Source organism: Thamnophis sirtalis, unplaced genomic scaffold, assembly GCF_051295495.1.
Source record: "Thamnophis sirtalis isolate CommonGarterSnake01/CBP01778 unplaced genomic scaffold, rThaSir2_p1.2 scaffold_5, whole genome shotgun sequence".
In the NCBI taxonomy this organism is placed as follows: domain Eukaryota; kingdom Metazoa; phylum Chordata; class Lepidosauria; order Squamata; family Natricidae; genus Thamnophis; species Thamnophis sirtalis.
Genome location: NW_028261385.1, coordinates 117187948 through 117248895, shown reverse-complemented (window position 1 = coordinate 117248895; position 60948 = coordinate 117187948). Strand labels below are relative to the sequence as shown.

At 39.1% G+C, this 60948-nt stretch overlaps 1 long non-coding RNA gene across 1 annotated transcript; it reads left to right on the top strand.

Moving 5' to 3' along the window:
- The first annotated feature begins 16024 nt into the window (after positions 1–16024).
- On the top strand, positions 16025–29570 carry LOC148045611 (uncharacterized). Its single transcript, XR_015696607.1, has 5 exons — positions 16025–16113; positions 21652–21741; positions 22470–22627; positions 26314–26491; positions 29477–29570. It is a non-coding gene; the product is annotated as an uncharacterized LOC148045611 (long non-coding RNA).
- The last annotated feature ends 31378 nt before the right edge of the window (positions 29571–60948 follow it).

Below are 60948 nucleotides of genomic sequence, written 5' to 3'. Positions count from 1 at the left end.
AGCTGGAGAACAATTGAGCATGTTGCATTTGCATAGCTAGCTGGCTGAAAAGAGCTTTTCTGCAGAAGACTGATAAAACCAGTGGAAAGTAATCTTTTTTTACTGCTACCCATGCTCAACAAATCCATAATCCTTCATATAGCGAATGATAAGCTCCATGTTTTTGGTATGTGATTCAGAAGTCATTCATATCTCTAAACCATATTGATCTTTGTACTGTAATACCATATCCAAAAATGAATATTAAACCAAAACAAGGCAATAGTAGGAAACCCCATATCATATGGGGTAAATATTTCCATACCATTTTATATTTGCAACATAATAAAATTCATCACCAATTTTTTTCAAATGATTCTCTGGATGTCCAATGAAAAAATAAACCTTTTGCTGAATAGTTATCTTAACACTTATCTAAAAATGGTACGAAATGATCCTTTGCGCCCCTGGTTATTTATTTCTTAATACAGAATATCCCAGTTGTTTATTCCAGAATTCTTGGAGATAAGTATTATCCCCCTTAATAATATTTGTAAACTTTTTATTTAAATATAATATAGATTTAGAATAATCCAAAATACATTTAGATAAATTTTAGATAGATACATTTAGATTTTAGATAGATGTATAGGTATCATAACCAAGTAATGATCTTAGCGCTTAGGATAGGAATAGGAAGTCATCAAAGGCTCTTCAGAAAATTCCATTTTAAATAATTTTGGAAGCATTTAAGACAAGAGCAAGCCTTGTTCGAAAGAAGGAGAGACTAACCCACAGAGCTGGCTGGGGAAAAACAAGACTCCTGGCTCTCATTCTTTCCGCTTTACGGAAGTGGAATATAAGCAAGAACATCTCCCAGGAAGAACATACTGGATGGGCCAATTCACATAATAAATCTAATTCAACTCTACTACATTATGCAAAAAAGTATATGTTTATTAATTAAGCAATACTATACAGCATCAACAGACAAGATCATTACTTAATTTATGGATGATCCAAAGTTGTAACTTGACCATTCTGCTGTACCAGTCAGAAGGGATCCATACTAAACAAAATCTAAGCTCCAGAACATCCCAAGAGGAAAGTGATTCAGAGGAGACAAGACTAAAAACCTGATCTGGATTCAGCAGCAACAATAATAAATTCCTGGACACAAAGCAGTATTGATTCTAAAATATTATGTGTTGTGGGTTTTTAATTTTCTTTGCTATTTATGGTTTATTGTAAATACCTATATAGATCATCTTTGAATTTAAATACTGGTCTCAGAGGATAGACAGATTTGTAAATAACAAGCTTATAATACAGCATTTCACTCACACAATACTTATTTTGTCAGAATTCAAATTGTTATTAATAAATCAATGTGGTTTAAACAGTTATCTTGCCTTTTTTTTGTTTGGAAAGTTGACATTTTATCAAAACAAACAGAAACATTACTGTTCATATGCGTTCAGATCATGTTAACCCTCTTCATGGTTCCAATGAGAAATTGCCTATTCTTCATGAAATTTTAATATCTACTTTTCTGGCAGAAAGTGGCTTTCCGTTCTGATTCCTGAATCCTACTTCCAACCTCTATTATTCCTTCTTCTTCAAAGAAACCACCAAGGAATTTAATAGATTCCGTGGTGGCATTAGATTTCAATTTCATTAAAGATGGATGAATCTTTACAACTCAAATGGATAATGAGAGCTCTGGGTATCAAGATTCAGGATGAATGAATCTATGCAGATTGAATATCAATGGAACAGGCTGCCTTCTAAGGAAATGATGATTGTTACAGGGCTTCAGATAGAAGGCTTTGACCACCAACTAAAGAGATTCTGCTGGATCCTGCACTCTGCAAAGAATGAGATTAATTGACCTCTAAGATGTCTTTCCACCATGACTCTGTGATTGCATTTCAGCTTCGGTTTCTAAGGCCTTGTTTCATTTGATCTCTTCCTTTAGAACTTTTGAGACAGAATATATGCTGAAGAAAGACATAAATAAGTAAGACAATATCTTTTCCCTCAAATTCAAAGTCTTAATTGACTGATATAAGAATATTCTCTCTTCACCACAGATAAAACCAGCAATATTTGCAAGGGGAGGGAGGTATCTAAAATGTGATGACAATGGTAAATCTGCAATCAAAATCTGGCTCGCTCTTTGTGCATATGTGAATGATGCACATATAAAAGAGGCAGAGATTCAATCACATAATCACAGCCACTATCAATACAGTTTCTGGTTGGTTGCATTAACATTGTTAGCTACATTGATACAGATAATTTTATTATCAAAGCACACATGCACATGTAATATATGGCTTAAGGCCAGGTTTTTTTATGTTTTATGTTTTTTTTTTATAAGTGTCATCTTCCACTTTCACTCCAGAATGCCAGCTGTCTATCCTCATGATAGCCAGAAGAAAGCTTTAGTTTACACTAAAGAGATATGAACCATGTTAGACTTTTACAGAAATAGGAATCATTCCTCAAGGAATAGGCCAACCTAATTTAGCAAGCTGGATTATACTGTAGGTGACCTTGCACTTAGTACATAATATACTTCCCCTCCTCTCTATCATGGGATTTAGTAATTTAGTTTTTGAAAAGATCAGCTTTGAACTTTAGCCTATTAATCAAAATGAAGGCAATTCATTGTTGGCTAAGTGATTGTTTCAATTTACTCTTCAGGACATCCCTTTAAGATGGTTAAAGTTGTCAGTAATAGAAACAATAAAAGCAATATTAGGTTATTGTTGGCAGATTCACATGATCAGATGAGGCAAATGAAGAGATGTGTAAAAAAAATCTATGAAGATAAAATGGGATCTTTTCATTTGTAGATCACTTCTAAACAAGTTCCTCCATTAGCTTCCTCCATCACTTGGGCTGTGATAAACCAAAGTAATTTAAATTCTTTGATACCAAAAGTGCATTTTGTATGAAATAATTTAAAAGTTTACTAAAACAATAAAGAGTTCCATATCACATTTAGGACTAACATTAGTACCTGAATTGCCTTGGGAAAAGGTCATTTGATTGGATGTATGTGCCTTTGAGAGAGGAACCTTATAAATGTACATCATTGATATCACAGTGAGAAGACTGAAAAATCTCTCAGTAAGAATTGTTTAGTGGTAGTGATAATACCCATTATTATCACTTAGCAATGGAAAATAACTAAATATAATGAAGTTCTCATCATTTGAAGTAAAAACCAAAGCTCTATAAATCTAATATAGAATGAAATGGAATGGAATAGAATAGAATAGAATAGAATTCTTTATTGGCCAAGTATGATTGGATACACAAGGAATTTGTCTTTGGTGCATATGCTCTCAGTGTTTTTTATGTACATAAAAAGACAAGATACATTCATCAATAGCAATAGCAATAGCAGTTAGACTTATATACCACTTTCAGCCCTCTCTAAGCGGTTTACAGAGTCAGTATATTGCCCCCAACAACAATCCGGGTCCTCATTTTACCCACCTCGGAAGGATGGAAGGCTGAGTCAACCCTGAGCCAGTGAGATTTGAACAGCCGAACTGCAGAACTGCAGTCAGCTGAAGTAGCCTGCAGTGCTGCATTTAACCACTGCGCCACCTCGGCTCAAGAATCATAAGATACTGCACTTAATGATAGTCATAGGGTATAAATAAGCAATCAGGAAATCATCAATATCAATACAAATCGTAAGGATACAAGCAACAAAGTTACAGTCCTGCAGTCATAAGTGGGAGGAGATGGGTGATAGGAAAGATGAGAAGACTAATAGTAATAATAATGCAGCCTTAGTGAATAGTTTGACAATGGTAAGGGAATTATTTGTTTAGCAGAGTGATGGCGTTGGGAAAAAACTGTTCTTATATCTAGTTGTCTTGGTGTGCAGTGCTCTATAGCATCGTTTTGAGGGTAGGGGTTGAAACAATTTATGTCCAGGATGAAGGGGTCTGTAAATATTTTCATGGCCCTCTTTTGACTCGTGCAGTGTACAGGTCCTCAATGGAAGGCAGGTTGGTAGTACCGTAATTGTTTTTTCTGCAGTCGGTGTCTGCTTTGTTGGATTGCAGAACCAAACCAGACAATTATAGAGGTGCAGATGACAGACTCAATAATTCATATTGATATCATATCTTACCATACATATCATATCATATCACATCATACATATTATACATTTATGGTCTAGCACTATTCCATTTTGTAGATGGGGTGCTTTGAAATGGTAAAGGAAAGTGTTCCACCTGAATACCATTTGTCAAAGGCATTGAGGTAAGCTACTTTGAATGTGGAAGGTGGGGGATAACTTTCTTGAAACCACGTTATAAAAAGGAATAATTATAGTATAACATTCCATTTATTTTAGAAGATTAAATGAAATGGTAGTGGATAGAAAATATTCAATATTTGGATAAATAATAAACTAAGTTCTATTAATTATGAGATAAGATTTATTAAGAACTTATACCAAGATTTTGTGATTAAATCATTTAACATCTTTGATGATACTATATACTTTGATGATATTATAATCAGAATAGAATAGCACCTTGAGATTGTGGAAAATAAAGGGTCTATGTAGAACAAGGGACTTTATAAAGATTTGGTAACTATCCAGTTTGAAGAAATCACTGATCATTTTTCAGAAATCAAACATAATTTTAAAAAACCATATACTGATATTTCTTAGAAATAGATAACCCTAAACTAGGTTTGAAAAAGGTCTAGATTTCAGATTTAGACAAGGAAATGGGTTATGCAATATGATAATCCCTCTAAGAGTTTGGAGAATTTACTTTAAGCAGGAACTATGTTTTAACATCATATATTGCTAGCATATAACCTCTATTATTTATACTAGAGAGGGAGTTTGGTGTAGTGGTTAAGGCATCAGGTAGAAAGTGGGAGATTGTAAGTTCCAGTCCCAGTTTACACCTTGTGCCCAAAGTATAAATATAATCTTTATTGTCATTGTACTTAAATACAACAAATACAAATTGGTGACCTTGTGCCAGTCATTCAATCCTAGGCAATGGCAAACTGTTTCTGAAAAACATCACCAAGAAAATTGCAGGTTCTCTGAGAATAAGACTGAACAGAAGGGGGAGGGGGAACCCTATGAGTAGTTCATATATTACATTGTGTACTAGAGGGTTTATAATAAAAAATACTTTCTTTCATTTTTGGTGGGAATGTAGTTTGGTCTCAAAATTTTGAAAGTGGTATTTAGTGAAAAACTCTAACTAAAACAATCAAATCTTGTACAGGAACGAATACTTATCAAATGTAGACTTATTACATATGTAATGAAGTTACAAAGCAAGAACATTATGGTTTACTCATTTTTAATAATAAAGTCAATCATTGCCTATAAATGGAAATATATGGATAATGTTTTAGTTGAAGTGAAACAAGTCTTTCACTTAATGAGGTTTGCCTTTGAGATCTCCAATAAAATCCATGTATTAAAAAAAAGAGAAAATGGAAATTCAAGATTTATTTGTTTTATTAATTTATCAGGATTGGCAGGATTTTATGCATTTTATAAATGACAATTGTATTTTATAAAGGGCATTTAAATGTATTTTTAAATGACAAAAGTAATATATCAAGACTAATTTAGTCAAATCTAAGTCCTGAAAAAATGTAACCATGTTATAGTGTTTCTTAAACTTTTTAGAAAAACCCTCAAATTATTTGGGGAATTTACTTTTTTAAGGGAGAACACATAAGACCATTTCTTTTTATAAAAAGTGGACAGATGGGGAAAGTTAAAGATTGAGAATATAAACCTGATTTAATAATACTCTTTATTTTCCCTACATTTGAAACTTCTATCATAAAACTTAATTGAATATACTGTATGAGCATGCATATGGGGCATATTTCACCTCTGTCTGGAATGAAATTTGTTTAAGAAATTCTTACACTGGCACAGTGGTGGGTATCAATTTTTTTTGGAACCTACTCTGTGGGTGTGGCCTCCTTTGTGGGAGTGGCTTGCCGCTCATGTGACCGGGTGGGAGTGGCTTGCTGGCCATGTGACTGAGTGGGAGTGGCTTGCTGGCCATGTGACCGGATGGGAGTGGCCTGCAGCCCATGTGACCAGGTGGGAGTGGCCAAAACGATGTCACTGAATTCGTTGCCCCAATGGATGAATTACAATAAGATTAAAATAAGTACAAAAACAATAAAAGAGCTACTTACAGCAGGAAGATGACTATTCTTGCCAGTCTTCAGTATCACTGACTCCAATGAATGGGCTGCACAAAGAAGAGACACAGAAATGAACTCTTTCATTGCCATCATTGGGATGAAACCAGCACACAAAACAATAAAGACAGCTACTTACAGAGAGAAGATTACTGCTTTGCTGGTCTTCTGCACCACCATCTCACCACCTTGCTCCAATAACCTGCACAAAGGAGAGACACAGAAAACAAGACTTTAATTGCATGCACTGCATTAGGATGAAACAAGCACAAAAAATAATAGAAAAGAAAAATTACTGTTCTTTTTTGCATCTTCTGTACCACCACCTCACCACCTTGCTCCAATAACCTGCACAAAGGAGAGACACAGAAAGCAAGACTTTACTATCTCAAGGATGAACCTAGCACAGAGCACACCCAGCAGTAAAGACAGCTACTTACAGAGGAAGGATCACTGGTTTGCCAGTCTTCTGCACACCACTTAGGTCAGTCCAAGTAGCTATTCAGAAGTTAGTGGTTAGAAGCAATGGTAAAGCAAGATATGGAATTAAAACCAGAAATATTTTGTTGGTTATTTGAAAGGGACTACAATATATATTTAATTTTACACATGTTAGCAGCTGCTGGAATTGTGTTTGCACAACACTGGAAAAACAGAGATATGAAAATGAATAAATATTACAATGTGCAGGAATAAATAAATTGACAATTAAAATCAAGAAGGCTTTGAATACTTTTTCACAATTTATTTATTTTCGCAATTGCTAACTAATGGAAACAGAAATTAGAAATCCAAAAGTATGAAAGAAAACACCAATTATGTAAGGAAAGGTCCCTAAAATATATAAGGAAATGTTACTAGATCATTATTAATGCGTAAATAACAGCGGGACATTACACACCCACACACAAACTATGACAGTGCCAGGAAAACACCAAAAAATAAGAATCCCCCCCAAAAGACTGCCAATGAAACCAGTTTTTTTTTCTAAGTCTAAGGACAGGAAAGACAAAGTCACTGGAATAAAAACCACCAAGACATTGTGGGAAGTTATAAAGGACAGGCACTCACAGAATCATCAACCACCTCAGAATTACCTAAACAACGAGGGTGAAACACACTAAATCTGGCAAAGCTGCCTTGCACCAACCTGGCCTGCCCATAAAAATGCAGCCACTTTGAGACACATAAACCTGGTCTGAACACTGAAAGCAACATATTGCATCACAAAGAAAACATTTGCAAAAAGGAATAACATTTCTTGTAGTAAATATATTTTATAAACAATTAAAAAATTTAAATTCCCTGAAAATAATTTTAAAAAAAGATATTATATAAATAAAAAAATCATTGTTAAGTATTCCACCAGCAATAATTTATACTGTAACCATTTTAAGGTATTGTAGTTGTACCAGCCATAGTATACTGTAACCATTATTCCACCAGCAATAATTTATACTGTAACCATTTCAAACTATTCCACACACAATAATTTAAAATGAAACCATTAAAAATATTCCATACACTTTAAATTACAATAAAACTATTTTAAAAAATTCTATGCACAATACATTTTAAAGTATTGTATAGAATTTTTTTAAATGGTTTATTTTAATTTATTTTGGATAGAATCTTTTTTTAAATAGTCTAAGACAATTTAAAAAAAGAATCCACACACAATAAATTGAAGTAAACCATTTTAAAATATTCTATACTCAATACTTTTAAGTAAAACAATTAAAAAAATTCTATGCACAATACATTTTAAAGTATTGAGTATAAAAAAATTTAAATGGTTTATTTTAATTTATTTTGGATAGAATCTTTTTTTAAATAGTCTAAGACAATTTACAAAAAGAATCCACACACAATAAATTGAAGTAAATCATTTAAAAATATTCTATAAATATTTTTAAGTAAAATCATTTTAAAAAATTCTATGCACAATAAATAAAATATTATTTTAAAATACATTAAAAAAAACAAAAGAAAAAAAAACCGGGTCACTTACCAGCAGGCAGAATCAGCAGTGCTCCAAAGCGATCAATGGATAGATGCAACATGGAGCAGGCAGGCAGCGAGGCAGCAGGACAGGTAAGACACTGGACTGGAGGGGCAAGGCCAGGGTTGTCACTAAGCATGCCGCCTGGCAGGTTTAGCCAGCCAGGCGAGGCTGGAGAGGGGGGTGGGGGCGTGAGGGGGGTGGCGGGACTCAGGAGGTTAGCATACGCCAGCCTTTGGCTTTTGCTAGGGAAGGCCTAAAGGCCTCCCCTCGTGAAAGCTAGGCCACCACCACCGCCCACCCACTTTCAGCCACATGGCATACACCAGCTCTTGGCTTTCGCAAGCTGGCGTAAGCTAGCCTCCCGAGTCCCGCCCCCCCCCTCACGCTTAGTTTACCTGAGGGAAGCAGCAAGCTCCTGGAAGGCGAAGCGAAAGGAGGACCAATCAGCAAGCTGTCAGCTCGGGAACGAGAAAGAGAGGAATGTTGGCCGTTGGTGCCATGCTTTTAAATGGGTCGCCTCTAGCCACTCACTGATTGGCTGGACTCCAGCCAATCAGTGAGCAGCGGGCTGGGCTAGCCTAGTTTAGTGCAGATGGGCGGGGGAGCGAGCAAGCTACGACGGGATGGCAAAGGCGGTCAAGCGACAGGGCCGGTGCCGACGTTCCCGGAAGTTACTTCCGGGTCCATCGGTTGAACCTCCTCTCACCGGCTCGCTGGATTTCATGAACCGGTTTGCTTAACTGGTGCGAACCGGAAGAAACCCACCACTGCACTGACACCATATTCATCATATTTCAGTATATGACCTTGGTTATCATAAATGCTGAAAATCTACTTTTGCATGGATATCCTGAATGAAAAGACAGTAGAACCCACAAAACCCTTCTTTCTTTAAAAGCTCTTTTTCTCTGTGAACTCCAGTAAAAAAAACCGACATCTTCTTGTCTCTTCTTTTTCCTATTGTTCTTGGGGGAATACTCATTTCTTTAAAAATATGTGGAACACCAGTATTTTCAAAGTATGAAAGTGGCTGGTAAAATTATGGAGTGGTACAGCCTTGTACTAAAAAAAGGCTCTCCGGGAACAAAACTGTCATTTAAAAAAAGCTGTCAGAGAACAAAATTGTGATTTTAAAAAAGCTCTCACAGAACAAAATTTTGATGAAAATACTTTGAAGTGGATTTTGAACCAACAATCCTTACATACCAGGCAAAATATGTAGATTGAGGCAACTGATCTAAGCAGGGGTAATGTTCATTTCTCTGCAAAGTAGCCAGCTAGACCTAGCCTATAAAGTGTTCCAGCCCAAACAAACAAGGAGATTCAAGGCAACGTAAGAGGAAAAGACTACAGGTAGTCTTTGATTAATGACCACTCATTCAGTGGCCATTCAAAGTTATGACAGTGCTGAAAAAGATTTACAATTGGTTTTTGAAGTTGTGGCATTCCCATAGTCCCCCATGATCACATGATTGTGATTTGGGCATTTGACAACCAGTGCACATGAACAACAGTCAGCCAGGTGTTGTCATTTGTGATCTTCACAGCTGACTTCCAACAAGCAAAGTCAATGACATTGACATGACATCATGCTTAACAATCTTCATAATTCATCTAATGACCATAGCCAGGACTGATATAATAACAGAGTAAAAGAGTAACACAATAGGAAGTGACCTTTGAGGTCTTTTAGTCCAACTCTCTACTCAAGCAGGAGACCTATATCATTTCAGATAAAGGACTGTCCAATCTCTTCTTAAAAACCTCCAGTGATGGAGCACTCACAACTTCTGAAGGCAAACTGTTCCTGATTAATTGTTCTCACTGTCAGGAAATTCTCCTTAGCTCTAGGTTAGATCTCTTCTTCATATGTTTCCATCTGTTGCATCTTTTTCTGCCTTGGAGAATAGGTTGACTCCCTCTTCTTTCTAGCAGCTCCTTAGATATTGGAAGACTGCTATCATGTCAATCCTAGTCCTTCTCTTCATTAGACTAGACATGTTCAATTCCTGCAACTGCTCTTAGCCCCAGCCTCCAAATCTTCTTTGCTGCTCTTCTCAGCATTCCTTCTAGAGCCTCAACACTTTTTTTGTACTGTGGTAACCAAAACTGGATGCAGTATCCAAGTGTGGTCTTACCAAGGCATTATAAAGTGGGACTAACACTTCCCTTGATTCTATTCCTCTCTTAATGCGGATTGTGTTGTGTTGGCTTTTTCAGTGGGATGCAGCATACTCCTGACTCATATTTAAGTGGCTGTCGATTAGGCCTCCTAGCTCCCTCTCACACTTACTACTATTGAACCAAATACCAACTATTTTGTAACTGTGCATTTGGTTTTTCTTGCCTAAATATAAAACTTTGCTTTTCTCACCATTGAATTTCATTTTGTTGGATAGGGCCCAGTGTTCAAGTCTGTCAAGATTCTTTTGGATCTTGAACCTATTTTCTGGAATGTCAGCTATTCCTGCCAGCTTAGTGTCATCTGAAAATTTGATGAATTCCCCTTCTATCCCTTCTATATTTTTTGGAGTATAAGACACACCTCCCCTCCCCAAAAAAAGAGCGTGGAAATGTTGGTGCATCCTATACACTGAATACAGCCATTTTTGGCCTCCTGAAGCCTCACCCCGCATTCAGTTTTTGTGAAAAATTGGGCATTTTTCTCAAAACTTTGGGGTTTTTGCCTATTCTCAGCCCCCAGCAGCACTCTGCAGGCTTCAGCAGGGCTGTGGCAAGGCAAAAATGCCCTTGTTTTTGCCTTCCCTCAACCCTGCTGAAGCTTGAATAGTGCTGCTGGGAGCTGAGGGTAGACAATATCTTCTTTTTCTTACTTACCTCTTCAAAATCTTGGTACATCTTATACACCGGTGTGTCTTATAGTCGAAAAAATACAGTAAGTTACTAGTCCCAATTCCAGTTGTTAAGGACGATCTGTACTTTCAATCTGCAGCAGGAAAATATATCCAGAGATCAAATTTGAGATGGAAAATGAGTAAAGGCAACAGAACCGCTGGACACCCCTCTCAGCTATGGTAGGCTCCTGAAAGCTGAGTGCAATGCGTTCGTGTACTTGGTTTAAATTAAATTTCAAATATATCTGGTGCGTGTATGAAACCTCAAGGCACACACTTTCCCTTTCAGCTCCCAAGAAAGATGCAAAATATGATCTTCAGTGCTAGCCTGGATATCAGTATTGTATATAAAGCACAGATGGCAGAGAAGAGATGGGTGAGAGTGACCCATCAGACTCCCAAAATATTAGTTCACAGAATAGGCCAGTTCAGAGGGAGAAAATAGTCAACTGGCAGAATAGGTCTGATTACTATCTGGACAATAATCTGCAGCTCCACTACAGACCTCAACTCAGTAAGGACAACATAGTGATTAACTTAGGATTTCTTCTTATTTTTTCCTGATCTTTTTCCACGTTTAATATTTTTCAAAGGTAATTGTTAGATCGGGTAAAGGAAGGCACCCAAAGGCTTCAGTAACAACAGCTCTTTATTGTCAGGTAAACATCCGGCTGAGGAAGGGTCGGACAGCAGCCCCTTTTAAAGGGATCTGTCAGACCCTTTGACCAATGGGATTAAACCTCTGTTCCTGCCGGAACAAAGGACCTTGGTGGAAACCTCTGTCAATTGGGGGGGAGGGGAATATCTAACAGTAATTGCTCTTAGTATCGTATTATCACATTAAACCAATGTTTCTCAATCTTAGCAACTTTAAGCAAAGTGGCTGGAGAATTCTGGGAGTTAAAGTCCGCATATCTTAAAGTTTCCAAGCTTGAGAAATCCTGCCTTAAGAACATGAAATTAAAAGGCTGAGAATTTCTACAGTAAGACAGAACAATTGTTCGCATAATTTGTCTTAAAATTTTACTTTTTACTAAAATCTTGAGAACAGCTGAATTCAGATGCAAAATGATAGTTTTATACAGCTAACTATTCTGAACCAAGCTAGAGAGCATCAACGACTCCATAGTTCAAGATTGAGGTACAAATATTCTCTTCAATTGTTGAGTAAAAATTTAATTGTGTGCATGGGGGCGGGGTTATGAAGGTTTTACTATGATTGTTTTGGTTTTTCTCACAGTGGGTGCTTTGTTCTGTATTATTGCTTCAAATTCTCTAGAAGGATATCACTGAAAGCAATGAAGATAGCATTTTGCTTGGGAGGCCGTGGTGTTTTTTACAGCACTTTTTTATTCCCCATCCCAACTCAGAAATACATTATTCTTGGCTATTATTTACTGAGAATCTGGCAAAAGAGCATTTTCTGCCGCAGCTGTTTTTATGGGTGAATCCAAATTACTATAGATCTTCAGGAGATTTATATTCTTCTCTATAAGCATTCTCAGTTTATTACTGGCATGACCAATGAAAGCCGCCTGCACTGAATTTTCAGGGTCTAACTCTAGTTTTCCCTCCTATTATTATTCTCATTTCATCTTAATTTCTGAACTGTTTCTCTTTGAATCTCCATTGGGACTTTTCTGATTGAGATTTATGATTCTATTTTGGAAGGGCAGCGTAATACAGTAGCATTCCTGAGTTCCTTGTAGTATTTATTTTCTAACCTGGCCTACCTCAAAAGGATGACTAAAATATATTTTGATTTTCCCCCCCAAAATTTAGAGATCTTCCTTGTAGATTTCCCATGCTCCTCCTGCAAAATTTCAATAATTATCAAGAAAAAATGCTTCCACAAAGTTGTTATGTAGCACTATGTCATCTGTATTGCAAAACTCCAAGTAACAACTAGAGGGCAGTAAAGGATGCAGAATACTTGCCATCTAACTATCATCCACATTTTTGCAGTTCAAATTGCAAAAGGCAGAAGCTACTACATGAAGGAACCTTGTTCAGAGCACTAACATTCCCTGACATTTGACAGCACCCTTTTTCATTTTTTTCAGAATGTCTCTGCTCCTTGGACCTGAACTTCAGCCTGACCTAAAGCAATTTAAAAAATGAAGCTTTTCATCCCACATTAACTCTCTTTCTGTTTTGGACATACCCCCTCTGTCAAGGAGAGCCTCCTAGTTTCCTAAGAGGCAGGGGTTTGGTCTCCTCTATGGAAATGCAGCTTGCCTCTGCATCCTTAGGTTAGCAGCTCCCTGTCCCAAATCTGCAGCAGCCCTACTCCACTCTCTGTTTGGGAAAGTTGTGCTTTGGGGCTTAATTTAGACAATACAGCCTTGTCTCTCATTCCAGTTTTGTCCCAGAAGGCCTTTTCCAGTGGCCAGAATGCCAGTGAGAAAAAAAGGAAGCTGCAGGGCCAAACTTACATTCTCAGAGCTGCATTTTTTTTAAATGAAGAGACAGACAGGTGGGGAGATAGGCAATAGATAGATAGGCAGATGATAGACATGCTATATCATTACATAAAAATACGTTGAAGTCTTTTTAAGTCAGCTTTCAAAAATGTTGTTTGGCTGATCTGCAGTAGATGAAATGTGCTGCTGCCAAAGCAGCTTGGCAAGAAGAGGAAACAGCGTTCTAAAAAAGGATAATTAAGATACAGGCGCTCAATGTACTCTTCTCATATTTCCTGTTTTAATAGAGGATAGATGATATTCATGCAACAAGAAGCATTCAGCCAATTCCATTATTGCAACCCCAGGAGAATCTGAAGGAACAGCTATTTATCCAGGACAATTTAAAAGAACAACCTGAGAGCCTTAAAAATAAAATTGACCTGGATTCTAGAAGCATTTCCATCGATGCTGTCATTAAATAGCATATTCAGGTTGCTATATGGTTTTACGCTTTCCTCCCCTTCCCCATTTTTATTTCTGATTTGCTTTTCTGTACATTTAGTACACGGATATATGTTTCTCAGTTAAGTTTTGTCTGTTGTCAACAATTTGGATACATAAAAACAATGAATCTACACAACCTGAGAAACTTTGAGGAGACTTCAACCTTTTCTTCTAATCCCCTGGTTCATTCTCTTTCTGTTCTGCCCATCAGCATTCTTTGGCCATAATGGCCTAAACATAGGTACATAATTATATTATTTTAGTTACTGTAAATTAGATTCCTCATTGGCTGACCAAAACATTGATTGCACCTGTGTGAGTTCTTTTAAATATTGTTATATGCATTGGTATGTGATTAGGACATGGTGATATCAGACCAAGAATATTGGCCAGAAAAACAGTACATTGCAACAGTTTGATGAGAGCGTGTTCAACTGCAGTCAGAAGATAATTAGTTTTGTTCCTTCTTTATATAACGGAAACAGGAAAGCTGACCTTCAACTAACAAAGCAGGACAAGCCATAATCCTCATAAACAAATTGAAGCCAAGCTGCAATCTTACAGCAGAACATCTGGCCCTCCATTTTGTCCATGACAAGGTGACATGATGTCAGAGAAGCTCCCACAGGGGAATTCCACTCTCAGCCTGTCCTAACAAATGGAAAGAAAAATGAGAACGCCGTCAACAATAAACTAAAACAATCCAAAGTGAGGAGCAGTAGAACTGCAAAGAGATCTAAATCACAAGTGGGTATTGAACTATTATTTCAAAAGAAATTGGAAATGATGTAGAAACAATTCATAACCGTAAGCATTCATTTTGTCTTTGAATAATGGCATTTCTGTGTCCTATAACTGTACAAGCCGTATGATAGGCTTTTTTTACTACAAGAACAACTTATTTTAAGCACACATTTTAAGGGGTTTTGCTGAATGGAATTATCCATCTATGACTAAGAATGCATTTTGCCTCATTATAAAATTCAGCAAAAATAGTTTAACTGTATTTCCATAGTTAAAAAAGAGATAAACTCGCTTTTCAAATAATACTCATTTGGATTTGTGTGGTTTTTGTTTATATATAAGCAAATATATTTTAAAAGTACCTAATCTTTTTATTAAAAACTAAGCTTATCTAAAGCCCATAGTACTGTACTGAAGGAGAAAAATATGAGTTGAATATGTCACTGTGTAATACAGGAGCAACTATCTTATATGAAACACCTCTGTCTATCTAGCAAATATGTTAAGGCAGATTATTTCAAAGAGGGTGTATTAAATTACTATTGCATGCTGTATGAATGAATTAATGAAATTTCTATCTGTAGATTTTTTTAAAAAAATAGACTTTATGTGTTGTCTATTCTTTTTTCTTTTTTCAATGATAGCCACAATTGCCAGCCGCACCCCCATAACGTACATGCAAGAAATACAGAAAAACACAATCTTACAGAGAGGAATATTTCACAATTTAAAAAAACCTAAAGCAGGCTGGCTTTACATGTGTTTCTATTCCGCGGAAACTGTTTGCATTCCCAAAAATCAGGCAAGCCCTCTTACAACATGACAAATTGCTATTAAAGAAGGTGGTTAATAAAATAGAAACCACAGATTACAGGCATGTTTTAGCCAGAGACATTTTACAGATTTTGAGAACGGAAATAACAATGGAATCAGCTTCTGTACACCATTTGCAGCCAGATAGCCATGTATTTGTTCCCATCTTTTGGCTAGCAGAAAACATGCTAGCTTGAACTGTATTGCCCTCATTATTGAGGCTTATTTTACTACAAGAATGAGGCCAGTGTTTGGTTGTTTATAGATTGATTTAATGAAGGACAAGTTAAGGAAAACAATTGGTATAAACCCCATTGTGTCATCATTATTCTCTGTGGGTTGGAAACATTGCTGTTTAAAAGCAATCTCCCAACAGCACTTGCAAATGAGTATGAAAATGAATATTTCAGTTTATTTGGTTTGACTTTAGACATTGGAATGTCAGTACAAATGTTTATTCATCCTTTTGAAATCATAGGTATCCATTCATTTCATGGATGGCCAAGATCCATTTGTATATCAACCAATATCTTGGAGAGCCTCCTAGGAGCAGTGTGGCAATGGCACTCCACAGGTGAGGCAAAGTTTCAACATATCCACCAACATTCTCCTGCTATGTGTTAAAATATTTTGGAGATGCATCCTCTACCGATTGCACCAGTATACAACCGATAACTTCTTTCTTGGCTCAATTTAGGCTGGCAGGACAGCCCAAATAAGGGAGGAAGGAATGGGGATTGGTAGATTTCCAACAGTGGATCCATCAATTCTAATCACCCATACAGCAATGCAGAATCACGCTGGAGGCCCTCTGGAAGAATTCAGAGTGTTCATCCTCTGGAACACGAAGTCTAAACCTTTTTCCTTTATATTTGTTGCATTTGTAACTCCATATACTATATATGAAAGGGACAAACAAACAAACAAACAAAAAGGGGGGAGTTAGTCATTTAACTCTGGAGTTATTCCTTCAGCCTATTACATAAAAATAGTCAGGAAGAACATCCCCAGATTTTCTTAGATTTAAGATTTAAGATTTAATTTATTTGTATGCCGCCCTTCTCCGGGAGGGACTCAGGGCGGCGAACAACTCAAAAGGGGAAAGGGGATACAAACACAATACATGTAATTAAAATACACAAGAGTCATACAGCCATACAGGTCGAGAGGGGAGGGGAACTCATCAACCCCAGGCCTGCCGGCACAGCCAGGTTTTGACGGCTTTCCGGAAGGCCTGGAGAGGGGTGAGGGTCCGAATCTCCGCGGGGAGTTCATTCCAAAGGGCTGGAGCTGCAACAGAGAAGGCCCTCCCCCGGGTAGTAGCCAGATGGCATTGGCTGGTAGACGGAACCCGGAGATATTAGGCAGAAGGAGAATGCATAACAGTGTCTCATATCAAACAGAAAATTCAGAAGTGAAAAAGCCAGGGAGGAAGGGAAAAATTAAGCCCTCTGCGGATGTTTGGATTGACAGGATATGATAAGAGTGACAGATATGAAAAAAAAATCAGGAAGCCACCAGTTGGGAAAGGCAGAAGGATTTAAGGTAAAGCTTTTGTCAAATATTGACACAGCAGTGTAACAGTAGAAACTCACATCTTCAAACTGGCAAGATAGTATTTTGAGCATCCTTCTAAGAATGAATGCTGCAAGACTTACAGAGATAATGATTATGTTTTCAACCACATTGAGAGCTTTAAGAATTAAATTGTCATCCATCAATACAGATACTCTGAGCAAACAAAAACTGCACTGGTGTGTTCTGGTCTTGGCTAACTGTGAATGCTATAGTATGGGGTGGAAGGAACTGGATAGCAGGAACTAACAAAAAGCAATCAATAATAGTTATGGATTCCATATGGAATCTCTCTAGGTAACCTTGGGGTGTGGCTTCATAATTGGCCTGCCTTTGGCCTTTCCATATAGTGAGAACAATGAAATATCCTCTAGAAGTGCAAAATATAAGACAGCATTCCCTGGAGAAATGATGGAAAGTGACAGGGGCTCCAAAGAACAATTTCCTGTAGCCATGGCTGACCAAGTTCTTCCCATTCTCCATTTCCATCTTTCATTTTGGACAAGACAGTTTCTTTTCAGCATACAATGTTTCTCTGTTACTGAATTGAGCTGCTACTTTTGCTTCCACTTTGAACCCGCATACATATGCTGCACCCTTAATAATTCCTTCATGCATAAATGTGTGTTCATGTGTATATGCATATTCACTTGCATTCTGCTAAATGAAAAATGCATGGTTTCAGAAGTGAAGCTGAATTCCTGTACTGTATAGTAGTTGTGGTGTTCTAAAATCTCAGATTGAGCAAAAAAAAACATCCTTCTGCTAACTGGTTAAGGAGAGAGAAATCTAACTATTACTGCATACTCAAACCATAGGGAGTCATCAGAAAACTAGAAGGCCTAGTTTGCAGCATTACTGAACAGTCATTAGAGAACAGTAATTTGATCTTAGTTGAGTTGTGACTGTCAGATATTCCCCCACATACACTGTTAGAGGTTGATAGAGGTTTCCAACAAGGTTAAATCCCATTGGTCAAGAGGTCTGACAGATTCCTTTAAAAGGGGATGCCCGCCTGCACGATTACCAGGGAAACCAGGTCCCCATCGTGGGCCAAGGAACCTTCCAGGTGAACTACAAACAATTCTGCGAAAACCTCCCCATGACGGTGATCAGCGGAAACCTTCAGAGCCTCCTGGGGCTTGATTGGTTCCAAGCTTTGGGGATAAAAGTGACCAGAATCAACTCTGTGGTGCTGAAGCCATCTTTAAGGAGTTCGAGGATGTTTTTGGCATCCATCTGGGTAAGTACAAAGGAACCCCAATTTTCTTTAGCTTGGACCCCACAATAGCCCCAATTAGGCTAAAACCTAGGAGAGTACCTTTCACTCTCCGTCCTAAAATAGACAAAGAAATTGATAAGCTTGTGAGCCAGGGCATCTTAGAGCCAGTCGATCATGCACGCTGGGAGACGCCAATTGTGACACCTGTCAAGCCTGATGGGTCTGTCCGCATCTTTGTGGACTATAAGTGCACAATTAATAAAGCACTACAACAAAGCACCTACCCTGTACCCATTGTACAGCACCTACTACATTCACTTGGCCCAGGAAAAATCTTCGCAAAATTGAATATGGTGCACACATACCAACAATTGCCAGTAGATGGCACTACCATGGAAGCCCAAACCATTGTGATGCACAGGAGTGCATTCAAATGCCACCGCCTGCTATTTGGTGTTAGTATCGCCGGTGGACTGTTCCAAAGCATCATGGAACGACTTTTGCAGGGGATTCCAGGAGTCATCCCCTATTTTGATGACATCTTGGTATCGGCTGCAAATGAGGCGCAACTTGTAAAATGTGTACAAACAGTTTTGGCCAGAATTAGAGACAAGGGTCTCCGCCTCAAAAAAGAAAAATGTCAGATTAATGTACCAAAGGTTGAATTCCTAGAGTACCTGATCGATGGGTCTGGAATACACCTCACAAAAAATTAAAGCTATTAAGGACGCCCCCACACCTTGCAATCAGACTGAACTGCAGGCATTCCTTGGGCTCCTTAATTTCTACAGCATCTTTCTCAAACACAAAGCCACTGTTGCTGAACCATTACATCGCTTCCTAGCCAAGAATGCAAAATGGTCCTGGGGCAAAGCCAAGACAACCGCATTTGCCGCAGTAAAACAACTTTTATCAGCGGATTCTTTCCTAGTACAATACAGCCAGCAAGCTCTGAGTGAGTTAACTCCAGAAGCTCCAGCCATGGCCTGTGGAAAGTTCCAGGAGCTTCCATCAGGCAGAGCTGCAGAGCAAACAAGTCCGTCCAACTTGTCCAAAGGAACCATTTACACTGAACTGCGCAGGTCAGGCAGAGCTACGCAAAAGCCTATCTACCTACGTGACTATGTCACCAGATAGATTGCTCCATCCTAGAGGGGAGGAGTGTTAGATATCCCCCACACTGTTAGAGGTTGATAGAGGTTTCCACCAAGGTTCTCTGTTCCGGCGGGAACAGAGGTTAAATCCCATTGGTTAAGAGGTCTGACAGCCTTCGTTTTTGTTTAAATGATGTTTTGAGTTTGTAGGCAATGCAGAAAACCACTGGTGAAGCTTTGAAGAAAGATTTCTATTGTACATGGGGAAAAATAGGGCTAATAGAAAATACTAATCTTTCTGACAGTGGCTGGAGCAGATGTTCTTAATGTTTAAAGTACTGACATTACTTACATTCATGGTCACCCATGAAAGAAATAACTTTAAAGGCCTATTGAAGAAATTAAAGACCCTTCTGTGTGCCGCAAATATATAATAGATAAGAATTGCCTTCAAATTATGCATACAAAAAGAGATTAATTGAAGTATTTGTAACATAACTGAAATTAAAGATTAAGATTTTTGATCAAAGAGCAAATTGTGTGCAACTGAAAAACAAGACAGTACAAGAATATGTATTTAGAAAGGTGACTTTTCTCTAGAAAATACTACTCATAAATGTCAAGCAGCAGAAGTTGCTCACTCATATTTTAAAAATATGGAGCACATCAAAGATAATCCCCAATACTGGCCATTACTTATGATACAGAGCTATGTTTATCAGAAATATGTATGACTCTAACAAAGAAACCAGCAGTAGGCAAAAATAAAACGGAAACAGAAAAACTTGTATGTAAACAATGCAGCAATGTGCATGAAATATGTCTCTAAACAATGTTCACCATATGGACAGAAGTATCACAAATGTGGAAAGCATATTACAAGGTTAAAATGTGTGCAACTACAGAACCAATTCAAGACACTTATATAGAAGTGTCAAAGGAGTATGAATCCAAAGATTATGTCATCATTAATTTAACCCTCAGGTCAGGGCGAAATAACAGAAAGGAGGCCTAGTTGAGATGATGACCACTAATAGAATCCTAGTCTTAGTAAGGAAAGTCATATATTAAGGGCCAACAGCCACATTAGATGGCTGCGAACTCCCTTTAAAATGAAGAGTCACTCCATATAATATTAAAGCCATAGTAATAGAAAATCTGGGAAGAACTATCTAAGGACTGAAAAAATCTGAAAATTTAGAATATTAGCATTACAACAGCATGACTTGGGTCTCAGTTTTATACTTTGCAAATATTTAGTAATGACAGATATTCCACCTGTATATCTTCCAGATTAAATGCTAAGTATCAAAGAGGGCAGGGAACCTGAAAGCCGTGTGAATGGCATAGACAGAAAAATCCAGTGAGCTGTCATATATGACAACAAATCCGCAAAGCCACTAAAGCGGATGAAATTCTTAAGGAGATTCCATAAGACAATCTAAGGCCAGGCACAGGAACAAACAATATCTAGGCATTTTCAGAACCTGGTTTGAGTTTTTAGATTTAAAGTTCTACTTCTCTAAGGTTTCTCTGCATCATCATATCTTGCTTATTGCAACCCAGAATTTTAAGCTGCTTCTATAAAGGTTACTGAGCGATTGATAGATGCAAAAGATATATCAGAGATACTCTGCACTGGCTTATAGTAAATCATGAATTTCTCAGCGTAAGGTTTCTAAAATACATCGTCTTACTTTACTCGGACTTGTTAGACATGAGGATTTTCCTTTCATCCCATGAAAAGGCTACAGTGTTATTTGTCCTACTTCAACAATATTGAACAAAAGACTCAGAGAAAGCACATCTAAATTCTTATCACAATGACAGAGCTGTGCCTTCTTGTTCATTCTTCCAAAAATAAAGTGTAAAACATTCAGAATTCTGGGGACTTTAAGCCAAATTGACATTGCAAAGCTGAGTGGAAGCCATCTTTTTCCAGTTGCATCTGAGAATGAATTCAGTTATATAATGAAGATATACAATTAAAAGAACATACCAACTTAGGCTGATGAAGGTTATCCAAATACTATAAGACTAGTTTCATGTAACCAAGAAGCTGAACAAAGTAATTGAACAGTACTGAACATTTCATGAATAAAATATTTTACTAGGAAAAGCGGGCTGTGAGGAAATTGGTATTTTTAACAGTTGAGCCTATTATGAGAGTAATGGTATGTTCCTTGCAATCCAGCTTAAAGGTTTTTTTTAATTGTTCCAGATCAGAACTGCATCAGGGAAGCCTTATCATTGCCTTATCAACACCACAGGTGATGACTGAAGCATATTCATGTCGGAATGGTCCTATGAGGTAGATTCCTTGCATGAAATTAACTATCGAAAGAAGCACTCATTAAATACATTTAATTATATTCTGGGGTTTTTTGTGTAATGAAACTCATAGTGTCTAATACATGAACCACTTCCTGGTACTGACCATTCCAGTTTCTGTTGCATTTAAACATTTTTCACTATATCCTGGGCTTTCCCAAAGAAAATTAAAGAGAGAAGTTGGAGTTCGCATCAGGACCTGGTGCTGTAAGAAGAGTGGCTTTATTCTTTTGCTTTATTGAAATAAAATCTGTATCAAGTGCAACTATTGCTGTTGGTGCTGAAGAATTAGAGTTTAATTTGGTTCAATTTTTTTGTTACAGAGACCTTTTTAACAAACAATGTAAAAGGCTTGAGGGTTTATTTTTCAAAAGCTTGTTGTGAGGAAAAATACCAGTCTGTTAATATTTCATGTAAGTTTTCCATAAAGAAATCAAATATGACACATGATGTGCCAATTGAAATGAGGTTCACTTTTAAATGTTTTATTTATTACTTTTTATTTTATATGGAAAGACTCACTGACATAAACATTATGTATTTTTGTGCCTTCACAGTTAATAATTTTGAAAACTAAAATAACTATACATAGACATTTCTTGTTTTGCAATAGCAATTACTATGAACAGGAAGTGGTTTTTTAAACCAAAACATTTTTATTTTAGTATACAGACTAACAGGAAAAGATTTATCTCTCATCTTATATAGGTAAAGGAGACATTCCAATACAAAACAGAGTTCATTTGAAGGATAAACCAATCAATGATACAGCTCATCATTAGGACAGAAGATAACAGCAGAAGTGCAGAAGATAACAACAACATTCTGGGCTCTAATTAGCAAGTTTGTAGTATGGCCAACACAAGGTGAGGGCAATCTTATGCAATCTTCCCCCCTTCCTCTGCCATGACCTTTCAGGTAACCTTGCCCTTGGATATAAGTATCATCATCAGCCATTCTTGCTTCTAACCTTTCATGCAAATATTTGAGCTATTTATCATCTCATTTGCATAAAAGGGAAGGAAATGCCCTTCCATAACAAAGAATGTTGGGGTTAGGGAGAAAAATAGCTGTCCTTTGCAAGAAAACCTTCCCTATCAGAAGATTTTGGGCAGTATTTTCTTTTTATTTTAAATAGTAATTTTATTAAATGTTACAATTACAATGATAAAAAGTAATACAAAGTAAAAGAAAAAGAAAAAAGGAGGTACAGAAAAGAAACAAAAAATATAAAAGAGAAATATAAAAAAGAAAAAATAAGAATATTGTAAACAAAGAGAAAAATATATAAAGAAGTGACTTGCCCCTTAATTGGGATACAAACAGTTATATTAATTTAGCAAAATTAAGATCTCTTCTCCTCAATCCATGACTTATCTATGAACAAACCCTCAAAGCCTTATTACTTCAGTCATGATATCAACAAAAGTAGATTAAGGGTTACCAGAGATATTAACATATTTTATGTTAAAAAAAATCTAACTATAGAGACAGACACCCTTAAAATTAACTTCTGGATCCACCATTCTCAAATATACTTGAGAATGTATCCAGTGTTAAAATATTTTGCTTCATTCTTAATTATTGAATTTGAGTGTTCTTCTTCAGTTATAAGGAATTTTTAGTTTCCCCTAATTCCCTCTAGTGTCCAATTTATAAAATCTTATCTTATTATTTTAAAAGAATTTTATTTATTTATTAAACAAATTTATATATTTATCCAACACACTCAATAACTCCAATTAAAAATAAAAACATTTTTCCATGGGAAGGATTCTTTGTAAATAATTTCAAAATCTTATTACAATTTTATCTGGACCCAGTCCATATTTAACTTTTTTAAAAATTCAAGTTTTAATCAGCCTTTTGTTCTTTATTACCATGTTTTAGAATTCTTAAACTTGTAGTTAAAATTTCTTTCCCTAAGGATTGAAGAAACTCACTCAAAGCTGTAAAAAATGCCAATCCAAAGGTTCCCAATAGCTGAAAAACAGTTAACAAGAAATTTCCAAAAATGATTAAAAATGGAAGTATGTGAACTCAGCGTGTACCGCATTGACCATGGTTTCAAGAAGATGGCTGAAGATGACTATTTCCTCATCTCCCAGAGCCCTAAACGCATCAGACACTGTTGTCTTGCAATCTCCTCACAAGGAGCAACTCTCTGGAACTCCTGTGGATGATTTCAATTCATCTCCTTGTCCAGAGAGTAACTACAAAGAGATGGTTTACTCACCAGTATTTCATTCCACTGCAATTGTTGACTCTGCTTTTCAGGGCACTGTCTTCAATCTTCCATTTCTTCCATGGAAGTCAGCAACCTGGCATTTTCTGTCCTATGGATATGAATTCAGTCATTCTATTAACTTGCTAATTAATGTATTTCTGTGTGGTGTTCTCTGTAGGTACACCATTATCACCAACTCCACATCCTGATTCTCTAAGCAACCTGAAGTATTCACTTATCTAATATATCCCAAAACGCTGTACATCCTGTTAATGTAAAATTCCTCTCATATCCCCCGTTTTTCTTTTACACTTAACCCTCAACTTATAACCATTCATTTAGCAATCGTTCAAAGTTGCAATGGGACTGAAAAAAGTAGCATATGACTGATCCTCCCGCTTACAACCATCACAGCATCCCCAAACGGCATGTAATAACCATTTGCAACCTTTCCAGACAGCTTCTGGCAAGCAAAGTCAATGGGGAAGCTAGATTCACTTAACAAATGCAGTGATTCATAACTGTGGCAGAAAGGTCATAAATCAAGTGTCTCACTTAACAACCATCTTGCTTAGCAACAGAAATTCTGGTCACAAATGTGGACATAAGCTAAAGACCAATCATATTATATGGAAGTATTAAGTTGCTGACACTTTTTCATCCACATCCTAACATGTTTGTGTGTATGTTTTAGCATATACCGGTATGAAAATTCCCTAAGAGTTCCTATGCGAGTGAATGAAGAAGTCACTCAATCACATTTCCCTTTGAAAAATCTGAAGCTCTGGAGACAGAATGATAGAGAAGCCTGCATGAAACATAGTTCACCCACAAGCTCTCCATATAGCCATATTTTTTTTAAAAGCATAGCTTTATTTTGCTCTCAAACATAGCCAAAGTCATGGAATCACAGAGATGCCAAATTGCTTTTCCACTTGTGTGCCATATATGTATGCTTCCTCCCTGGCTGTCTTCATTCAGTGTTTTATTCCCTCTTGTATCTTCACTGTGTAGTCCTCAAAGTTTCTGGACATAGCAATAGTGATGCTTCATTTAATCCAATAAATTGTATTAGTAGACTTCTGCCACACTAGATAATTCTCTTGCTTTGGATAATTTCTTGCCAATGGGAACAGGATTATTTTTAGAGAAGAAAGATAAATCTGTGTATCCTCTGGCTATGGATGATGCCCCACATGATTTATTTCAGGCAAGCTATTGCACAGTAAGTGTATTGCTGCTATGTTTAATAAGGAACTTTGGTCTGAAAAAAAGTCAATATAAAGACATTCTCCAAAAGAAAATTTCCCATCCTTTTCCTGCCCCCAATGGAACCACAGCCTTTCTCACACGTCTGTCTTGAGGATTCTGGGAGTCTCCCTCAGTGATATGATGTGAAAAAGACACAGATCACTCCACCTGGAGCTTGGATTCAAAAAAAACCTTAAGGAAAGTTGTAGAAGGGCTTTTCTGCTCTCCCCAATAGCCTCTATGCTATGATAATCAGAAAGGTCTACAAATTTTCCTCTCATGGATTTTCTTAAATTAACATCTGAGGTTGTATGGTAGTGATGAAAACAAAAACACTAATCTTCATCTAAAATAAGACTTCAATTCTCAAATAACGCAGGAACTAGAATACCAATTGATACTATTGGTTAAGTCAAAACTTTGTCAGTCTGATCATTGTGTAATAGATGGGACTTTGTGATGACAGCAAATAATGTTGTAACTTTTAATCATAAATGATTATTTATAAGTGACCAGCTGATGGCTCTATGGCAGGGCTGTCAAACTCCCAGCCCGAGGGCCAGATGCACTGGCCACACCCATGCCTGGTTTAGTGGGACTGATTTCATCAATAGCAATAGCAATGGCAGTTAGACTTATATATCGCTTCATAGGGCTTTCATCCCTCTCTAAGCGGTTTACAGAGTCAGCATATTGCCCCCAACAATCCGGGTCCTCATTTTACCCACCTCAGAAGGATGGAAGGCTGAGTCAACCCTAAGCCAGTGAGATTTGAACAGCCGAACTGCTGAACTGCAGTCAGCTGAAGTAGCCTGCAGTGCTGCATTTAACCACTGCGCCACCTCGGCTCATCAAGAATAAGTATACAATTTTTGCATCAGTTACTTTGCTGAGATGAAAAGAGAAATCTGAACATTTTCTTATTTATGGAGAGAGTTATAACGGCTGACTGAATGTTATTGAACTATAATTCCTAATGGCCTCATTATAGTATGACCATTGATAAAGGATGCTGTGAGTTCATTCTGAATAATATTCTGAGGGCATAATTTCTCCATTTGATGCCATTTCCAGTGATCACCAGTGATGATTACTCCAGAGACTTCCCCAGATGCCTCTCCAGATGTCAGTTCAGAGAAGGATGAGCCAGTCCTGGGCACTTCAGGAGGGGAGTTGGTCAATGGCTCTGAGCAGCTGGCTGAAAGTGATTTGGCTAAAGCACAGCTACAGCAGGACAGCCCTGAGGCTTCAGGTGGGGAAAGCATATAGCTGCAACCAGTTAGTGAAGATGATGAGGAGCTGCCTTCTGTCTCTTATCCAAGAATACGTAGGGCTGAGAATAGGCAGGAGCAGCAAAGGTCAGCCTGCTTACTTGTGAGGAAGCAGTCCCATCCCTCTTGATGGCCTGGACCAGAAGCTGGCTATTTGGCACAGCAGACAGACGGAGTTGATGCTGGGAACAACATGTAAATTTCCTGGTGTGTGTTTCCTGGTCACAGTGATTCCAGCCTTACCTTGGATTGATCCCATGCCTTGACTTTGGATCTTGCCTTATAAACTCTGCACCCTCTTGTATAATGGATTTATCTGGTTTGGAAAACTTTCAAATGCGTTGTCAACTCATTGGCCACTGCTCTGTGGACTAACATTGGTCTGCTTTTGGCTGGACTTAATTGGGACAGTTCTGGATGAAGGGGATTGCTGGGGAATATTAATAAACCATTAATCCGCTGTTACATATGTGTGTGAGTAAGTGGGAGAGCACATAGACTTAGAGATTCTTCCTGAGGCTTAGACTTTGGCTTGAGATGGCATGGATTGTGCTTAGGTTGTCGGTGAAGGTGCATTGTTTTGTATTAGTTAGCAAATGTGAAGACCTCGTTAATAAGGTCTTTGGAGAACTGGAAGACTTTGGGGTTGGCAGACTTTTGACTTTAAAAGCATTTGAGTTTACTCACTGCTGGCTGTTCCCTTGTGTTCTTTCTATGTTCATTGTTCTCCTCAGCTGGCTTTTCCAGATTAGCTCTCTCTAATTTTCTTAAACCTAGCAGATCTCAAGGGCTGACTCTTGGGTTGGGAAAGACAAAGGAGTATCACAAAACATTAGTCAAAATAAGCTGCTGGAAAGTTTATTCTGATCCAGAAATCACAATCTTCCTTCTGCAAGACACACAACAACTACAGAGGTTGCCAGATTTCTGCAATAACTATGTGTGATGCCTTCTTCTTGCTATTGATTGTTTCAGGTGTTTGTTTTGCTTTTGTCCTGCATTTTAAATTTTAAATGTCTTTTTATTGATCTTTCTATACTTTGAATTCTGTACTTGTGTTTTAACAGTCTGAGATTGCAAATAAATAAGTTCATTCATATTAAGCTGGTGGTTATTTCAAGGACAATCTTATCTGGAAAAAGAATGGTAGACCATCTGTCCTGGTTTTTGGTATAAGTGGTTCAAGTAGCTTTCAGAGAACCAGCTTTAAGGAAATTCCTACTAAATAAAGGCTAGAGTTTTAGATTATTTGATTTCCAGATTCTGTATATTACCCCCTTGCATAAACCCAACCAATGAGATCTTTGCTTTTTAGATCTGACTCTGTGTTTGGGGGTGTGCGTGACAGTTTCTCTGAGTAATGCAGATCAAAACCAGCAGCACAAGAAAATGCCCAAGTGATCTGTTTTTCTTGAGCAAGGGCACATAAAGCCTAGGAGCATGTAGTGTTTTTTTTTATCTTGCCTATTTTGCAGGAGAGGAAATGGTTGATATTCCCATGAAATAGATGATAATACTGAAATAATAAAGCTGACAGTTTGAACACCCAATCCTGTCCCAATGTGTAGAATTCAGGGAGTGATTGATGAGGCTGAGGAGCAGGAATAGCAGGAGACCAACCCATTGCTATCCTGAAACTACCTTGCTGTAAGATGTAAGGACAGCATTTATTGTACTGACAGCCTTTCCTTCTAGCTCAAGGGCAAGAGGAAAGCACTTTAACATAGCTGTGATACTAGGTGTATAGCAGAGGTGGGTTCCTACCAGTTCGCACCTATTTGGTAGAACTGGTTCGTCAAATCTACCGAACCGGTTAGAAGAGGTTCCACCAGTGGACCCAGAAAGCAGGCCACACCTACAGAAGAGGTTCCAAAAAATTTTGAAACCCACCACTGACACACACACACAGAGAGACTGACAGAGAGAGAGAGAGAAAGAGAAAGAAAGGAAAAAAGAAAGAAAGAAAGAAAGAAAGAAAGGAAAAAGAAAGAAAAAGAATGAGAGAGATATGAAAGAAAAAAAGAAAAAAGGGACAGAGAGACAAAAGGAAGGAGAGAGAGAGGGAGAAAGAAAGAAAGAAAGAAAACACATGGCCGGTAAGCCACTCCCACCAGGTCACATGGCCGGCAAGCCACTCCCACAAAGGAGGCCACACCCACAGAGTAGGTTCCAAAAAGATTTGAAACCCACCACTGGTGTATAGCTAGAACTGAAAAAAAAAATGTTGAGGCGTTTGCCACACCAGTACACAGATCTCTTTCAAGTTGCGTTTTGTGTGAATCATAAAGCGGGAAAGTATCAAGCCATGAAGTCCAACTTCTTGCTCAGTGCAGGAATTATAGTTAAAATGTATTCAAATTTTCTGATGGAAATAAATCAATATAAGTCAGTGTTATAAAGCAAAGCAGAAAGGCATCATCTTTTTTCGGTGTTCATATTTTTCTTCTTTTCATTTTGCTTAATCCAGTCCATGTCACACATCTATTTCAGGAATCAAGCCACATTAAGCAGAGGCATAATTAAATATTTATTTTTAGCATCATAGTGCAGTCCTTCAACACTAAGCATTTCTGTCAAGAAACATAAATAGAGCACCGTTTATCAAACTGTAAATTCTCAAATGTTGACAAATAAGAAATATTGTGTTTTGTACGTTGCACTCAATTGTTCTAAAATTTCAGAAATGGGCAAATCATTACAGGTTCTTCCTAGTGGTTTCTTGCTACCATTTTTTTAAAAAGTTAAGAAACTGCATAAAAGTGAACATCTGAAATATAGAATATTTTACTTTAATTCCTTGCTATCACAATAGGTTTTAATAAGAGCTGAGTTGTATTACATTAGAACCTCAGTACAATGGGTTGCAGAGTAAGGGAGTATCTGCTATTCATAGGTATCTGCTGAACTGCAGAAATTTACATCATTTGTAAATGAAAATTGATGTTCTATTGTAATTTGATCTGCAGAAAGTTCCTAGAGGATTTATAGCCTTGACAGAGTCTGCATATCTGATGCTCCACAAGCTAAATGTAGCTCACCACCTTTGAATAAAATCTCAACATCAGTTAAAAGTTTGTTTGATAACACAATTTTAAGCTGGGACGTGCAGGCAGGGGAGGCAGGGGAGGCAAGGGAGGCAAGGGAGGCAGGGCCTCACCACTGTCATGGTGAAAAGAAAAAAAAATTAAAAGGAAAAAGGCTGAGGTAGTTGCTGCCAGAGTCACAGTGGATGACTCTGCTTAGTGCTTAACTGCAGGAGGAGACGAGAGAACCATGTGCCTCCTTTAGTCTATCTTTATGATCACTTGAGCAGAGTTAAGCAAGGGTTAAAAGGCGAAAAATTCCTTATGCAAAGGAGGCATGTAGTTCTCTCGCCTCCTCCTGCAGAGGGCACTTTTTTTAGAGGCTTTTTTTAAACAGTTAAGCAGAGTCATCCATTGGAGGCTCTGACAGCAATAGCTCTTGCCTTTTTCTTTTTTCATTTTTTACATTTTCATCATGGCAGATGAGGAGAGTTGAAATCCTCCGTGACACAGCTGGAAAGGGTATATGGGTCAGAGGGAGGGGGGAAGAATTCAAAATTATTGTAATTTGTAAGTATTTTTTTATTGTAAGTAATGTGTGTGTGTGTGTATTTGTTTCTTTACTTCACTCAAACAAACTCTCTCTCAATTTGAGAGAGTTTGTTTGAGAAGAGAGGAAAGGGGGAGAGGCAGGGAGGGCAGCTTGTTTGAGAAGAGAGGGACAGCCTGCCAGCAGAGGCGGGTCTTTTACCTGCCTCTGCTGGTGGGCTGGTGCTTTCTTTCTTTTGGCAGGCCCAGCCCGCTGGAGCTCGCTGCACCGAGGGAGGAATGGGCTGGGTGGGCTGGCTGGCTGGGGAGGGGGGATCATGGCTGCTCAGATGGCCCCCGCTGCCGCCACCAGCAGTTTGGGTGTCCTGGCTCCATCCGAGCTGAAGAAAGGGAGGCTGGAGCACTGCGACCTGGACGCCGGTCCAGGCTGGACTCGGAGCCTGCCCCGTTGCTTTCGGCCTGGCGGGTGCCTCTTTCTCCACAGCCAAAGCTCTGGCCGAGGGGGATCTGGCTGCTCCCAACCCCTGCCCAGCCTCCGGAGGGCAAGGAAGAGGCCTGGTGGCAGAGTGGGCAGGAGGTGGCTTTCACTCCCACCTCATCCGGGCTCCTCCTCGGCAGGCTTGCCAGAGCTCTGGGAGAAAGCAGCGGGAGCCGAGGCTGGCCACTCAGGGCTTGGAAGGGGGAGTGAAATGCGGGTCCTCTGCTCCCATAAAGTCTGGGGAGGGAAGCGGGGCTGGCCCGTTTCCTCCCAGGGCTGCTTGGAGATGGAACTGGGGCTGCAGAGACTCGTCCACGTCCGGCTTCTCTGGAGCAGAAGGGGGGATAGAAGCAGAGCTGAGCTTCTTGCTGCTGCAGGCCTGGCTTGCAGAGCACAAAAGGGGGGGGCTCTTGGAACACCCCCCACCCCTCTTCGCCTTTCGCCTCCGCGGTTCTCGCTCCAGCCTGGGTCAGATCTCACTGGCAGACAGCATCCAGCGGCCTTCAGGATGGGTTTCTCGGTTGAACAGGGCTGCACCTAATGTGGAAGCCCCACCCTCCCCAACCTTCCTAGGGTCCAGATTCCCTTCGCTGCAAACCTTGCCATGGGTGGGTGAGTGGATGGGGAGCTTTGGTGGCCCCAATTCTTCTCAGGGGGGTGTCTCCTGGCACTGCTGGCTAGATAAACTCCCGAGGAGCAACCCCTTCCCTCCTAGTCCCCCTCCCATCTCCACTTTACCCAGAGAAAAACATGCCAAGAATGGCACTGGGGACTGCTCTCCGGCAGCTGGGCAGCCATTCGCCCTGTGGGTGGCTGGAAACGTCCGCGCATTTCAGCCAGCCATAAAACGCTTAACCGGGGGTTTCCTTGCAAGAGCCAGGCAGGAGAAGTTCTCGCTTCTTTCTTGTGGAAACGGAAGCGCGCAATCCTGCTCCACGCTTAGAACTAGATCACCTTCGGGGAGAAGGTAAACGATTGCAGGCTGCAGCCTTAAGCCCTGTTGCCTGGTATAAATGGCTTCAAGCAGCCTCCGATAGAGAAGCTGCCTTCGCGGGAAGCAGTGGCTGGATTGGGGGCGCGACTGACGCCTCCTTCCAGCTGACCGGCCTGAGGCGGGGCCCTTTGCAGAAGCGGTAGCCTTTGCAGAGGCTACGAGGCGAGGATCGCGCAGGACACTGTTAATTTTGGGTGCAGAGCCTGGGCAAGCTGGAGCCATTGTGCAGGTCTACAACTTGCACACCTTTGGGTCGCAGCAAGTCGTCCCTCTGAAGCAGGAACCGGCGCTCTTCTACTGCGGACGGGACGTACTCCTGGTGGCCTGCGGCTCCGGCGCCTGCAAAGTGGAAGTGTTTGCTCTGCGGGGCGGGCAAAAGCCAAAAGAAAGTGCCCAGCTGCTTCTGTCTGACATAGAGGCATCCCGCGCCCCGCAGCTGGGTTGGACATAGCTACGGGGCGCAGGATGTCTCTATTTCAGACATAGCTGCTGTGGAGCAGGCAAAAGCCGCTTTCTTTCTTTTTGCCTCACCAGCCATAAGCTTCACCGCACGTCACTGATTTTAAGTGTTCCCATAAGTTGTTTAATTTTGGAACACCCAAAGGGAGCCCATTTCAAGGTCAAATTAATTCTGCAATCTCATAATAAATTTGAATCATTCCAGAACCAAATGTTTTGAATGTTTGTCCTTTTGAGGAGGTATAAAATATTTTCTCTCTCCACTGAAAAACTTTAACCAGCTCACACACTTCCCTAATCTAACATTGCCATTGCTGCATACTAAAGAAAACATTATTTTCCCCATTTTTTAAAACTAAAAATATTTGTAAATTTGTTTCTGTTAATTAGGGTAGGGAGATAGGAGGCTCAAAGCAATATAAACAGTCACAAAAATGTAAAGGCAAAAAAGCATTAACTGGAATATAATGTGTTTGAATCAATGCCAGTGGCCCAGTGGTGGGATTCAAATAATTTAACAACCGGTTCTCTAACCTAATGACCAGCTGGGTAGGTGTGGCTCGGTGGTCATGTGACTGGGTGGGCGTGGCCAACTCAATATCACTCACATCGATGGGCGCTTCATCTTAGCTGTTACAATGTAATAAGGGTTAACAGGAGAGGCAGTTTCTGTAAGCAGGGCAATAAAAATTAAGCTAGAAACAACACCAGAATGTTTCCTTCCTGCCTCCCTTACAGGATTAGCCCTGTAAAGTGAAAAAACAAAACAAAATGGGATTTCTTTCAACAACCCATTCTCCAAACTGATTAGAAAGTTAACAACCAGTTCTCCTGAATAGGTGCGAACTGGCTGAATCCCACCACTGCAGTAGCCTCTAAATTAGATATTAGATAACAGTTTGGTCACCATATTTTTCCCAATGAATTCTCATATCAGTTTAAGCAACAGACCCACATTACAAGAGTCCAGACTGAATAATGAAAACATAGCTCACAACAGCTAGATCACTGTTTTCTAGGAACAGGCATTGCTGGAGCATCTTGGATTAAGGTTAAAGCACTTCTGGCTGGAAGATCTTCTTAGTCATCCAGGACCAAAGCTTGGGCCAAGAAGGTTCATCAATGGAAGCTTCACCTTTAGGTAAATGGCAAGTTGTCTGGAACAGAGTAGCTATATCCCCAATCTCACAAAAGGACAGATAAATCCACCAGTTGCATTCCCCACCCCCCATTTCTCACCCTCTGGTGAAGCACTTTGCAGATATTTGTAAATTCTTCTTGCAGTTTTTCTATGTGTTGAACTCCCAGAATGGATCAAGCTAAGATGTACCTTTGCTTTCCATGTTACTAGGAAAGATGAGGAGTCTTTTGAGAAAAAAGAGGTGCCAGCTTCATTGAACACCACAGGCATGGCTACATGCACAGGGAGCCAGAGCTGCCTTTAAGTGCTAAGTATGCAGTGCTTTCTGCCTATATGAATTAACTTGCCAGTTTCAATCTCTCCCACATTCATCACATGTTATTTCCACCCTATTTAGCACAATATTTAAGAATTTTGGTAAATCCTTCTGTTAAAAAATCCCATCAATCCTATTTGATCACAGAGCCTTCACTGAACTTCTATTTGCTATTTCAGGATTCTCATTTCCAGTATATACACAGACTCCCTGACATCTACTGCAAAACAGAGCTAAAGCTGATGCCCAGAAAATACGTGCTTGTTTTAAGCAGCTGCAGCCAGGTTGCTACATCTGTTCCCCTTGAGCACTTCGTAATGTTTTGTTTTTCTTCAAAACTAGAATGCTGCATAGCCTTACTGGTTCTCACCGGCAGAAAAGACAGATCTAACCTCAGTACTTAAGAATGACTTCCCCTTGTAGCTTTATGTAAATGTTGAAAGAACAGTGGACAACTCTGAGGAATCCCTTCAAGACAAACAGTAATTCTCCCTTGCTAATCTTAGTCAATATATCTCAAACCAAGTAGATCTGGACCAATCATAAGTCAGTGTTCTCAAATCCATAGCAGTCAAATGCTATGATCTGTCCTTTCTGAAATCAACTCCTCTTATTTCTGCACGACTTGCACATGCTTCCTTTCTTCAAGCCTCTCTGTTATTAGTAACGATTTTTTTTCTTTGCTTATTTAGTGCTAATAACAACACAGCCTATATACGCAACAGAAGCAGGAGTGATTTGACAATTTGTTTTTAAAAAGTCGCAATGAAGAAAATGGAGTGTGACAGCTGGAACTGGGTGAATGAAGTTGACAACCAGCATTACTGGTCAATTCACTGAAGCCTGGATATCTGGATATGGTTAGTCACTGTCAACAGAGCCCGTGACCCGTCAAAAGCGCGGACGCCAAAAGCACGATCGACAAAATCGCGCCTTTGACGTCATCACAGCGCGACGAAAAAGATCGAAAAATTCAAATAAAAATTAATAAAAATTAAATTAAAGCAAGCCGATTCACATAAAGGTAAGGGTTAGGGTTAGGGTTAGGGTTAGGGTAAGGGTAAGGGTTAGGGTTAGCTTTAGAGCGTTAGCGTTAGCGTTAGGGTTAGGATAAGGGTTAGCGTTACGTTTTTCGTTACTTTAACGGTTAGGTTTAGGGTTAGGGTTAGGGTTAGGTTAAGAGTTAGGGTTAGGGTTAGGTTTAGGGTTAGGTTTGGGGGGGTTAGGGGAAGGTTTTAGCTTTATTTTTACATTTTTTCGATCTTTTTCGTCGCGCTGTGATGACGTCACAGCGCGCTTTTGTCGAGCGCGATTTTGTCCTACGCGCTTTTGTGGTGGAACCAACAGAGCCATGGCAAAATGTTCTGTCAGCACACAGCATGACTTCATTCCCAAATTCACATACCTGTCATTGTCAAAGAAGGCTATTTCTATATATAAGACCAGAAAATGAATTCAGAGAAGTTGGAGGAGTAGGGAGACAGAGACTTTACCTAAAGGCAGTAGCACATCATATAGTGACCTGAAAGTAATAAGCTCTACTCCAAAGCTCACCAGGAGAGATGGATAATTTCAGGAACAGACTTCAATATTGTATACATAGTTTTACAAGGCAGTGGTGTGCTGGAGCTGACTCATACTTGTTGGCCAGAGTAAAGACTTAATCATGGTTAAGTTTTTTCGAATTTTGAGAATGGAGCAGAGCCACTAGTCTAGTGTTCTGATTGGCTAATTGGCATCTAGCAGCATGGACACAACAATGGAGCCCGAATAACCTGTGGTTAAACATTTACCAACACATCACTGTTATAAGTGGAAGTTATCAGCAATTATAATCAGAGGTATAATCAAAGAAAACAATTAAAACTCATATGGTGCAGATGTTACAAGATCAGTCCTACCAAATTTGTTGTGTTACTTAACCCCATCAGAAGGCTGCTTGTCAGCCTTAAAGTTAATGTTTAATATAAACTTCCACTTAATTGAATTGACCTCTATTAATACTAAGACTTGCTGTATTTGAAACCTATATTTTGAAACCTGATTTTGATCAGTTTTGAATAAAGCACCTCTAGCAAAATTATATTTTCATTGTTTTGTTTTAAAAAATCAGCACCTCAAATGCAGGGTGAGGGGGAAAGGCAATTTTCCTTTTTTGCCTTTTCTGAAAGTTGAAGGCATATATGTTTGCAAAGTGTACCTGGAAATACAGACAAAGACACCCCTTTAGCCAGCACTGAAATGTTTGTATCCTACTTGTATTATTTTTACTAATAACTCAAGGTGACAAACATATCCAACCCATTGTCCTCCTCCTGTTTTCCCCCCACAACAACCCTGTGAGGTGGGTTGGGCTAGGAGAGAGTGACTGGTCCAAAGTCACCCAGCTGGCTTCCAGATGAGATTCGAACTCACAGTCTCCTGGTTTCTAGCCTGTTGCCTTTACCTCTAAGCTAAACTGGCTCTCAGATATGTAAACTGGAATAAATAATGTAAACAGTTATATAAACTGGAACACCAGGATAGAGGCTGCTTTTGACTTTGATGTGAATGTTTTGGATAAATTAAGGTTACAATGATGGTGACTTCAGTATCAAAGAGGTGTTTAAAAGATTCTATAAACCATTTTACATCACTGGAGATGCTCTCCAGGACACAGAGCAATTCAAGGCCAGGGCTCGCCATTGTCTAACCTTCATGGAAAGAATGACTGCTACATAGAAGCTGCAATAAAATGTGTTGTTGGAATGTTGCTGAATATGATTATTTCTTCATATCAATCTTGTTTGGCTGCCATATAACGTCTTTCAATTCTGGTGAAGTTGACGAGGAACAAAGGATCGGGGAGGCAATAATATGTAATACTTGCCAGGTAGCTGGTGAAATGGCGAATGGCCTCTATTTAGATCACAGCCAAAGACTCCTGGCAGATGAGTGGTTGGATTTTACTACTTGCTGCCTAAATACAAGTAGCTGGGCATTCTCCTAATTAACATTGCCTAGAAAGCAAACAGTTTGAAGGAGGCCATGGTTATATTACTGTGATGGCTGCTGCAGTCACAAATCTTCTAAGGAATTTTCTGACCTGGAGTGTGTTATAATTCCATTCTATCAGAAAAGCCAAGCCACACAATTTTTTACTGTGATCTAGAGGCTGTAATTCAAGGAAAAGGTGTTCTCCTTGTGACCGTGGCTTTGATTTACGGAATACAGACCAACCAGAAAAATATGCATATTGTAAAATAGTATGTCATCGTTTTGAAGATTTTAGTTCATTTAAAATAGTGTCAGGCCCAAGAATGACAGAACAATCCAGTCAAAGTTCAGTAGTTTATTTGCCTACATCATCTAGACAAAATCTTGTAAAACTAAACCTATACTATTCTCATCTTAACAGAGATTTCCTGGGAAAACGTAGGGAATGTCTATTCTAAGTCTATTCCTCTTCTCCAATCCAGCTCCAGGCAGTGTCTTTGTCCCTGATTAAAGGCAACTGAAGAGCCTGTTTTTGGAGTCAACCCTGACTCAAAGTCACCCCCAACCCCTCAAAAAAGGCAAATCAACTTATGGAAATAGAAAACTTGGGCAAAATAAGATTTGAATAGAGCAATGGTTCCCAACCTTTTTTTTTATCATGCCCCACCTAGGCATCTCTAAAATCCTGATCCCTCTCCCACATATAATTCTTTCTTTACTCAAAAAGTGAACTCTACTCATGCAGAGGAAGCCTAGAAGGCCATTAACTTGATTTAAACAAGGTTCAAATTGCCCCATTAAAAATCAAATTGCCCCCCTGTGGGAACCACGGAATAGAGCCATTCTGTATCTTTCAAATAGGCAAATAGAAGGTTCCAGTATCTCTTTTTGTCATGTTCATGCTTCAATCAATCAAGCTACCCTCCCTTACTTAAGCCCACAAATGACTATGCCACCATTATTGTAGTATCATTGGGAGTCACTGGGGGAGAAGGGAAGCCTTTAATTTCCATCCTTCCACTTACCATATCTTCATTGTTCTGGTATGATTGTGAAAGCAAATCACGTATGTTTTCCAGCACTCCTGCCCAAGATCTCTATTCTTACCCAGGTATATTCAAAAGTCTTTTTTTATTCATAAATTTCCATGACATTTATGGATCTAAAAGAACATTCATAAATGCCATAGAAATGTATTAACCTAAAAGTGGGGGAATGTGATAGAATGCGCACCTGGAGAAGGAGGAGGGATTCCTGGCAGGAGCACTGCAATTTTCCAGGGAGGCAATACATTTCAATATCAACTCAGTGTATCCTCATGAGGTACCTTGGGATGTATCCATGAATGATATTGCCATGCAGAGAGATTCTGCCTCCGGATTGTACTCTCAGGGATGAAAAAGAGATATTTTCTGCAAATCCTCTGCTGGTCAGAATAAGTACTGAGGGTTTATTTATGAGGTAGGAAAAGTTTCCCTTACTTCCTTTTAAATGTTTTTCTGTGTTGCATTTTGTTTTCAAGTAGTTTTTGTGACTGTTATTCTTCTTTTATTTTATTTTCAAGGCATTTCCATAATTAATACCCAAATTGATGTTGCTATTCCAAACACACCTTTGGAGAAATCCTGAGGTTATGAACTTTTTATTGCAGGCTACCAATAAAAGTTGATAACTATCTTTTAGAAATCCATCATGGATGGTGTAGCAGTTAAGGCAACAGGCTAGAAACCAGGATACCATATATTCTAGTCCCACCTTAGGCAATAGCAGTAGCAGTTAGATTTATATACCGCTTCATAGGTCTTTCAGCCCTCTCTAAGCGGTTTACAGAATCAGCATATTGCCCCCAACAACAATCCGGGTCCTCATTTTACCCACCTCGGAAGGATGGAAGGCTGAGTCAACCCTGAGACGGTGAGATTTGAACAGCCGAACTGCAGAACTGCAGTCAGCTGAGGTAGCCTGCAGTGCTGCATTTAACCACTGCGCCACCTCGGCTCTAGGCAAGTTGGATGACCTTGGGCCACACACCTTCTATCAGCTGTAGGAAACAAGCACTGACAAAAAGAAACTGTGAAAATGTTTGCCAAAAAAACTGCTGGGATTTATCTAGGCAGCCTCTAAGAATTGGACACAATTGAAGATAAGGGGAATAAATGGGGCATATTGGGAGGGGCATATTGGGAGGGGCATAGGGAGGAACTTAGAAATGATGGACAATCTTTCCAGCTATTCAATGCAGGATTTTAATTACTATTTATAGCTGGCAAACTGGCAGCATGCCCTAGTCACTACTGGCCTCTTATTCAAGATTCCACCAGAATTCACTTTGTTTTTCACTTTGCTCCCCTTTTTTCTTTTCCCATTTCATGGTTTATCCCTCATTTTTTAAACCATCCTGTAATTCTACAAGTTTGTCACTATATTATTACTTACACTCTATATTTCGTGGTGATCATTAGTTTTTGTTCTGTAAGCTCATTAATAATAATTATAGTGGCAGCTGCCAGTTATAAACCTCTGAACAGAATTCCCAGTGAAAGCAGATGAGGGGGAAAAAGTAGTGGGGAAAGATTCAGATTGCAATGTACTTTTAAAACAAGTAAGTGGCTTTTGGAATTCTAAGTAATACTGATTATCTTTTGGAATTTTCTAGAGTTCGGACAAAAGAGGAAAACTGTCAGTTTTTAAGCCAGACGAACCAGAAGTTATGTGCATATTTAGATAGATAGACCCCACCCCCCCGCCCCTCTGGCATTGTTCATGTGTCTTTACTCATTAAGTGCAGTGGCAGGCTGATGCAACCACAGGGAACATTTTATTTTCTGTGCTTTTAACTTATTATTATAGTTACAGAGACACAGGTTATCTATTTAGGCAATTATGCTACTTCCTGATTTAACTTTTGAGCCCCATTTCATAACGATAGTTGAAAAATAATCCTTCTGTGAGGCAATATTTGATACTTGGATTCAAATTGTGCTAATGGCAGCAGACTGACTTTAAATAATTTACCACTCAAGATGTTCTTTTTCTGCAGCATCATAATTATGGTGCTGAAGAGAGCTTACAGTTGGGGCAACACAAATTGCATTTTCATTTCAGCTTTGCTGAAATCAAGGTTTTCACTGTAAATAGGACAATAAACTTCAAAACAACCATTAATAAAGTTACGAGTTAATTTGTTCTTCAAATAGCAGAATTTGAAAAGCAGCGAGGATGCCTTTTACCTCTCTTATAGAGCTTGCTTCAGTTGTTTTCAACATATGACCACAATCGAGACCCAAATATCTGTTGCTAAGCAAGGCAGTTGTTAAGTGAGTCACTCCCAATTTTATGACCTTTTTGCCATGGTGGTTAAGTTACCTCCAATAGACCGATCAGATCCCACAGATTAGGCCTCCTCCGAATTCCATCCGCCGGCCAATACCGACTGGCGACTACCCGGAGGAGAGGCTTCTCTGTGGCTGCTCCGACCCTCTGGAACGAGCTCCCCGTGGAGATTCGAACCCTCACCACCCTCCAGGCCTTCCGCAAAGCCCTTAAAACCTGGCTGTTCTGACAGGCCTGGGGCTAAAGAGTTTTTGCCCCCCTTCTCGAATGGTATGGTTATTGTGTGTTTTTAAATTTTGTATTGTTATGTCTCGTCTTTTTTATCCCCCTGTCTGTACCTCCTTCCCTGATTGAATTGTGAGCCGCCCTGAGTCCCCTTCGGGGAAAAGGGCGGCATATAAATGTAATCAATCAATCAATCAATCAAGTGAATCATTGCAATTAAATGAATCATGCAGTCATTAAGGAAATCTGGCTTCCCCCATTGACTTTAATTGTCAGAAGCTGCCTGGGAAGGTCACTAATGATGGTGTGGCCCTGGGATGCTGCAACCATCGTAAATACATGCTGGATGCCAAGTGCCTGAATTTTGATCTCATGGCCATGGGGATGCTGCATCTGTTGTAAGTGTGAGGTCTGGTTGTAAGTCACTTTTTTCAGAATTCAGTTGTAACTTAGTATGGTCACTAAGCGAGTGTTTGTAATTTGAGGACTTCCTGTAGTTTTTTTCCACATTCACCCATCAAAATAGCATGGGGAATGTGCATGGGATTGTCAGCTGCCAGAGGACTCCACATAGATAAAAGAATCCAGGTAAACAGAGCAACCATTCTGATTTCTGATTTTAAATGAGCCTACAAATAATCACCATTTGGGTGAAAAGGGGGTATTTGCAATTTATTTTCTTTGCTCATGGAGTAACTTTGTTGCTTCAGAGTGGACAGTTGCTGGAGGTGCTTGAAAGGCCTTTATTGTTCCAATTGGTCAGTTGGAGAAAGCATTGACTGACTGATGGCATTTTCTGCCTATCACAGAGAGGCATTGGGAAGTGGGAATGATAGTGATGTGAAAGTGCCCTAAGTGTTTTGGCCTCAGGAATGGTGGCTATAACCTAGTTGTAAATCTTCTTGTAAATTTCTCACAGTTCAGAACACAAAAGTAACCTTGTTCAGGAAACAGGCAAAATCAAATACCAGGAATATTCTATTGATAAGGATTTTGTCATACTGAGTCATAGATATATTTTGTGGCAATGCCTTCACCATGCCTCACATATTCCTTAAATCACCAAAATCTATGAATCTGCCCCAAGTACAATAGTCTTGATCAAACCTGGTTTCTCTAAGCTGAGAGTCCTGAGTTGCTCCATCTGATCAACTGAAAATAAAACCTCTGTCTGCGTGTAGCCAAGGCTCCTACAACTGCCTGATCCAGAGGGGCATATACTGCATGTCACATAGACCCGTGCCTTTTAGGAAGAGGGAGATAGTGTGAAAAATAATGAATAGGGGCATTTGAGAACTGCCAGTGGAGGAGAGAGGCTTAATTAAAGAAGGGGCTGCTCTTTGTTAGGATGGGTTGATGGTCCTGGCTGGAGTGAAAAAAAGAAAAGGAAAAAGAAGAGAGAAAAAGAGAAGATGGCCAGAAATCACAGAGCCAATATATAACCCGTCTTAGAAGATATCCCAAAGAGAAAAAAGACAGATAAGATGAGATAAGATGATGAGATGAGATTGTTGTGGGAAGCCAAGGTGGGAGTAAAGAAGCTATCAGCAATTTAGCAGACCAAAAGCGTAGGGTGTTCTATGCAAAGCTGATTGGAGACAGAAGATGGGGCGGGGAGGGGGATCAGTGTGACCTTTTCCATAGCTCTTGTCATCTGTAGTCCATTAAGCATAGTGATGGCTGCTAGTCAAAGAAAAGAGAAAGTAGCTGAGTGAAATGTACAAGATTTGGACAAGAAGAATGGACCAACCAAAATGTCTGCCCCATTCACCAGAGAAGGCCCCTACTGAGGCTGATAAGAGTAAGTTAATCTGAGAGAGAGAAATGGCATGGCATCAAAAGGAGATGAGCAACTGCTGTCCTCTTGCGAGCAACTGTTCTCCAATCCAGACATGTAAAAACATATAAAAAGCAAAGCAAGTGACTCTGGAAAAAGAGGAAGGAGTAAAAATAATAAATTTTTAAGTGTTGAGTTATAAAACAATAAAAGAATCAAGAAAGCAATAATCAGAAATAATCAAGGAAGACTGATCACGGGAGAGCTAAACTGAAGAACTTAGTATTCTGGCAAGAAAGATGTTGACATGTATTGAGAATTATCAAGTTTCAAGGTTAAAAACTGAAGTCTAATTACAGAAAATAAAGTTAGAATAAGATAAGAAAGATGCAATGGGAATGGAGAGAAAGGAGGTTTAACAGGGACACAAATATGAAATATTTGCTTACTATATAAACTTCTTATTTTATTAGTAATTGTTAAACTATTTTGGAATCATAAAAGCTGTAAATCTTTCCTGACTGCTACCTTCCTTTATAATTAACAGATTAACAGATTAAGAGTTGGAAGGAACCTTGTATGTCATTTAGTCCAATCCCCCACCCAAGCAGAAGTCTCTACACCAGGGGTGTCAAACTCGATTTCATTAAGGGCCACATCAGTTTGGAAGTTTGGAAGTTTGGAAGTTTATTAGCATTTGTATGCCGCCCACTCCCAGGGGGACTCTGGGCGGCTTACAGACAACAAGGGAATATAAAAATTAAAAATAGAAATACAGTTATTTAAAATTACACAACATGCATACCACTTAAAATGGGGCTGGATGCTGATCAACAGCCCCAGGCTTGCCGGAACAGCCAAGTCTTAGTAGCTTTACGGAAGGCTGGAAGAGTAGTGAGGGTCCGGATCTCTACAGGGAGATCATTCCATAGGGCCTTCAGGGTTGTGTCTTATCCTTGAGGGGTGGGCATAGCCAGCTTGATGTCACTTGTGTCAGGGCACCTGTGGTGGCCCGAGTGCTCTGCCTGTGAAAACGGGCTCCCGAGTTCCATTTTTGGCTGGGACAACTTTCTGCAACCATCTGCCAGTGAAAATGAAGCTAGCCAAAAACAGAGATTGTGAGCCAGTTTTCTCTGGCAGAGGCTATGGGCTGATCCTTCACTTTTTCCAGGGCAGCCCTGCAGGCCAGATCTAAGCACCTCACGGCTCAGATCTGGGCCCCTGACAAATGGCAGTCCAGTCTCTTCTTGAAAGCTTCCAGTGATGAAGCTCCCACAACTTCCAAAGGCTAATTGTTAATTGGTTAATTGTTCTCACTATCAGCAAATTCATCATTTCCAGGTTGAATCTCTCCTTGATCAGCTTGCATCTATAAGTATAATCTTTATTGTCATTGTACTTAAATACAACAAAATTGGTTATTCTTTCATCATTATTCTTTATTTATCATCATTATTCCACTATTATTCTTTGTCTGGCCTTCAGGTGCTTTGGAAAACAGTTTGACCCCTTCCTCTCTGTAGCAGCCCTGCAAATATTGGAACATTGCTATCGTGTCTCCCCTGACCCTTCTCTTAACTAGACTAGCCATGCCCAGTTCCTGTAACCGTTCTTCAACTTAGAACCTAAACTCCTGTTTTCTGACTTTCCACTTTCAGATGATAGCATTCTTGAAGTAGAGGAGGACCCTGATCTAAGTCAAGATCAGGCTAAAATCTGGCTATCCCGGCTGGCCTGGGGTTAAATATTCTAACCCCTACTCGAATTGTTGAGTTCTTAAATGATGTAGTGCTTTTATGTTGTAAATTGTTTGCCCTTCCCCCACCCCTTTTGAACTGTGAGCTGCCCTGAGTCCCCCCAGGGAAAAGGGCGGCATACAAATAAAGTGAACTGAACTGAACTGAACTAAGGTCTGCTGGATTCAGGGCAGAGTAGCTCTATTGCTGGCTTTGCAAAAATTACTAGAACCCAGAAGTCCTAGATCAGGTTCTTGGTATGCCTTGATATGCCTCCCATCCTCATTATCTGAATCCTGACACTAAACAAAGCAGAACAGAGGATGATGAACTATAAATGTTGTTGCTCAATTTTTTCAGTCTGTTTTAAATATCATGTTGTAGTATCAGTGATAACTTGGGAATTCTGAAAAATTTAGTCCAAATACATTTTTGGAAGTACCAGGTTGGGGAAAGATATTCTATAGCAATAGCACTTACATTCATATATTGCTTCATAGTGCTTTTATAGCCCTCTGTGAGCAGGTTTCCAGAGTCAGCATATTACCCCCAACAGTCAGACCTCGGAATGATGGAAGGCCAAGTCAACCTTGAGCTGATCAGGATCGAACTTCTGGCAGTGGGCAGAGTCAGCCTGCAATACTGCATTCTAAACACTATACCACTATGGCAGTGGTGATTGTTTGCCCTAAGGCCAAGTCAAGGAAGAAGCTTTGCCCACACCTGAAACGACACCATCTCAAGAAAATTCTATTGGTTTCATTATTACATCTTTTGAATGTTTTGTTTGTATATCAACCTGTAAGCCTCCTTGAGAGCAGTTAATTAATTCATACTGCAGCTCTTCTGAGTACGTGCAAATCTTCTTTCCTTCACTCTAAAATCTTACTGTACAGTAAATTAGACAGACAACTCAACCTGCTTTTCTTCAATACTGTTTGACCTAATCATCTAAAGTAATTAATTTGTATAAGGAAAAGTAACAGAATATTCAAAGTCATTCCAATTTTACAACTCAGTTACTCCTATAATTGACTTGCTACAAATTTGCCCTCTTAATTAGATTAAACAGAATTGTGACACTAGCCGCTGTCTTTTTCCTGGAAAATCAGATGTTGTCTCCTGACTGACATTAGATAAAATGTAACAAATATCAGAACTCTATAATCTTTCCCATTCATGCTCCCAAGGTACAATTTTAATGTGCAAAGTGCACATTTCATTGTAACAGTTTCATGGAACATTAAAATGACATCATCAAAGCCATCTAAACCAGTGGTTCCCAAACTTGGCAACTTTAAGACTTGTGGACTTAAGAATTCTGGGAGTTGAAGTCCACAAGTCTTAAAGTTGCCAAGTTTGGGAACCACTGATCTAAACCAACAGTTAAACTGGTTATACTGAAACAGCCATTTCTCAGATCATGATTATTTGGGGGGGGGGGGATACAAAGTGCAAGCCAGCAGCGTCCAGCTTTTCACCTGCTTATTCTCCTTTCTCCCCTTAGCATAGCAAGGTTGAAGACTCTCCCATTAATGAATTCTGCAGGAAGGCTGGCTCTGCTGCTCCATCTCTCAGAGCTCTGTAAGTGAGAAAATGCTTTCTGCATATAAATGCTCCTCTGATTCTCTTCCTTCCGAAGGAAGCTCATTTTTCCCTTCCGAAAATATCCTTGGGAGGGATTAGGCTATTTCAGCCATGGTGAACCAAGAGATAAATTATCCTTGTCCCTTTTTTTGTCAGCCCTGTTATATCTGCATAAGAATGGCAAGGATGGCAAGCCTTGGGGAAGTAGTAGGCCTGAAAGTCCGGCCGGTGAGCCAGCGGTCTCGTGGAAAAGATGAAATGCAGGAAATGTGGAAGAAAGCTGATTTACTGAAATTATCACATATGCCGTGCCTAGAAAGGATAGCCATAATATGAGATTTATTACACTGTTTATTAGTTTCAACTCCCTAGGATACCACTCCTCAAATCGGAAACTGCAGTAATCAGCTCTAAAGGCATGGATCCACTGCTTGCCTTTGAATGGCCAGGTAGATTGGGAATGTCCAGGGGTTTCTTGAGGTTCATGCTTTGATTGCTTGACCAGTTCCTCTGGTTGCAAATTCAATAAGGGCAACTGAATTGGATCAATGCTGCAGGATGACCTTTATAAACCTGCTTTTTATGGCCACATGAAAGAGGGATAAATGTTGTTCCTTTCACCCAAGGTGTGTCCCATCTGTGCTTTCTCAATATTCTCAATATTGTCATGTAGGAGGTGGTGGATGGGTGCAAGGTTGCCTCCTAAAAAAACCTACATTCTGGCATTAAAAAGACATCCTTCCCATGCAGTTGTATCTCAATCTCCATACTTCCTTAGAATAGCAATAGCAATAGCAGTTAGACTTATATACCGCTTCATAGGGCTTTCAGCCCTCTCTAAGCGGTTTACAGAGTCAGCATATTGCCCCCACAGTCTGGGTCCTCATTTTACCCACCTCGGAAGGATGGAAGGCTGAGTCAACCCTGAGCCGGTGAGATTTGAACCGCTGAACTGCAGCTAACAGTCAGCTGAAGTGGCTGCAGTACTGCACTCTAACCACTGCGCCACCTCGGCTCTTCGAGGTCTGGAGTTAACGAGCTAAGGACCACTATAACTGACCACTTACTGAGCCATGGTGGCGCAGTGGTTAGAGTGCAGTACTGCAGGCTACTTCTACTGATCACCAGCTGCCAGCAGTTTGACAGATTGAATCTCACCAGGCTCAAAGTTGACTCAGCCTTCCAGTAAAATGAGGACCCAGATTGTTGGGGGCAATATGCTGACTCTGTAAACTGCTTAGAGAAGGCTGTAAAGCACTGTGAAGTGGTATATAAGTCTAAGTGCAATTGCTATTGCTATAACAACGCAAGGAACCCATGGTTAGTTGGCAAGCTGTCCATTCTACAAGAGAGGATTTGTTTTCATTCAGCTCAGACAAGCCTGTGGGAAATGATGGAAGGGTTCTCTCTACTTGAAAAACCAGTAACACCAAATAACATTAAGAGGAAAGTGAACAATAAGGATTAATCTATGTGTGTGGATGGGCAAATTAATGGAATTAGAGGAGGTGGCAAAGCTGATTGCTTCTTTAGAGAAAAAGACTTTGTCTAGCTTCACTTCTACCTGGAAACCACTCTTCAACATTTGCATGAAACGGAAGAAAGGAAATGTTAACTTTGGGATTGGATGACTAGATATGTTTATTGATTTCGAAAGAATTGTACACTATGGTTTAAATTAGTTCAAAAAGTTGTATTTTTTTGTTTGTATCTGTACCAAAGAAGGCCAACGCTATTTTCTTTTGTATTTCTTTTATTTATTGACTGTATTTTGTTTTTCCCCTTTCCCCCTTTCTCTACTTTCTTTTTTTTTAAATCCTTATTTTTATACCTTCTTTGAAATGCAATATTTTTAAAAAATAATTAATTTACCTTTAGAACTTTGAAATGTAAAAACCAGGAAGGTGAATGATACAGGTGTCAACAGTTCAGCCTCATATTTGAAATGTTTTCTCAGGAAACATACAGTAAGGGTACAAATGAGAAGTGTAACAAATGTTTCAATCCTTCTGTTTTCTGCTTTGATACCCCTGCCAGTGCAAAGTACATGTGCTTTCTCATCACAGGCTAATTCATCAGGGAATGGGCTGAAAACAATTGCTTGCAATAGCAACAGCTGGCAAGTTATTTTTAGGTCTGCAATTAAATCAGCTTATAGTATTGTTTCAAAACACGAGGACTGTACAGTAGGGTTTAATGGAAGAGGCATGTGAATTGTTGTTCCTTCTTCATTTTTTTTCATCCATACTCATTAAATTTGTTAGAAAAAATGAGATAAAACATTATTAAGAAAAATCAAAGGAGAACATAACTATTCACAGATGGGATGTGGAGCATCTTCATTATAAAGTGGCCTAGGGTTGTGAATAAGCAGTCTGTAGAATTTTTTCTTTGATGATCTGCAACCTCTCTGGTTTCCTGATTCATAATTAAAACAAAGGATGACATCATGATGTAACTCCTCCGATGGACTTTTTAAGATCAGGAAGTGCGGGCAACTGGGGAGCCATGGAGAGTGCTGATATCAAAAGAAACAAGGACACATACACTATTGTTGACTATTTCACAACTATAGCTGAGAAACATCTTCACAATAAAGTCTTAAGCACTTGGAAAGAGGAAGGAAGGAAGGAAGGAAGGAAGGAAGGAAGGAAGGAAGGAAGGAAGGAAGGAAGGAAGGAAGGAAGGAGAGAGATTGGAAAATTGGAAGTCAGATTTCAGCACAGATCTTGTTTTTTCTGTTAAAGAAAAATTGGAATGAAAAAGGGTCAGGATAATTGTCTTAGTGTTTGGGGTAAACTTGATTTAAAAAACTGAGCATCTTCTTTTGATGCTGTCTGAGTGGCAAACAATTTCTATTATCAAGCTTATTCAATAACGAGCCCAGTGACTTTTAAGTTCATTTTGTTCTTCCTCTGCTTACAAAGTGAAGAAAGCATAAATTGTACAGGAATAACTGTTTAACAAAACTCATTTAAATCAACTTGTATAGGTAGAATGAAAATAAAATGAGTTCAGCAAAACCTAGTGCTGAATCAAAATTCGCTAGCAATCAAAATTTAAGGCTGACTTATCTGAAGAAGAGGAAGAGTTTTTCTTGTGTGAACTGTGGGGGGGGAACCTATTTGTGATGGGGGGTCACCTTAAAAGGATAAAATATGTCCATTTTACTAATAGTTCTTGGGCTTCCCCTTGCCTGAAATAGTTCTGTTATATATTTTAAAGACAAGTCCAAGGGAAACATTTTTTTGATGAAATCAGGCTTAGAGTAATTATTTATTTGTTGAAATTTCACATTGCCAAATTAATTCAAACTCATAGAAGTACGAGAAAAGAACAGTTAGGTTTCTGCAGATCACTAATCTGATAGTTTTAATGTTCTTGGTAACAAAATTGCCCTCTTTGGGAGAGCCCTATCAGACAGGCACCCTGCGCCCTTACAGAGAACCCCAGCAACATCCCTCCTCTATTCTTAAGAAGTGACTCACAAAGGAAGTCCCAAATTATATGCATTTTTGTTGCCAGATATATATGTGTATGCATGCAAAATATGTGTGTCTGTGTATATAAAAAGCTGTCTCAAATGCAATGCTTTATCTGAGCCTTTGATCCAAACAGAGTCCTCATCTCACAAACATGGAGTGTTCCAGTTCTGTTTTGTAATTTCTACTGTAGCTGTTCTGCTGAATATTTCTTTATGACAGGTCAAGGAAGACTGGATGTGCAAACACCTCATACATTATACACTTTGGTGAGTTTGGACTTGTCTTTCACAGTAGTAGTTCAGACTTCAGAGGAAAACATCAGGGTTTTTTTCCCCTTCTCCACATGGAAGTTTGGTTTTGTATGCTTTCCCCCCCCTTTGGATCATAGTTATTGAATCATGATATAAGTCTAATTCAATTCTGATTCCAAGAAGTGGCTTTAGTAGATAGTGAATATCAGAGGAAAAGGCTTAGTGGGTCGGGTGATCAGTTTATCTGCCCAGCTTACAGTCCTGCTGCCTTGGCTCCGTTTTAAGAGATTGGCAACTTCAAAATGGAAGTTACCTGCAAACATAGAGAACAGAAATAATGTCTGAACAATTCTATTGCATGAAGAGGGAGAAGGAACACACCATCTGACCATGATTTTATCTCCCAATCCTTCAGAACCATTTTGAAAAAAATCTGTGATTGCCTTCTCTTCCTTGACTTTAGGCCAGCCATGGCAAAGAATTACCGTTTTCCTCAGGATATTAAGGAGAAGCAGGAATCATGTAAAAGGGGAAAGGGAAATAATGTAAAGAGAAATGGCAAATATAATAAAATTGTAAAAGGGAGATAAAATAAACTGCTTGCCCACTCCTCATCCATGTCTTTACTCCCTGTTCTCTATGGTCATATGCAAAAAGAAATCGGAGTGATGCCTATGTCAATTCCTACAGAGGAGAAAACAAGACCATCCACAGCAACATGGAACTAGAATCTTTTAAAGACAAGATTATTTTGAGTGTGGTTTTTATATAAACTACAGCTAAGCCAAAGATCATTCAGTGGATCTTCTGAGATTACAAATGAACAGAGTTGCTTTGAAACTAATGCAGAATTCTCAGGTAGCAATGTCTTGTATTAGGTCTTACAGCTCACTGAAAGCTAAATATATATGCACCGAACAAAACAACAGTCATTTTATTCCTTGGTTGTAAAAGCTGATTTCTTACTGAGGTGTGTGCTTCTTAATTCAAGAGAGTTCTTCTGTCGCTGTATAGGTCAGATTATAGTTTTTAAAAATAATGTTTTGCATTCAATCCTGAAACTGCTTATCATAATTTCTTTTTCCGGTGGAAGACAGAAATATATGCTTAAGAATGTTGTTTACTGTATTTCAATGTTGTATCTCTCCCTTCTCACTTTACTGTTTATGATTATCAATTACTTGCTCTTGAAGTGAGCAAAGTAGCTTATATTTTCCTTGTCAGCTTCATCCTGCTGCTTCCAGTTCTCCTCGGCTTTTGGGCAGTTGGGGAACCTGCTTGTTCAGTCACTCAGGATTTACAACCATGTCAGAGAGTGGGAGGAGGAGGAAACTTCTATTTCTTTTTCTCAAACTAAATCCCACTTTCTGACTCTCCCTGGAAGAAGGCAGAACTATAGCTTCAAAAGTTATGTAATCAAGATGCCAATCAGCCTGCAGATTCCCACAGCACATGTGCATCGCGCATCACAGCACATGTGTATTGCACATCACAGCACATGTGCCTGGAAGAAGCCCTACAATCAAGGCTACCTGATCTGGGCTGCAAAGTCTACACAACCACTGCATGGCAGCAAAGAGCCAGAGTTTTATCTTTCCTATAAATATCTAGTAGTTGTCTAGAGATTTGTTCACTTGCAAGATCACTGCCATTAGCTCTTTATTTGTTTTAACATCTTTCATACAACTTCTGATTTGACACCTGGTGAAAGGGATGTTTTTGAGGCTCTTTTCATAATTAGTAGGGTTGTGCCAACCATTTGAAAAATAAGGTTTGCAAAGAGTATTTGCATGAACTAAACACTCTTCTTCGGAAATTTAAAAGATGTTTCCTCTGGAAGGTGTATGTGGTACCTTTGAAGCTGCCTCCCCAGTTGTATGTCCATGTGCAGACAAATGTCTGGTGAAACCACCAGTGAAGCTACTACACATTATCACCAGTGACAACTTTAGAAGCAGCTGCTTGAGCCTGCTCAAAAGCATGGCTGTTTTAATGCTTCGGGAAGCTAATTGTTTTGTAAAGCATCTCTTTCAAATGTGTTGTTCAGCCACAGTAATTTATCAGATAAGAGAATCATTCCCTACCATCTGCCTTTTAGCAACCCATCAGAAGGAATGCTTATGCAAACAGCTGGACAAATGCACACAAATACATGGGCAAATGCCAGTCTGTGTTATGTGTTTAATTGGGGGAAAGGGATCTTCTTATTTCCAGAAACACAAGAATCTCAGGGAAGCCACTGACCCCTGAGATCAGCAAATGGAAAAGAGAGAAAACAAGCAATCGCCTGGCATTCCCAGGTTGAGCTGAGCAGTAATTGCCTGAAGAGATTTTCTGTGGGGATCCAGACACTACGAGCATCTAGAAAACACCATGCTAAAATACATCTTCAGTCTCCAGATGGTGAAGACATGGTGGGGGAACATGCAGGCTTGACTGCCAGTGCACTGGGGATGAGTTGCAGGTAGAAAGGATGCTGGTGTGGCACAGTTACATTTTGTCAGTGTAAATTAACTTGTCCTGAGAAACCTGTTGTGATGTAAATGAAGTCAAAAGCTATCTAGGACAGTGATGGCGAACCTATGACACGCGTGTCAGTGCTGACACGCGTAGCCATTTGGGGTGACACGCACAGGATTTCATGCGATTCATCCTCGGCTCCTGCACGGCCGCCGAGGATGAAAGAATCTGTGCTGGAGGAACGGGGGGGGGACGTGTGATCTCCCCCGCCCACACTCACTTACTGTATCGCCGCCGCCCCTTTCTGAGCGCAGGGGCTGCTGGTAAGGCATGCGTGCCGTGCGCACACATGTCATCAGCGCGGCGAGGGAGGACCCGCAGGAGAGGAGCACGGGAACAGTGCACTGTTTATTTATGAAAGGCTCTACAAATTTAAACTCTGCAAGTTTGAGCATTGCTCACTCCATAGCTCAGCATGCAAAAGCGCTTAATGAGGGAGAATTTATTAAAGAAACTCTCCTAAGATGTGCGCCAGTTCTATTTCACGATATGCAGAATAAAGATGCAATTATTAAGAGAATATCTGAGTTCTCTTGGGGCGGGCTGGAGCGGCATGTTGATGAGGACGTGGAGCTGGAAGCAGCCGACTCCACAGCCCTGGTTCACGGCACCCCAAACAAGTTCAATAATATCAAGGGCAACATACGAAATCGACTGATGAACAAAGAAGTTACTAAGCAGGTATATTAAATAATTTGTTTTTGGTTTATTAAATACAATTATATATTGCAATTATACATTTTTGTAGTTTAAACTATAAATTGCGCAAAATTATGTTTTTGTCGAAGTGACACACAACGCGAGTTATGCTCGATTTTTTGCCGATTTTTGACACACCACGCCAAAAAGGTTGCCCATCACTGATCTAGGAATATGTTTACACAAAAGAAAACTGTTGGATGCAAGGCTTCTAGCAAAGAGGTAAGCGTTGCCCTGTTATATTTAGAAGGCCAACTGTGAATACTGCTTATGTACGAGGCATTTTTATTGTTACAGCTTCTACCTTTTAGCAATTTACTTTTGTTTTTGTTATTTGTTGTTATTTTAAATATGTTACTGTAGTAGTGGTTTATAATTTTCATTAAATTGAAATGTCAATAAAATGAAATTTAATTCTGTCCCTTCCTTTCTGAAGTGCAACCCTCATGGGGCATCGCTCAAAAGTGAAGTGCAGTACTTAACCTTGAAATAACTGACCTCTTTTCCTGCAAAATAACTCTTGGTAAATGTCTCAGTCTTGCGCGTAGTCATATTGTTAATACAAACTGTTGGAAACAATGAGAGGAATAGTTTTAAGAATCCAACAGTGCATAGCTCCATAACAGTGGAGTGAAGTATTAAACACAGCACTTTACTGCTGAATCCAAGGGAAATTTGGACTGAATTCATATTATAATGTGAAAGCCGGAATATTTTTTCCTTATTACATAAGGCAGTATGCAATTAAATGCCACCAGCTCTCTCCTGCCTGCTTCCTTTCAACCAGCAATGAATTATTTGGAAGAATATCAAGGATATAGCAATGACTTTTCTGGACTTTCTTCTGCTGTTAGCAATGGAGACTTTTTAGGGTTGCTTTCATAACCAATGTATTTTATCTTCCTTCTCTGTGAAATAATTAGAAGAGAAGAAGAATCACAAGAATGCAATCTACACATTTTGGGGTTACTTTTCTGTGAAAGTCCCTCTATCTTATTTCCCTGTCCTTACCTCAAGGTCATTTGGAGATGTTATTGCACCTTACTGCGCGTTTTGGGAAATAAATGCTTCTGTCTCTCTCCACAACTCAATCAAATTGATAATTGCCTCTGGATTGTCAACAGACAAGAATTTTGAAAGAAGGAAAAATAATATAATAAATTGAATGATTGCTGCAGTGAAAACAGGAACTGAAAGAAGATGAAAGGGAAGGTTTGATTAAGTGCACGAGGGAGAGAGGGAAGGAGGGAGGGAGAGGGGGGCTTTAAACTGCATGAAGTTCAATCATTTTCCAAGGCTTAAGAAAATTGGTTAATTGGATGAAAAGGTAGCCACAGACACAGAAGATTATAAAAGGGCATAAAAATGTGGATGCATTCTACGATGACAAACAAAGCTGCCTGCTAAGAAGTGATGCACTTCATCTCCATGCGCAACAGATGCTTTGTCTGCACTTTGTGTTGAAATGTGAGTGGATAATGTTTCACCTGGCAGCGTACCTTGTTTGTTCTTGAACTCCTGAAATAAGGATACATTGTTGTGCAGTAGCAGACATTGTCCCATGACGGGTTTTAAAGTGACTCCTGATCTTAACTGGAAAGCAACATGTTAATAATAACCCAGCTCTAGAAGGCATGCACTATTTGTGGCAAGTTAAATCATCAGTATTTTCTTCAAGGTTTTCATTTTGGACTTAGTGATTATGGGTTGTTGTGTATAAAAGCTTGACAGGTTTTGTTTTTTATTTTTTTGCTTCTAAGATTTCTGAAGAAATTATCTAATTATGTGAATGTAGCTTAGTGCAGTAAAATATGCATTATTTATAAACCCACTGAGAGGCTTTAGAGCAGAAAACTATCAAATTGCTATGGCCCATTCTGTCATAATCCAAATTCAATAACTTTTTTTAAAGATAAATCGATCATGAAGGGGATAGACCACAAGCAGTATTTTTCCTTAGCATTTCTGTTCCTTCCTTTCTTTTCTGTATAAAGGCAGTACATGCCAACTTCCACAGTCTTCTGTGCTCTAGTTAGGAGGCATTTTCCTCTATTTTGCTGTTTTGACTGGTAATACGATGTCATTGTTATAAAATTCTTGCATTCAGGTTCATAATATGATGCTTAACCTCATAGTAAGCCACAATTGATATGTAATAGCTTTACAAGTAAGACCACAATAGTTTCACTGACTTTCCAGGGTATATATTTAGGAAACTACAGTGTGTGGCCCCCATATTTTATTTATATTAATTTCTTAGGTTGAGGAGATCTATGTTTGTGGCGAGTTTCCACATGCTTTTTTGCTAGGAACGGGATTGTATACAAATAGGCATATGTGTATAAACTGAGGGGGCCTTCATATAAAAATGCATATGCAGTATTAGGAAACATGTATAGGAAAATGCATTCAGTTTTTTTAAAGGCATTCAGGATGGACTAATCTGAAAAAATAAGACAATGAGGGGGAAAAACCTGAATTTGGGCAGGTAACCTAAAAGACTGAGCATCAAACTCAGGATTCTTTTAAGATGCAAGAAAGAAAGAAAGAAAGAAAGAAAGAAAGAAAGAAAGAAAGAAAGAAAGAAGGAAGGAAGGAAGGAAGGAAGGAAGGAAGGAAGGAAGGAAGGAAGGAAAGAAAGAAAGAAAGAAAGAAAGAAAGAAAGAAAGAAAGAAAGAAAAAGAGAAGAATTGGACTGGCAGGACCACATGTTAGCTTATACTAGCTAACTAATTGTTTTGTGTTGGTCTATGACTGTAATAACAATTCAATTTGATTTGACTTGACTTAATTTAATTAGATTTGATTAGTTGCTTGATGTGGATCACAGACTGAATTATATCACCATATGGTTGAATTCTATGGGAAGGAACAGGTTTTCCAGAAAGCTTGGACAAGTATCTCTGATGGGATACAATATAAATGTTAAGTAAAACAACATCATTTGATTATAAATAGTTAGTTGAAAAGTCTGGAACAATGTAAACTAAGAATAAGCCCAGGTCTAGCCTCTCTTGCTTCAATATTAAAGATGTACTTTCCTCAAAATGATTTTTTTTTAAAAAAAAACCACTTCAGACTTAATCATTCAAACAGATTGCAATATATATATATATATATATATATATATATATATATATATATATATATATATATATATATATATATATATATATATATATATATATATATATATATATATATATATATATATAAATTTTTAAAGAATTTCTTTAAAAAATAAATCTTTCAAGACTGTCTCCTTTGAATGGTCAGCCAGCTGAATGACTTTGGGTCAGTCATTCTCTTTTAGCCTAACCCACCTCACAGGGTAGTTGTGGAGAAAATATAAAGAGCAAGGGGGTGTACAAATAATAAATAAAATCTAAGAATGAAAATACACACACACACACACACACACACACACAAACACAAACACACACTGCTTCCCTTTTGCCTTTCAGCTCCACCCTAGGAGCCTTCCAGACCAAAACCATTGGCTAGCTGATGAGAGATAAATAGCTTGAAATAGATGTATACTAGTCTCCCTTCGTATGTATGTATGTATGTATGTATGTATGTATGTATGTATGTATGTATGTATGTATGTATGTATGTATGTATTTACTGTCACAACCCCTGGTATGCCCAAATATGGGAGGAAGCATACTGCTTCCTTTTTCTGTCTATCGGCTCATCACAAGAGACCATCACGACAGAAAACCATTATTTTTACTGTTGCCTTTGTTACATTTGTGTTGCATTTGTGCTGATAAATAAATAAAGGGAGACTAGTATAGATCTATTTCAAGCTATTTAGCTCTCATCAGCTAGCCATACCCTTACTGTGCTGTATTACATATTAAGCAGTTGCGTTAACCACTAAGCCACAAGGTTCTCCTCCTTTATCAGCTGAGCCAGGGAAATAGGTATGTATTTAGTGTCACAACCCCTGGTATGCCCAAACACTAAATACATACCTATTTGTGTGACACTAAATACATACCTATTTCCCTGGCTCAACTGATAAAGGAGGAGAACCTTGTGGCTTAGTGGTTAACACAACTGCTTAATATGTAATACAGCACAGGTTCAAACCCCAGTAAGGGTATGGCTAGGGGTGGGGGCTCAGCTTTAGCTGTTTTTAGAGGTTGATTGCCTATCTCCTCTTGCTTTGCTCATCTCGAGTTTGATGTCTGATGTCTGCTCTCCAGCTCTGTTCGTCTTCTCTATTCCCCCTCGGCACCCCCGATATTTAAAAGCAAAGCTGTCTGTCTGTAAAGTATCCTAACGATGCCTGCTTCATCATAAGCCACCCGATATTGTAATACAAAAAGCAGTGATTTATTAACAGCTTCATTAGGCATTCTTCATTAGGCATTTCTTATTCGCAGCCATCTTTTTTGCTTTCTTTATTTGCTTTTGAACTTTGCCCGTGTTTCTGTCCTCCCTTCAGTCTGTCATAAATCACGTTAGCCAATAGCTTCATTCATCTCAACCCAGCTACTGTAATCTGAGATACGGCTCCGCCAAGGCTCTGCATGGAATGTCAACACAGATAGTTGACCTAGAAGAGGAGAGACCAGAAACAGTGACACAGGAACACATAATTCCAAGATGATCTGAGAGGAGTAATAAGGGTATACCTCCTCAATGGTTTACTGCGAGTGAGGTCAGAGCATATAGTGTTAGGTATGAACCTCAATAGTACCAGGAAATGTTGCTAATATCCAAAGTAGGTACAATTACTGAAAGATGTAAATGTTAATGTAATGTAAACATGTAGACATTAAATACTGTAATGTGAGGGAAGCTGTAAAGGAGAAACTGATCAGATTACAGCATTATTTTAGCAATTGTAATATAGTCGACATGTAAACAAAACCTGTATTTATAGAAAAGTATAAAGACTATGTCAAAGCGTTTGGGTTATCAGCAGGACATCTTTAAATGGGAGAAGTGTCAGCTACTGAGGTTTTAATAGCTGCCAGCCTGATGTAAATTTGTAAACTGTAATTTGTAAGCTGATGCAATGAGGATGATGCAAGGAGGTGTCTATATACATAGGTGGCCATTAGAGGGCGTTCCTCTCTCGTTGTCTATCTTATTTCTCTCCTTGTGTTTAAGCTGAGGGGTAAGGAATTTATCTACCGTGTGAATCAGAGGTGGGTTGTTCCCGGTTTGGCCCAGATTGGACAAACCAGTAGTGGTGGCGGTGGGAGGCTCTGCCCACCCGCCCAGATGCTTCTGCGAGCGAGCGTGCATGAGCAAACCAGTAGTAAAAAAAAAATAGAAACTCACCACTGGTGTGAATGTCTGTATATATGTATATATAAACCACTATTAATCGTCTAAAGCAGTGGTTCTCAACCTGTAGGTTGGGACCCCTTTCACAGGGGTCGCCTAAGACGATCGGAAAACACATATTTTTGAAAAAATACGGAAAACATAAAATAAATTTATGTTGGGGGTCACCACAACAAGAGGAACTGTATTAAAGGGTCGCAGCATTGGGAAGGTTGAGACCCACTCATCTAAAGGTTCTGTGTGCTGTGCTTTGCTCCTGGGGTTTATTTCATAATAATAGTCACACTGCCAAAACTGTCAATGGAAATGTTAAGCTATTGAGAAGGTAAACTAAATTGATAAAAGATACTTAAACTGATAAAATAATTTACTGTGTTTTTATTCAAGCTGTATACTTTAGTCTGTTTTATTTTAAACTGTCCAGAGAACTTGGCTAGCTGAGGAATTCTGGGAGTTGAAGTCTACAAGTCTTAAAGTTGCCAAGTTTGGAGATCCCTGCTATAGACCACAGATGCAATCTAATCTGGTTGGAGAAACCAGAGTTATTACCTTGCTCACCAGGAGCCGATACTTATTGTCCTGTGAGTTTACAGCAGCCTGGAAAAAAAAACAAGCAGTCCTCAGAGTATAACCTGCAGGTGAGGAACCTTTTACAAGTCAATGAACAGGCAAATTGATCCTTCTGCCCTTGTGGAAATAGAATTGCAAAAGACAGCTGGATAAGAATCAGCCTATGCCTAATCTGAGAGCATTAAGAAAAACATCCAACTTCCATGTCATTTCTTTAATAATTCCAGAGGAACAAGGAAGAGCTCCGATCCCAATTGCTCCCTTGAGGCACAGGAATCAGCTAAAAGGGAGTTCTGCTTAGCACTGCATCAATAAATCAAGCAATTCTGTTACAAGCTTCTAAAACTCCATATTTAGAATTTCTTCAAATGGCAAGTGTGCTTGAGGCTACAAAAGATGAATTCTTGTAAATTGCATCAGGTTTTAGTCAAAACTTTGAGTGTGATGTGGATGCTTTGGAGAGATACTCTGGTTGTCCAAGCTGAAAACAGGATTCTCTCCAAAGCAAACAAAACCAAATTAATAATTTCATGAAACTTCATAAGCCATTAGGCATTTTGGAGAGCTGTCTAAGGGCAAACAAGGTATCAGCAAAAAAAGTGAAGCATCTTTAGTTATTACATTAGATTTTAATCCTATTTTCTCCAGTTTGGTCACTAGAATATAAAGTTTGAAAAGACAAATAAAAGATGTTTCACTACCTATGTTAGTAGAAGTCTCCTAACTTAACATCACGCTAAGCTATAGTTTGTGCACCCATGATTTCCTGAATAAGCTACAATTGGTTGTGTACATATAATGCATGAATATAGTAGGCATACAATGCAAATTATACCTTAATGGGACAATAAACCCAGGCCTAGGATATACAGTACAAGCATTTCCACTGCTAATAAACTTTGCATTTTGCATTTTTATTGCATTTGCTTTGTAGAAAACAGGCAGAGACAGCACCAGTGATGGCAGAGGGAGGGAGGGAAGGAAGGAATGACGCCTCCTTTAGATGAAGCGAGTAGGACTCCTTGGAAGTGGCAGAGTTACTGGCAAAAGAAATAGGTGAATGAGCCAGTTCCCAGACTGACTGAAGATCTGCAGACTGTTGTGTGAACAGCCAGTTTGGGTATAACCTTCCCTATTATAAATTAAGAGACTCATCTCCTCACTTGATCATAGGAAGATTGTTAGAAAGAAAACCACAAAGTCCCTGACCCTAGGAATAATTGGCTTCAAAAGGAAAATAATTCGGTTACTGGAGTCCTACTAACTCAATCTCTTTCAATTCAATCAAATCTGCTAAAGAGAATGTTCTGAGAATCTTGCCTGGGAGAGAGTCACTTTCCTATTTCAGCAGCTGCCAAAGTGCCTCACACTTAATTTCTCTTGCAGTCCTATTAGCTCCCCCAGAGAGGGCAACCAGAAGGTGCCACCTCCAGTGGCCTCCATACTTCTGGTGATGGTTGTAATGGTAATAAAGTTTAGTAAACAATAGCTCACCTCTATGAGAGACCATTTCATACAGATAGTGAGTCGTACTTTTGCAAGCTGTGCTGTGAATCAAGGGAAACAAGTAGAGCATGATGTTACCCTACGTTTATTTTTGCACTTGAGAAGGCAGAGCATGCTGATCCTAGTAGAGGTATTAAGGACAGGTAGTAAGGAATGAGGGCAAATTGACACAGCAGAGCAGACAGTGTGGAAAATCCTCTGCCAAGATCTAGAAGCTTAGACGAATTGCTTTGGAGGTCAATCACATTTTTTTTGTTTTTTTTAATGTGATTTTATTGAAATTTTAAACAAGATAAATACAATACACATATTAGAAAAGAAGCAAAAATAAATAAATAAAAGAAAAATGAATAAGAAGGAAAAGTGGCTTCCAATTCTTTTGAGAGTGCTTATAAACACATTTATATTTTACCCTCTTTAAAGTTACATCATAATTTCCTTCTTCTGTAAGCTACCTTTTGTCATCAAACCCGTAAGTCACAAGTTCGTTTTTTTCCAACAAAAAGTTCATAAGGGATTTCCAGTCACCGATGAATGTAATAATTGGCCTTTATTTCTTTGAGCAAACAAGTTAATTTTGCCATCTCTGCTAGTTTCATCATCTTTACCAACCATTCCTCCACTGAGTCTTTCTGTTTTTGTGCATATAGTAATCTTGCAGCCGTGATCATATATGAAAATAGCCCTCTGTGGTTCTTTTCTAGTTGTCTGTCTAAGACGGACACTCACTTGGTGAATGGGTGACCATAGAACATGAATGAATAAAATAGTTGGTTTAAGTAAATAGTCCCAAGACAATTTAAATTTGCTCACCATTTCAGTGAGTAGTTATTAAAGGGACAGATTTTCAGCCTCGTTGAATCCATTGGTTTGCTTGTCTTCCTTTACTACGTATTTCTAATATAATCTATTTTCAGATAGGACAGATGTATCCTTCTTGAACCAGGCAGCCAGGGAGAAAATATTGATAATAGCCATGTGAAAGGGTCTCTGATATTATATCAGCATCAAGGATGAAATAAACATTGACTTATGCCCCAGTTTGCTCATGTCCAGATTCAGTGTTGCTGAGGATTTTTTGTTCGTCATTTACACACAAAAAAGCTCAGTCAGTAGTCCCTTTTCTATAGTTTTGAATAATTTTTTTTTCCTTGAAGATAATGGAAAGAAGAAAGGCACAGCTCAGGTATAAGGACCGAGTTGTACTACACTTCCCAGCACTTCTCATCACTGATCATTCCGTCTGGGGTTGCTGGGAATGGTAGTTTGATAACCTGTTAAGGGCCACAGAATTGTATAAATAAATGGCTCAATAAATGGATCAATGCATCACTTTGATTCTTGTGGGGACAGAGCTGTCATAAATGAATGTGTCTTTTAACCATTAATCCGTTTTTGGTTCATAGGTGCATTAGAGCAAAATAACAATATTAAACATTCAAAGCATGGTACTTCTTTATATACAGTATTGGTTTTTCAACAGAAGACATTTAATTCTTCTATTTC